The 72,089-nt window shown below is 34.7% G+C and overlaps 1 protein-coding gene across 1 annotated transcript; it reads left to right on the forward strand.

Annotated features, from left to right (window-relative positions):
- The first annotated feature begins 32,236 nt into the window (after positions 1-32,236).
- On the forward strand, positions 32,237-49,265 carry LOC142234593 (paramyosin, short form-like). Its single transcript, XM_075305755.1, has 2 exons — positions 32,237-32,395; positions 48,007-49,265. The coding sequence occupies exon 2, from the start codon at positions 48,246-48,248 to the stop codon at positions 49,110-49,112; it is 867 nt and encodes a 288-aa protein (XP_075161870.1). The 5' UTR covers positions 32,237-32,395; positions 48,007-48,245; the 3' UTR covers positions 49,113-49,265.
- Positions 49,266-72,089: the final 22,824 nt, after the last annotated feature.

Raw genomic sequence — 72,089 nt, forward strand, 5'->3', positions numbered from 1 at the left:
TACTCCCTCTGCAAAATTTCACGTAAGTCGGAGTAAACATTTAGCCTCTGGCGTCATAGGAGTATAATTCGGGCGAAAGCTATATATGGGAGCTATATCCAAATCTGAACCGATTTCAACCAAATTTGGCACGCATAGTTACAATGCTAATTCTACTTCCTATGCAAAATTTCAACGAAATCGGAGCAAAATTTCACGAAAATCGGTAGTAAACTTTGGCCTCTGTTGCCATATGAGTCTAAATCAGACGAAAGATATATATGGGAGCTATGACCCTATGCCAAATTTGAACATGCCAAATGAACAGACAGACGGACGGACAGACAGACAGACAGACGGACATCGCTAAATCGACTCAGAATTTAATTCTAAGACGATCGGTATACTAAACGATGGGTCTCAGACTTTTTCTTCTTGGCGTTACATACAAATGCACAAACTAATTATACCCTGTACCACAGTAGTGGTGAAGGGTATAAATATGGGAAACATTTAAATCTGAAGCAATTTTAAGGAAACTTCGCAAAAGTTTATTTATGATTTATCGCTCGATATATATGGATTAGAAGTTTACGAAAATTAGAGTCATTCTTACAACTTTTCGACTAAGCAGTGGCGATTTAACAAGGAAAATGTTGGTATTTTGACCATTTTTGTCGAAATCAGAAAAACATATATATGGGAGCTATATCTAAATTTGAACCGATTTCAATCAAATTTGGCACACATGACTATATTACTAATTGTACTCCTAGTGCAAAATTTCAACCAAATTGGGCCAAAACTCTGGGGCCATATAAGTCCATATCGGGCGAAACATATATATGGAAGCTATATCTAAATCTGAAACGATTTCAACCAAATTTGACACACATGACTATACTACCAATTGTACTCCTTACGCAAAATTTCAAGCTAATCGGGATAAAACTCTGGCTTCTGGGTCCATATAAGTGCATATCGGGCGAAAGATATATATGGGAGCTATATCTAAATCTGAATCGATTTCAACCAAATTTGGCACACATAGCCACAATGCTAAATCTACTCCCTGTGCAAAATTTCAACCAAACTGGTCCAAAACTCTGGCTTTTAGAACCATATTAGTCCATATCGGGCGAAATATATATATGGGAGCTATATCTAAATCTGAACCGATTTCTTCCAAAATCAATAGGGTTCTATTCTGACCCAAAGTAGGAACATGTGCCAAATTTGAAGGCGATTGGACTTAAATTGCGACCTAGACTTTGATCACAAAAATGTGTTCACAGATAGACGGACGGACGGACGGACAGACGGACAGACGGACAGACGGACATGGTTATATCGACTCAGGGACCCACCCTGAGCATTATTGCCAAAGACACCATGTGTCTATCTCGTCTCATTCTGGGTGTTACAAACATATGCACTAACTTATAATACCCTGTTCCACAGTGTGGCGCAGGGTATAAATATCGGAAATATTTTTAAATTGCATAAAATTTAGCAAATCTGCATTTATGATTTATAGGTCGATATATACTAATTAGAGTATACGTAAATTTGAATTATTTTTGCTAGTTAACAGTGACAATTTTACAAGAAACATGTGGGTATTTTGGCCATATTTGCTAAAATCGTAAGAACACATATATGGGAGCTTTGTCTAATTCTGAGCCGACTTTGATAAAATTTGGCACACATTGCAAAAATTTTAATTGAACGCTCAGTGCAAAACTTCAAAATTTTCGAAATGAAACTTTGGCCACCGTGGTCATATCAATCTAAATCGGGCGAAAGATATATATGGGAGTTACATATATCAAAATCTGAACCGATTTCAACCAAATATGGCATATGTTGCAAGAATGTTAGTCCTACTCTCTGTACAAAACTTCAAGTAAATCGGCGTGAAATTTTGACCTCTGGGGCCATATAAGTTCGTATCGGACGAAAGATATATATGACAGCTATATCAAAATCTGAACCAATTTCAACTAAATTTGCATGCATAGTAAAAATGTTATTTCCATTTCCTGTGCACAATTTTTAAGTATATCGGAGGAAAATGTTGATCTACGGTAGTCATATCTGTAAATCGGACGACAGATATATATGGGAGCTATATCTAAATCTGAACCGATTTCAACTAAATTCGGTACGCATATTTATAATGTTAATTCTACTCCTTCTGCAAAATTTCACGTAAGTCGGAGTAAACATTTGGCCTCTGGCGTCATAGGAGTATAATTCGGGCGAAAGCTATATATGGGAGCTATATCTAAATCTGAACCGATTTCAACCAAATTTGGCACGCATAGTTACAATGCTAATTCTACTTCCTATGCAAAATTTCACGTAAGTCGGAGTAAACGTTTAGCCTCTTGCGTCATCGGAGTATAATTCGGGCGAAAGCTATATATGGGAGCTATATCTAAATCTGAACCGATTTCAACCAAATTTGGCACGCATAGTTACAATGCTAATTCTACTTCCTATGCAAAATTTCAACTAAATCGAAGCAAAAATCTGTGCAAAATTTCACGAAAATCGGTAGTAAACTTTGGCCTCTATTGCCATATGAGTCTAAATCAGACGAATGATATATATGGGAGCTATGACCCTATGCCAAATTTGAAGACGATCGGACTTAAACTTCGACCTGTACTTAGCGCACAAAAATACATGAACAGACAGACAGACGGACATCACTAAATCGACTCAGAATTTAATTCTAAGACGATCGGTATACTAAACGATGGGTCTCAGACTTTTCCTTCTTGGCGTTACATACAAATGCACAAACTTATTATACCCTGTACCACAGTAGTGGTGAAGGGTATAAATATGGGAAACGTTTAAATCTGAATCAATTTTAAGGAAACTTCGAAAAAGTTTATTTATGATTTATCGCTCGATATATATTATAAGTTTAGGAAAATTAGAGTCATTTTTACAACTTTTCGACTAAGCAGTGGCGATTTTACAAGGAAAATGTTGGTATTTTGACCATTTTTGTCGAAATCAGAAAAACATATATATATGGGAGCTATATCTAAATCTGAACCGATTTCATCCAAATTTGGTACGCATAGCTACAATGCTAATTCTACTCCCTGTGCAAAATTTCAACTAAATCGGAGCAAAAAATTGGCCTCTGTGGTCATATGAGTGTAAATCGGGCGAAAGCTATATATGGGAGCTATATCCAAATCTGAACCGATTTCAACCAAATTTGGCATGCATAGCTACAATGCTATTTCTACTCCCTGTGTAAAATTTCACCTAAATCGGAGCAAAAAATTGGCCTCTGTGGTCATATGAGTGTAAATCGGGCGAAAGCTCTATATGGGAGCTATATCTAAATCTGAACCGATTTCAAACAAATTTGGCACGCATAGCTACAATGCTAATTATACTCCCTGTGCAAAATTTCAACTAAATCGGAGCAAAAAATTGGCCTCTGTGGTCATTTGAGTGTAAATCGGGCGAAAGCTATATATGGGAGCTATATCTAAATCTGAACCGATTTCAACCAAATTTGGCACGCATAGCTACAATGCTAATTCTACTCCCTGTGTAAAATTTCACCTAAATCGGAGCAAAAAATTGGCCTCTGTGGTCATATGAGTGTAAATCGGGCGAAAGCTATATATGGGAGCTATATCTAAATCTGAACCGATTTGGCTGATATTTTGCAAGTTTTTCGAGACTCATAAAATATTCGGATGTACGGAATTTGAGGAAGATCGGTTGATATACACGCCAATTATGACCAGATCGGTGAAAAATATGTATGGCAGCTATATCTAAATCTGAACCGATTTTTCCCAAAATCAATAGGGATCGTCTTTGAGCCGAAACAGGACCCTATACCAAATTTTAGGACAATCGGACTAAAACTGCGAGCTGTACTTTGCACACAAAAATACATCAACAGACAGACAGACAGACAGACATCGCTAAATCGACTCAGAATTTAATTCTAAGACGATCGGTATACTAAACGATGGGTCTCAGACTTTTCCTTCTTGGCGTTGCATACAAATGCACAAACTTATTATACCCTGTACCACAGTAGTGGTGAAGGGTATAAAAAAACATACACACTCTCGTCGTACATTGCTGTTAACATAAAATCCAAAAAGTGATGTCATTACATTTATATATTTTATATGCGGCTCTACTATAATTATAATATACACAATTACATTAACTTTTACTGTTAGAAGTGATTGACTATCTTTTTGGGCGTGTCAGAACATAATTGGCTATCCCTAAGAATTCCATTGACCTCCGTATTTGTTATTTAAATGATGAATGTATCCCAAATATTGTACCGTAAGAGACTAAACAAGGAAATTATACGGCGATCAATTTCCCAAGGGATTACCCTTAATAATGTTATATGAAGAGCTTATTCACAAATTAAATTTGGTTCGTTTCACCTTAACTTTGTATCAGTAGTCAAAAAGAATTAGTTATGAAAGGATTAACACACAACTCTCGGGAAATCATTTTTCTTTTCAATTCTTTGCTGTATTGTCAAGTAAACAGTAATGACTCGAATATTATACATATTATTCGACAATTCAATACCGAGTACAGATTCGACATGAATCTTTTCGTGAATTTGGAGATTAATCATCCTAAGAATTTTTTTGAAATGGCCGAAAATGAAGAATTACCCAAAATGCTAATAAGCCAACCAGAGGCAGCAAGAGAAAACTTATACAAGCTGATCAATATGAATATTCTAACTATTGCTAGATTAAATGGACATAATCTTAATCGAACATTGGACACCATTGAGATATTATTGTGGCGTCGCCAGTTCACCTATCTATTTATAATCGTGGAAAATGAAGTGACCACCACTCAAGTACTTCACCTTTTCCAAGGATGTTGGGAACAAGGTCAGACTAAAGTTCTTTTATACTGGCGAAATAACATCTACTCCTATATAGCCTATCCGCAATTAGAAATAGTTCCATTGGCAAATTTTTCCGAATTCCAGGGTCATATGAATTTACGAAATTTTCATCAGTATGTATTTCGCTTGCCCTTCTTGGAATATCCGCCACGATGTTTTAGCTATCGCAACCGCCAGGGGCATCTGGTAAGAACCGGGACCTTCCTTAAAATTATAGAGAATTTTATTAACCACTACAATGGAAGTATGGAATTTGAATTTCATGACATATGGAAGTTAAGCATTGATCGAAAATATGCTAATGAAATTATCACGAGCAAAGGTTACAGATTCATACCCACTGTGATGCAGCCAAACGAGAATTATGAAATTAGCAATGCCTTCTACATGGGTCAGGTGGTTTTTATAGTACCAGCTGCCAAGGAGATAAACGAGAATCTCTATCTCATGATATCCTTTGATATGAATATGTGGTTGATGGTATTATTTCTCCTGGTTATTCTCTCCCTGCTCATTGTGGCCATCAACTATTACAAATTTCAAAGACGAAATTATTTGGAATCTGTATTTCATGCCATCAAGATAATCCTTTTCATTTACGGTGAAGTGTTCGAGGGCAAAACATTACTCAACTATTGGCTCCATGTAGTGTACCTCATTATTGGCCTTTTTCTGACCAACAGCTACGTCTGCAACCTATCGAGTATGTATACATCTCGTGTTTATGAACCTGAACTGATGACTCTGAGAGATATAGCCCATACCAAACTACATATCCATGTGTACTCCATGGATTACGATCATTACACGAGCTTTAAGAACTTACCAGATGTTATCCATGAACGCATGTTTGTTGGCAATAATACTGAATTTTTTGAAAATCGTCAGAATTTGAATGTGGTTAACATAATAATGGGCTGTGATGATGTCACCGATTTTTTATTCTTTCAACAGATCTATATGAAGAGACCCTTAGCTAAATATATTTCGGAACCATTACATCGAATCCCATTGGCCATACCAATACCACATCGTTCACCATTTATTGAGTTTTTCAATCGTTATTTATCCTATTTGATGGACAGTGGCATTTTTAAGAAGCTTATTACTGATAGTAAATGGGACGGTGTTGTGAGTTCTACACTTCACTTCTTCAGGGACTCAGAAGAAAATCGGTCCATATCAACGGCTTATTTGCAATATGCTATGGTAATTTGGTTTATTGGCATATTGTTTGCATTTGCTGTGTTTCTCTTCGAATTACTTTGTAGTAAGTTATCAAAAACAAGTAAGGAAAGTCTAAAGTCGGGAGGGGCCGACTATATTATACCCTGCACCACTTTGTAAATCCACATTTTCGATACCATATCAAATCCGTCAAATGTGTTGGGTGCTATATATAACAGGTTGGCTGATAAGTCCCCGGTCTGACACATAGATGGCGTAGCTAGTATTAAATGCATATTATTTTTATATAGTACCAACCTTCAAATAATTCGTGTCAAAATTTGACGTCTGTAAGTCAATAAGTTTGTGAGATAGAGCGTCTTTGTGAAGCAACTTTGGTTATTGTGAAAAAATGGAAAAAAAGGAATTTCGTGTTTTGATAAAATACTGTTTTCTGAAGGGAAAAAATACGATGGAAGCAAAAACTTGGCTTAATAATGAGTTTCCGGACTCTGCCCCAGGGAAATCAACAACAATTGATTGGTATGCAAAATTCAAGCGTGGTGAAATGAGCACGGAGGACGGTGAACGCAGTGGAAGCCCGAAAGAGGTGGTTACCGACGAAAACATCAAAAAATCCACAAAATGATTTTGAATGACCGTAAAATGAAGTTGATCGAGATAGCAGAGGCCTTAAAGATATCAAAGGAAAGTGTTGGTCATATCATTCATCAATATTTGGATATGCGGAAGCTCTGTGCAAAATGGGTGCCGCGCGAGCTCACATTTGACCAAAAACAACAACGTGTTGATGATTCTGAGCGGTGTTTGCAGCTGTTAACTCGTAATACTCCCGAGTTTTTCCGTCGATATGTGACAATGGATGAAACATGGCTCCATCACTACACTCCTGAGTCCAATCGACAGTCGGCTGAGTGGACAACGACCGGTGAACCGTCTACGAAGCGTGGAAAGACTCAAAAGTCCGCTGGCAAAATAATGGCCTCTGTTTCTTGGGATGCGCATGGAATAATTTTTATCGATTATCTTGAGAAGGGAAAAACCATCAACAGTGATTATTATATGGCGTTATTGGAGCGTTTGAAGTTCGAAATCGCGGCAAAACGGCCCCATATGAAGAAGAAAAAAGTGTTGTTCCACCAAGACAACGCACCGTGCCACAAGTCATTGAGAACGATGGCAAAAATTCATGAATTGGGCTACGAATTGCTTCCTCGTCCACCGTATTCTCCAGATCCGGCCCCGCGACTTTTTCTTGTTCTCAGACCTCAAAAGGATGCTCGCAGGGAAAAAAATTTGAATGCAAGGAAGAGGTGATCGCCGAAACTGAGGCCTATTTTGAGGCAAAACCGAAGGAGTACTACCAAAATGGTATCAAAAAATTGGAAGGTCGTTATAATCATTGTATCGCTCTTGAAGGGAACTATGTTGAATAATAAAAACGAATTTTGACAAAAAAATGTGTTTTTCTTTGTTAGACCGGGGACTTATCAGCCAAACTGTTTAAGGTTTTTATCCCAAATACATACACTTAAATATCACTCGATCTGGACAGAATTTGATAGACTTCTACAAAATTTATAGACTCAAAAATTAAGTCGGCTAATGCACTAGGGTGGAACACAATGTTAGTAAAAAAATATGGGAAACATTTAAATCTGAAGGAATTTTAAGGAAACTTCGCAAAAATTTATTTATGATTTATCGCTCGATATATATGTATTAGAAGTTTAGGAAAATTAGAGTCATTTTTACAAATCTTCGACTAAGCAGTGGCGATTTTATAAGAAAAATGTTGGCATTTTGAGCATTTTTGTCGAAATCAGAAAAACATATATATGGGAGCTATATTTAAATCTGAACCGATTTCAACCAAATTTGGCACGCATAGCAACAATGCTAATTCTACTCTCTGTGCAAAATTTCAACTAAATCGGAGTTAAAAATTGGACTGTGTGGTCATATGAGTGTAAATCGGGCGAAAGCTATATATGGGAGATATATCTAAATCTGAATCGATTTCAACCAAATTTGGCACGCATAGCAACAATGCTAATTCTACTCCCTGTGCAAAATTTCAACTAAATCGGAGTTAAAAATTGGACTCTGTGGTCATATGAGTGTAAATCGGGCGAAAGCTATATTTGGGAGATATATCTAAATCTGAACCGATTTCAACCAAATTTGGCACGCATAGCTACAATGCTAATTCTACTCCCTCTGCAAAATTTCAACTAAATCGGAGTTAAAAATTGGCCTCTGTGGTCATATGAATGTAAACTGGGCGAAAGCTATATATGGGAGATATATCTAAATCTGAACCGATTTCAACCAAATTTGACACGCATACCTACAATGCTTATTCTACTCCCTGTGCAAAATTTCAATTAAATCGGAGCAAAATATAGGCCACTGTGGTCATATAAGTGTAAATCGGGCGAACGATATATATGGGAGCTATATCTAAATCTGAACCGATTTCAATAAAATTTGGCACACTTGACTATAGTACTAATTATTCTTTTTGTGCAAAATTTTAAGCAAATTAGGATAAAACTCTGGCTTCTGGGGCCATATAAGTCCATAGCGGGCGAAATATATATGGGAGCTATATCTAAATCTGAACCGATTTCTTCCAAAATCAATAGGGTTCTATTCTGCGCCAAAACACATACTTGTGCCACATTTGAAGTCGATTAGACTAAAACTGCAACCTAGACCTTGATTAAAAAAATGTGTTCACGGACAGACGGACAGACGGACATGGCTATATCGACACAGGAGCCCACCCTGAGCATTTTTGAAAAAGACACCATGTGTCTATCTCGTCTCCTTCTGGGTTTGCAAACATATGCACTAACTTATAATACCCAGTTCCACAGTGTGGCGCAGGTAATAAAAATTTGCTAAAAAAAGCAAAAACCTAACACAAAAATGCAATAATTCATTTTAATTGCCTCGTTCTTCATCTGTGAACCACTTATTCCATTTATGCATAAATGTGCGAACAACTTTGAATATCTATTAAATCATTTTTTGTATATCTTTGTAACTATCCGAAATTTTGAATTCGCCGACCAATGTGGTCTTTGAGTATTTTTTGTTTTTTAATTTATTGGGGCAATTTTTAATAAGCATCCATAAGCAAATGCAATTAACGCCACCGATTATTTATGAAATGCGAACATTCACGCATATTCACTGTCGTTGGATCTTAATACATTGTTTGAGAATTTATGACTCATGAAGTACAAATAATGTCCCACAAAGAAGGAGAGATAATTTATAAAAGGACTACAATGCTGAGAACTCTTACCGAGGTAATATCATTGCCGTAAATATGTTTGAGGTCAAAACCATTATGACTATCCGAATAAAACAAACGATTTCCAGCCAATATTTCGGCCAAGCCGAATCTTAAATGTTCCCACAATGGAACGCATATATTTAATGCATCAAAGTAAAGGGCTATATCCTTTTGTTTGTTTTAATTTTATACACGCAAAGAAAAAAAACGTTTGGAAAACGTGTACCGAAAACGTTTTTCTTTTGTTAGAGTTTTTTGAATTGCTTCCAAAATTTTAAACTTTTATCACCAAAAAAATTAGTTTGTTACAAAATTTTTATTTTTTCAATAAAACAAATTATTTTTGAAACAACAACACAGTCCATTTCGTTTATATCAAACACTGTTCTTTTCTGACTTTAGGTCTTTAATAAGACACATTTTAGAGTTCAAAATTTAATATACTACAATGTAATGTTGCACATTTTTTCGGAATCTTCCGAACATATCTGGAATATATGTAAACAAAAAATAAAAAAACTTTGGTCGAAGCAGGGATCGAACCCACGACCCTTGGCATGCAAGTCGGACGTAGCAACCACTGCAACACGGTGCCAAACTAAATGTTTGTTTCTGTTAAATAAACTTTGTTTATTCGGTTCGTGGGCGCCGCAAGCTATGCTATATAAATATAACTTATATAGATATTTATCTATTGATGAGCATAACAGGTACATAGCTCAGTGGTTAGTGTGTTGGCTTACAAAGTGCACGGTCCGCGGTTCGATTCTCCGTCCAGGCGAAAGGTAAAAAAAATTTTAAAAATTTATAAAATCGTATAATTTCTTCTACATTGTTGGCATTACAAGAAAAAGGTGTTAAGAACTAAAAAACCTCGTGGATGTGAGAAAGATGTGAAGGAAAATGCAATTAGCAAGAAAACAATGTTTTTATACCCTTCACCATTACTGTGGTACAGGGTATAATAAGTTTGTGCATTTGTATGTAACGCCAAGAAGGAGTAATCATAGACCAACCTTTTAGTATACGGATCGGCTTAGAATTAAATTCTGAGTCGATTTAGCGATGTCCGTCTGTCTGTCTGTCCGTCTGTCCGTCTGTATGTCTGTCTGTTGATGTATTTTTGTGTGCAAAGTACAGCTCGCAGTTTTAGTCCGATAGTCCTAAAATTTGGTATAGGGTCCTGTTTCGGCTCAAAGACGATCCCTATTGATTTTGGAAAAAATCGGTTCAGATTTAGATATAGCTGCCATATATATTTTCCACCGATCTGGTCATAATTGGCGTGTATATCAACCGATCTTCCTCAAATTCCGTACATCCGAATATTTTATGAGTCTCGAAAAACTTGCAAAATATCAGCAAAATCGGTTCAGATTTAGATATAGCTCCCATATATAGCTTTCGCCCGATTTACACTCATTTGCTCACAGAGGCCAATTTTTTGCTCCGATTTAGTTAAAATTTTGCATAGGGAGTAGAATTAGCGTTGTAACTATGCGTGTCAAATTTGCTTGAAATCGGTTCAGATTTGGATATATCTCCCATATAAAGCTTTCGCCCGATTTACACTCATATGACCACAGAGGCCAAATTTTTAACTCCGATTTAGTTGAAATTTTGCACAGGGAGTAGAATTAGCATTGTAGCTATGCATGCAAATTTGGTTGATATCGGTTCAGATTTAGATATAGCTCCCATATATATGTTTTTCTGATTTCGACAAAAATGGTCAAAATACCAACATTTTCCTTGTAAAATCGCCACTGCTTAGTCGAAAAGTTGTAAAAATGACTCTAATTTTCCTAAACTTCTAATACATATATATCGAGCGATAAATCATAAATAAACTTTTTCGAAGTTTCCTTAAAATTGCTTCAGATTTAAACGTTTCCCATATTTTTTTTTACTAACATTGTGTTCCACCCTAGTGCATTAGCCGACTTAAATTTTGAGTCTATAGATTTTGTTGAAGTCTATCAATTTCGTCCAGATCGAGTGATATTTAAATGTATGTATTTGGGACAAACCTTTATATATATATAGCCCCCAACACATTTGACGGATGTGATATGGTATCGAAAATTTAGATCTACAAAGTGGTGCAGGGTATAATATAGTCGGCCCCGCCCGACTTTAGACTTTCCTTACTGGTTTACATCCTGGAAAAGAATAAACGTTTATCACAAAAAGTATATACTTTTCTCCCAAATACACTTCTTACAGCGAAAAGCAAATGAGAAACGAACTTTGTTTGTCTAAAATTTCGTTTGGGAGGAAAGAATTATTTTTTTGCGTGTAGTTCAAAAGCAAAAAATGTCGGAATGAATTTCAAATTTTAGAATTAGTTTAGATTTGTTCGAATTGGCATCTTTGGCACGAATTATGGCCGACAAAGCCATCACACGATTGACGAAAGTGGCTGTACGGTATTCGGACTCATTCCCAGCGAAGCGCCATGATCGACACTTTAGTATTTTTATACCCACCACCATAGAATGGTGAATCAAATCGGGGTAGAACTCTGGCTTTTGGGACCATATATGTGCATATCGGACGAAAAATATATATGGGAGCTATATCTAAATCTGAACCGATTTCAACCAAAATTGACTTGTATATCGAAAACGTTAGTTCTACTCCCTATGCAAAGTTTCAAGTAAATCAGAGTAAAACTTTGGTAATGTGTTCAGAGACAGACGGACATGGCTCGATCGACTCAGAGGCAGACCCTGAGAATTATTGTCAAAGACACCATATGCCTACATCCACCGTAGTGCAATGGTTCGCATGCCCGCCTTCCATACACAAGGTCGTGGGTTCGATTCCTGCTTCGACCGAACACCAAAAAGTTTTTCAGCGGTTGATTATCCCACCTCAGTAATGCTGGTGACGTTTCTGAGGGTTACAAAGCTTCTCTAAGTGGTTTCACTGCAATGTGGAACGCCGTTCGGACTCGCTATAAAAAGGAGGTCCCTTGTCATTAAGCTTAACATGGAATCGGGCATTATCCAGTGATAAGAGAGAAATTGACCAATGTGGCATCACAATGGACTGAATAGTCTAAGTGAGCCTGCTACATCGGGCTGCCACCTAACCTAACCATATGCCTACCTCGTCTCCTCCTGGGTGTTGCAAACATATGGACTAACTTATAATAAATACCCTGTTCTACAGTGCGGCGCAGGGTATAATAACCACGTCCGTCTGTCTGTCTGTTGTAATCAAGCTACAGCTTCCAATAATGGCGCTATCGTCCCGCAATTTGGCACCGATTTATTTTTATACCCTCCATCATAGGATGGGGGTATATTAACTTTGTCATTCCGTTTGTAACACATCGAAATATTGCTCTAAGACCCCATAAAGTATATATATTCTGGGTCGTGGTGAAATTCTGAGTCGATCTAAGCATGTCCGTCCGTCCGTCCGTCCGTCTGTTGAAATCACGCTAACTTCCGAACGAAACAAGCTATCGACTTGAAACTTGGCACAAGTAGTTGTTATCGATGTAGGTCGGATGGTATTGAAAATGGGCCATATCGGTCCACTTTTACGTATAGCCCCCATATAAAGGGACCCTCAGATTTGGTTTGTGGAGCCTCTAACAGAAGCATATTTCATCCGATCCTGCTGAAATTTGGTACATGGTGTTGGTATATGGTCTCTAACAACCATGCAAAAATTGGTCCACATCGGTCCATAATTATATATAGCCCCCATATAAACCGATCCCCAGATTTGGCTTGCGGAGCCTAAAAGAGAAACAAATTTCATCCGATCCGGCTGAAATTTGGTACATGGTGTTACTATATGGTGTCTAACAACCATGCAAAAATTGGTCCACATCGGTCCATAATTATATATAGCCCCCATATAAACCGATCCCCAGATTTGGCTTGCGGAGCCTCAAAGAGAAGCAACTTTCATCCGATCCGGCTGAAATTTGGTACATGATGTTGGTATATGGTCTCTAACAACCATGCAAAAATTGGTCCATATCGGTCCTTAATTATATATAGCCCCCATATAAACCGACCCCCAGATTTGGCTTGCGGAGCCTCAAAGAGAAGCAAATTTCATTCGATCCGTCTGAAATTCGGTACATGATGTTGGTATATGGTCTCTAACAACCATGCAAAAATTGGTCCACATCAGTCCATAATTATATATAGACCCCATATAGACCGATCTCCAGATTTGGCTTGCGAAGCCTCAAAGAGAAGCAAATTGTATCCGATCCGGCTGAAATTTGGTATATGGTGTTGGTATATGGCCTTTAACTACCGTGCAAAAATTGGTCCACATCGGTCCATAATTATATATAGCGCCCATATAAACCGATCCACAGATTTGGGTTCCGGAGCCTCAAAGAGAAGCAAATTTCATCCGATCCGCCTGAAATTTGGTACATGATATTGGTATATGGTCTCTAACAACCATGCAAAAATTGGTCCACATCGGTTCATAATTATATATAGCCCCCATATAAACCGATCCCCAGATTTGGCTTGCGAAGTCTCCAAGAGAAGCAAATTTCATCCAATCCGGTTGTAATTTGGAACATGGTGTTAGTATATGATCTTTAACAAGCGTGCCAGAATTGGTCAATATCGGTCCATAATTATATATAGCCCCCATATAAAACGTTCTCCAGATTTGACCTCCGGAGCCTCTTGGAGGAGCAAAATTCATCCGATCCGGTTCAAATTAGGAACGTGGTATATGGTATATGGTCGCTAACAACCATACCAAAATTGGTCCAATCACACAATCGGTTCATAATCATGGTTGCCACTAGAGCCAAAAATAATCTACCTAAATTTTATTTCTATAGAAAATTTTGTCAAAATTTTATTTCTATAGACAATTTTGTCAAAATTTTATTTGTAGAGAAGATTTTGTTAACATTTTATTCGGTTCATAATCAAATTTTCATCATTTTCAAAACTTTATTTCTATAGAAAATTTTGTCAAAAGTTTATTTATATAGAAAATTTTGTTAAAATTTTATTTCTGTAGAAATTTTTGTCAAAATTTTCTTTCTACAGAATATTTTGTCAAAATTTTTATTTCTATAGAAAATTTTGTGAAAATTTTATTTCTATAGAAAATTTTGTTAAAATTTTATTTCTGTAGAAAATTTTGTCAAAATTGTATGTCTACTTTGTCAAACTGAATTATATACGTATTGGATCGCTCTTTTTATACCCTCCATCATAGGATGGGGGTATATTAACTTTGTCATTCCGTTTGTAACACATCGAAATATTGCTCTAAGACCCCATAAAGTATATATATTCTGGGTCGTGGTGAAATTCTGAGTCGATCTAAGCATGTCCGTCCGTCCGTCCGTCTGTTGAAATCACGCTAACTTCCGAACGAAACAAGCTATCGACTTGAAACTTGGCACAAGTAGTTGTTATCGATGTAGGTCGGATGGTATTGAAAATGGGCCATATCGGTCCACTTTTACGTATAGCCCCCATATAAAGGGACCCTCAGATTTGGTTTGTGGAGCCTCTAACAGAAGCATATTTCATCCGATCCTGCTGAAATTTAGTACATGGTGTTGGTATATGGTCTCTAACAACCATGCAAAAATTGGTCCACATCGGTCCATAATTATATATAGCCCCCATATAAACCGATCCCCAGATTTGGCTTGCGGAGCCTAAAAGAGAAACAAATTTCATCCGATCCGGCTGAAATTTGGTACATGGTGTTACTATATGGTGTCTAACAACCATGCAAAAATTGGTCCACATCGGTCCATAATTATATATAGCCCCCATATAAACCGATCCCCAGATTTGGCTTGCGGAGCCTCAAAGAGAAGCAAATTTCATCCGATCCGGCTGAAATTTGGTACATGATGTTGGTATATGGTCTCTAACAACCATGCAAAAATTGGTCCATATCGGTCCTTAATTATATATAGCCCCCATATAAACCGACCCCCAGATTTGGCTTGCGGAGCCTCAAAGAGAAGCAAATTTCATTCGATCCGTCTGAAATTCGGTACATGATGTTGGTATATGGTCTCTAACAACCATGCAAAAATTGGTCCACATCAGTCCATAATTATATATAGACCCCATATAGACCGATCTCCAGATTTGGCTTGCGAAGCCTCAAAGAGAAGCAAATTGTATCCGATCCGGCTGAAATTTGGTACATGGTGTTGGTATATGGTCTTTAACTACCGTGCAAAAATTGGTCCACATCGGTCCATAATTATATATAGCGCCCATATAAACCGATCCACAGATTTGGGTTCCGGAGCCTCAAAGAGAAGCAAATTTCATCCGATCCGCCTGAAATTTGGTACATGATATTGGTATATGGTCTCTAACAACCATGCAAAAATTGGTCCACATCGGTTCATAATTATATATAGCCCCCATATAAACCGATCCCCAGATTTGGCTTGCGAAGTCTCCAAGAGAAGCAAATTTCATCCAATCCGGTTGTAATTTGGAACATGGTGTTAGTATATGATCTTTAACAAGCGTGCCAGAATTGGTCAATATCGGTCCATAATTATATATAGCCCCCATATAAAACGTTCTCCAGATTTGACCTCCGGAGCCTCTTGGAGGAGCAAAATTCATCCGATCCGGTTCAAATTAGGAACGTGGTATATGGTATATGGTCGCTAACAACCATACCAAAATTGGTCCAATCACACAATCGGTTCATAATCATGGTTGCCACTAGAGCCAAAAATAATCTACCTAAATTTTATTTCTATAGAAAATTTTGTCAAAATTTTATTTCTATAGACAATTTTGTCAAAATTTTATTTGTAGAGAAAATTTTGTTAACATTTTATTCGGTTCATAATCAAATTTTCATCATTTTCAAAACTTTATTTCTATAGAAAATTTTGTCAAAAGTTTATTTATATAGAAAATTTTGTTAAAATTTTATTTCTGTAGAAATTTTTGTCAAAATTTTCTTTCTACAGAATATTTTGTCAAAATTTTTATTTCTATAGAAAATTTTGTGAAAATTTTATTTCTATAGAAAATTTTGTTAAAATTTTATTTCTGTAGAAAATTTTGTCAAAATTGTATGTCTACTTTGTCAAACTGAATTATATACGTATTGGATCGCTCTTTTTTGATTTAATATATACCACGTATGGACTTACATACAATTTAGAAGATGGTGTTAGGAGGTTTTAAGATACCTTGCCATCGGCAAGCGTTACCGCAACTTAAGTAATTCGATTGTGGATGGCAGTGTTTAGAAGAAGTTTCTACGCAGTCCATGATGGAGGGTACATAAGCTTCGGCCTGGCCGAACTTACGGCCGTATATACTTGTTAGTTTTGCAGGCAGGTCAAGTTCGCAGATGGGATATATCGGTCCAGGTTTTTGATATATCCCCATATAAACCGACCCTCCGATTTTGGGCCTTGGGCTTCTAGAATCCATATTTTCTCTCTCCGATTTGCCTGAAATTGAAAATGAAAATGAGAGGTATTTTAGGATCAAAAATTGGTGTGGCGAAAATGGTGCCTCCCGGCCCATGTTTTTGTATAGTCCCCATATAGACCAATCTCCCGATTTTACTTCTTGAGCTTTTGGAAACCGTAGTTTTTATCCAATTGGTCTGAAATTTGCAATCAAGAGGTATTTTGTGACCACAAATATGTGTGATGAAAATGGGGTGTATTGGTATAGCCCCCATATAACATAGCCCGAACTCCCGATTTTAGTTCTGGGGCTGCTAGAAACATAGTTTCTATCCGATTTCCCAAAAATTGGAAACCTGGTGGTATTTTGGACCATAAACAAATGTGCCGAATATGGTGTGTATCGGTCTATGGTTGGCTATAGCCCCCCTATATAGACCGATCTCCCAATTTTATTTCCTGAGTTTTATACAATATGCCTGGAATTGGAAATCTGGAGGTATGTTAGGACCATAAATTGGTTTTCAAAAAAGGGTGTGTATCGGTCCATGTTTTGGTGTGGCCCTATATAGACCGATCTCCCGATATTAGTTTTATACAATATGCCTGGAATTGGAAATCTGGAGGTATGTTAGGACCATAAATAGGTTTTCAAAAAAGGGTGTGTATCGGTCCATGTTTTGGTGTGGCCCTATATAGACCGATCTCCCGATATTAGTTCTTGAGCTTTTAGAAACCGTAGTTTTTATCCCATTGGCTTGAAATTTGAAATCAAGAGGTATTTTATGACCACAAATATGAAAATGGGGTGTATCGGTCCATGTTTTGGTATAGCCCCCATATAGACCGAACTCCCGATTTTAGTACTGGGGCTGCTAGAAACATAGTTTCTATCCGATTTCCCTAAAATTGGAAACCTGGAGGTATTTTAGGACCATAAACAAGTGTGCCGAATATGGTGTGTATCGGTCTATGGTTGGCTATAGCCCCCTCATATAGACCGATCTCTCAATTTCATTTCCTGAGCTTCTAGAAACCGTAATTTGTATACAATATGCCTGAAATTGGAAATCTGGAGTTGTTTTAGGACCATAAATAGGTTTTCGAAAAAGGGTGTGCACCGGTCGACGTTTTGGTGTGGCCCTATACAGACCGATCTCTCGATATTACTTCTTGAGTTTTAGAAAACGTAGTTTTTATCCAATTTGTCTGAAATTTTAAAAAATATCAAGCTTTACGATAGAGCTGTCAGCTGGCAACATTAGGTTTGCCAAATCCCGAACTATAAAAGGCAACTCTATGAGGCCTCAGACCCCATTACAAACGAAATGCAACGTCAGTGTACCCTGCTGTTCTATGGTAGGGCATAAAAAAGTTCAAATTAAAAATTACAGTGTCCTGAAACCGAAGTATTCAAATTTGAAGTTGTATTCAAGGAAGAATTCTTAGTTCTCTTTAAAACAACTACAGTGAGTATGAGAATTTTTGAACATGCATTGTCGAAGCGAATAAAATGAATCTCTTCAAACGTAACCAAACTCAAGTTGATTAAAAAATATACGCAAATTGAATTAGCCCATCTGCTACAGCAAAAATGACAATTTGCCATGACATTGACAAAGAATTCATTTGATGTGTTTATCGTAAACGCGCTCACGAGTGTATTGTATAAGCAAATGAATTTCAGTTCTGAAAATAGAATCGGAAATCAATGAAATCGAAAGTTCATTGATCGAAAATTTGGCGCATAATCATTTTCACGATTGAAAATTAAATTAAAGCATAGGGCCAGTGCTCATGAATACCCTACGAATCTGATACATTAACTTAATACAAAAGCATACATAAATCTATCAATTAAGACTCTAAATCTCCTTTTGTTTAAGTCTTAAAAAAAGAAATGTGTAATTATAATGAAATATTCTTTAAATTAACCTTGATATTGAATCTTCGTCTTAATAATAAACAAGTATATACGGCCGTAAGTTCGGCCAGGCCGAAGCTTATGTACCCTCCATCATGGATTGCGTAGAAACTTCATCTAAACACTGCCATCCACAATCGAAGTTGCGGTAACGCTTGCCGATAGCAAGGTATCTTAAAACCTCCTAACACCATCTTCTAAATTGTATGTAAGTCCAAACGTGGTATATATTAAATCAAAAAAGATCGATCCAATACGTATATAATTCAGTTTGACAAAGTAGACATAAAATTTTGACAAAATTTTCTACATAACTAAAATTTTAACAAAATTTTCTATAGAAATAAAATTTTCACAAAATTTTCTATAGAAATAAAAATTTTCACAAAATTTTCTATAGAAAGAAAATTTTGACAACAATTTCTACAGAAATAAAATTTTAACAAAATTTTCTATAGAAATAAACTTTTGACAAAATTTTCTATAGAAATAAAATCTTGGTAGATTATTTTTGGCTCGAGTGGCAACCATGATTATGAACCGAATAAAATTTGAACAAAATTTTCTATAGAAATAAAATTTTGACAAAATTGTCTATAGAAATAAAATTTTGATAATGATGAAAATTTTATTATGAACCGAATAAAATTTTAACAAAATTTTCTCTAGAAATAAAATTTTGACAAAATTTTCTATAGAAATAAAATTTTGACAAAATTTTCTATAGAAATAAAATTTTGGTAGATTATTTTTAGCTCTAGTAACAACCATGATTATGAACCGATATGGACCAATTTTTGTGTGATTGGACCAATTTTGGTATGGTTGTTAGCGACCATATACTAACACCACGTGCCTAATTTGAACCGGATCGGATGAATTTTGCTCCTCCAAGAGGCTCCGGAGGTCAAATCTGGAGAATGTTTTATATGGGGGCTATATATAATTATGGACCGATATGGACCAATTCTGGCACGGTTGTTAAAGATCATATACTAACACCATGTTCCAAATTACAACCGGATTGGATGAAATTTGCTTCTCTTGGAGACTTCGCAAGCCAAATCTGGGGATCGGTTTATATGGGGGCTATATATAATTATGAACCGATGTGGACCAATTTTTGCATGGTTGTTAGAGACCATATACCAATATCATGTACCAAATTTCAGGCGGATCGGATGAAATTTGCTTATCTTTGAGGCTCCACAACCAAAATCTGGGGATCGGTTTATATGGGCGCCACATATAATTATGAACCGATATGGACCAATTTTTGCACGGTTGTTAGAGACCATATACCAATACCATGTACCAAATTTCAGCCGGATCGGATGCAATTTGCTCCTCTTTGATGCTTCGCAATTCCAATCTGGAGATCGGTTTATATGGGGTCTATATATAATTATGGACCGATGTGGACCAATTTTTGCATGGTTGTTAGAGACCATATACCAACATCATGTACCAAATTTCAGCCGGATCGAATGAAATTTACTTCTCTTTGAGGCTCCGCAAGCCAAATCTGGGGTCGGTTTATATGGGGGCTATATATAATTATGGACCGATGTGGACCAATTTTTGCATGGTTGTTAGAGACCATATACCAACATCATGTACCAAATTTCAGCCGGATCGAATGAAATTTACTTCTCTTTGAGGCTCCGCAAGCCAAATCTGGGGTCGGTTTATATGGGGGCTATATATAATTATGGACCGATGTGGACCAATTTTTGCATGATTGTTAGAGACCATATACCAACACCATGTACCAAATTTCAGCCGGATCGGATGAATTTTGCTCTTCCAAGAGCTTCCGGAGGTCAAATCTGGAGAATGTTTTATATGGGGGCTATATACAATTATGGACCGATGTGGACCAATTTTTGCATGATTGTTAGAGACCATATACCAACACCATGTACCAAATTTCAGCCGGATCGGATGAAATATGCTTCTCTTAGAGGCTCCACAAGCCAAATCTGGGGATCGGTTTATATGGGGGCTATATATAATTACAGACCGATATGGACCAATTTTTGCATGGTTGTTAGAGACCATATACCAACACCATGTACCAAATTTCAGCCGGATCGGATGCAATTTGCTCCTCTTTGAGGCTTCGCAAGCCAAATCGGTTTATATGGGGTCTATATATAATTATGGACCGATGTGGACCAATTTTTGCATGGCTGTTAAATACCATATACCCATAAGCGTAGAAAGGCCTCTGGGGAGGGGGCTTAGACCCCCGCAGAAAAATTTTAGCCCCCCCCCCCCCCCAGAATTTGAAAACCTATTTACGATTTTACATTTTTATAAAAATTAAACAAGTATATACTCGTACAACACGCAAAGTTTCATTAAAGATTTCATGCACAATCGAATTACTTGGGTTGTGGTAGAAGTCTGATATTTATGAAATAAAGCTGTGGTTGAACTTATGATTTACTTGAATAAAAAATAGTAATTGATATTACAACTATTCTTTCATAAATTAATATCTTAATAATGCTGCAAATATGCGTGGCCAAAAAAAAAAAATGAAAATGTTCTTTTTAGGTCTGGAAGTTGTACAAAATTGGCGGAGAAGCGATGAATGTAATATGAACTTGTCATAGAAAGAATGCCCACCGTTTCAACAATCGTTGCAATGAATGTGCATCACTTCTTAAGGTGTGATCCGAATTCAGTGTTTTGAATGTGAATTAAAAATTTTGTGATATTTTCCCAAATAAATAATTATACGTTTTTATGATTTTTAATGCATTCTAACGCTTGTTTGAAACTTTTTTCAAATATTATCGATTTTTCTATAATGGATTTAGCATTTTTGTGGCAAAATTTGAATAATTTGTAACATTTTATTTATTCTTACTCTTTTTTTAAATTATTTGAAAGAAGAAAACGAAAAATTACGCATTAAAATATAAAAAAATGAAGTAAAAGAACTTCCTGTGTAGTTAAAATAGGTAACTTCTTCTGAAGACATTTTTGGAAGTGCTTTTAAAGTTGTGCCTTTAGAACAACTCCCATTTTTTTGCTGGGAAAAAGTGTGGAACTACCCTGCGGGAAATGGATCAACCACAGAACTGGTACAGGACTAATCTCTGGTGTGTATGGACTAGTCCTAGTTCTGATCAAAACGTATGGAAGGGACCGTCCACTTTAACATGGGTTTGTCATTGACGGAGTAAACTTACATTTTAGGACGCGTCTTGGACTCATCCCAAAAGACACGTCCTGGGACAATTTAGCAGGAGCAACCCATAAACTGGTCCTCAGGAACCAGTCTCGGACAAACTCTTAGAAATATCTTTCAATTTGGGCTCCTAATCGAACCCGAAATGAAAAAAAAAAAAAAACAAAAGGTTATTCTGATAATTTTATTTCACTAAATATGCAACTAACTGGAGCACAGGTACCAGTTCTGTGATAGGTCCGTCAGTGGCAATATGCACCAATTTCCCATAGGGTACTTTTAGTTGCTTTATTATAAAGTGATTGTCGAGTTATTTTGATGTCTATTTTTTTATTCAATTTTATGAAATAAAACATTAGTTGAACCTAAAACATTAGTTGAAGTTCAGTCTATAAAGTTTTAGCTAGGGGGGCTATAGCCCCCCCTAGGAAAATTGTCTAGCTACGCTAATGCATATACCAACATCATGTACCAAATTTCAGCCGGATCGAATGAAATTTGCTTCTCTTTTAGACTCCGCAAGCCAAATCTGGGTATCGGTTTATATGGGGGCTATATATAATTATGGACCGATGTGGACCAATTTTCGCATGGTTGTTAGAGACCATATACCAACACCATATACCAAATTTCAGCCGGATCGGATGAAATATGCTTCTGTTAGAGGCTCCACAAGCCAAATCTGAGGGTCCCTTTATATGGGGCTGTACGTAAAAGTGGAGCGATATGGCCCATTTTCAATACCATCCGACCTACATCGATAACAACTACTTGTGCCAAGTTTCAAGTCGATAGCTTGTTTCGTTCGGAAGTTAGCGTGATTTCAACAGACGGACGGACGGACGGACGGACATGTTTAGATCGACTCAGAATTTCACCACGACCCAGAATATATATACTTTATGGGGTCTTAGAGCAATATTTCGATGTGTTACAAACAGAATGACAAAGTTAATATACCCCCATCCTATTATGGAGGGTATAACAAGAATATACGGCCGTAAGTTCGGCCAGGCCGAATCTTATGTACCCTCCACCATGGATTGCATAGAAACTTGTACTAAAGACTGTCATCCACATTACTTGGGTTCAGGGTTGGCCTGTCACAAACTGTTACTTTTGCGACATACATTTAGACGGTATAATACGTATGTCGCAAAAGTCGTAAACCAACTGTAGAAAACCAAATTTTGAATAGAAGAAATCCTGAACATTTTTTAATTTAGTTTGACAGCATTCGCTGTGAGTTTCTGCAGAAATTTGTAAAAGTTTTCCCATGGTCAAGCCTATTTTCTTAGGTGGTATCGAAATTCCAGTTGGTGAGTGTGCAAAATACCTTGGGATTATATTGGACAGGAGACTGAAAGGCAATATACAAAATGTGGGGGCTAAAACCGAAAATTGTGAACATTCCTAAGAATTGAAACTTCTTCGCACATACCATCGTCTTGGATATCATCGAATTCGCTGCCTAGCTGACGCGACTAAAGTATTTTCAGTTTGCGACTTTTGTTACTTTTTCTACATTTACGTATGTGACGTTTACAACTTTGCGACAGTCGCAAACCTAAAAAAGTTTGATACAGACCATCTCTGCTTGGGTTGCGGTAACACTTGCCGATGGCAAGGTATCTTAAAACTTCTTAATACAGTCTTCTCAATTGTAAGTTAATCCATACGGGGTATATATTAAACAAAAAAAGGCCGATTAAATACGTAAATACAAATTTCTATAGAAATAAAATCTACAGAAATACAGAAATACAATTTTGGTAGATTATTTTTGGGGATCGGCTATATATAAATATAGACCTATATGGACCAATTTTGGCATGGTTGTAAGCGGCCATATATTAGCTCAATATACCAAATTTCACCACGAACTAATGGCCTGTTCCTGTATATCGAACGAAAGCTTTCTTTCGTATTCCAAACGAAAGAAAATTGATTTTTGTTCTTATATATCGAAAAGCAAGTCACTTTATATTTTGTTGTCGAGTAATAAACGAACATATACAATAAGTGCCAAGAAAAAAGTAAAAGCATTGTTAACATTTGAATGCATTGTCAGGCCAAAAATTTAAAAATACTCATTTTTAATAATCAATGTATTCTCATACAAACGAATCGAACTTTCAAAAATAGAAAAACCCAAATTCATTCGAATTCGAGTGACTGCCTTTCTTTCGAACTGTGTTTCGTTCGATATACAGGAACAGGGCATAAATTTCAACCGGGTCGGATGAATTTTGCTCCTTCAATAACTCCGTAGGTCAAATCTAGGGATCGGTTTAAATGGGGGTTATATATAATTAAGACCGGTGTGGACCAATTTGTGCATGGTTGTCAGAGACCATATACTAACACCACGTAACAATTTCAACCGGATCGGGTGAATTTTGCTCTTCCAAGGGGCTCCGCAAACCAAATCGGGGGATCGGTTTATATGGGGGCTATATATAATTATTGACCGATGTGGACCAATTTGTACATGGTTGTTAGAGACCATATACTAACACCACGTACCAAATTTCAACCGGATCGGGTGAATTTTGCTCTTCCAAGGGGCTCCGGAGGTCAAATCTGGGGATCGGTTTATATGGGGGCTATATATAATTATATACCGATGTGAACCAATTTTTGCATGGTTGTTAGAGACCATATACTAGCACCATGTACCAAATTTCAGCCGGATCGGATGAAATTTACTTCTCTTAGAGGCTCCGCAAGCCAAATCGGGGGATCGGTTTATATGGGGGCTATATATAATTATGGACCGATCTTGGTACGGACCAATTTTGGCACGGTTGTTAGAGACCATATACCAACACCATGTACCAAATTTCAGGTCGTGGGTTCGATTCCTGCTACGACCGAACACCAAAAAGTTTTTCAGCGGTGGATTATCCCACCTCAGTAATGCTGGTGACATTTCTGAGGGTTTCAAAGCTTCTCTAAGTGGTTTCAATGGAATGTGGAACGCCGTTCGGACTCGGCTATAAAAAGGAGGTTCCTTGTCATTGAGCTTAACATGGAATCGGGCAGCTCTCAGTGATAAGAGAGAAGTTCACCACTGTGGTATCACAATGGACTGAATAGTCTAAGTGAGCCTGATACATCGGACTGCCACATAACCTAACCTAACCTAACCTAGCGTGATTTCAACAGACGGACGGACGGACATGCTCAGATCGACTCAGAATTTCACCACGACCCAGAATATATACTTTATGGGGTCTTAGAGCAATATTTCGATGTGTTACAAACGGAATGACAAAGTTAATATACCCCCATCCTACACTGAAAAAAAGCATACCCGATTCCAAAGATTTTGTCTTTACTCTAAAAATTTTGGTATTGATTCCGAGCCAAAGAAGCGGAGAATACAAGTAAGGACACTTTTAAGACACAATTCTCTTTTAAATTTGGGTTTTGTGTACCTACTTCTACACCCAGAAAAAAGTGCCTTCGAAACTAAAGGAAAAAATTTTCATCAATATAGTTTATCCATTTTATTTCCATCAAGGTAAATTTTTGTGAAAAATAATAAAATTTACTCGTTTCAGTAAAAAAATCCTAAACTGTAAGCAGTTAGGAATAGTTCATTAACTAGAATAAGGCATGGAATTTTACTCATACTATTTTCTTCGCTGGGTATAAGAATTTACTACTGAAAAAGAAAATTTTATTCACCGATAACAAAGCATTCGTAAAAATAAACAAAAACCGAACTAAAACCAAGTTTCCTCAAAATTAGTAAAATTTCTTATAAAATGATAATTGCGACTTCCTTTATAATAGAAAGTTTTTCATACATACGAACAACACTTGGCATAGAAAAATATTTTAGTTCATTCGTACTAAGAAGTATGCAATCCTTTCAAAACTTAAGGAAACACACTTGTTAGAATATAGGAAATTTTCCTAAATTTCTATTGTCTACCTGTAATCGATACCTGTCATCGTAATCGATGTGTTTGCGCGTGGGTGTAATCGATATGTTTGCGCGTCGGTTGTTTTTTTCTAGTTGGAATCGCGTTGTTTTGGTATACGGAGAGATTGTTAAAAAATAATATGGTAAAATAATATAATAAATAACAAATAAAATATATAAAATATTTGTTATTTTAAATTAGTGAGAAAAATTTTCGTTTTTAAAAATAAATCTATCAATGTTCGTGATAGTGTATAAAGGAAGAAAACACCAGCAGAATAACAACCCTTTCATTTGTCTTCATTTTGGAATCTTCAATTATCAGGTAATATTCAGTGACGCTAACCTTTTGGAACAAAAATGTTTTATGATTTTTTATATTTGTAGGTATTGAAATTGTAAAAGGAGGACAAAATCGTTAGGCAGCAACTTATTAAAAGTGAAAAGTACAAGAAGAAGAAAAAGTGCGTTTTACAGTTGATTATATCACACGGAAATTGGAAATAGTGGAATAATAAACTAATATTTCAAAGAGATTCGATGCTGTTGATTCTGAATAAATATATTCAATATATTAATAAGACATGTCTTTTATTGAAGATAAAATTGCTTATAGAAATAAATAAAATTGTATTTAAAAACGAAGGTAAGCAGATCTAACTTTGAAGTAAAAGTTTTACCACAAATGTGTAAGATTTGTCCAAATGAATGAAAAAAATTTCAATAAAATCATTCCATATATGAATTCAAATTAGTTAAATTTTTTCATTCTGTAGTATAGTGGTACATAAATATAGGAAAATGTTAACTAATATATGGAATACATTATTCCTAATTTCTACGAAAATCACATCGTTCAAACAAATAAAAATGTCTTTGGCGCTATACGAAGTTCAACTTTCTTCTCAATGAGTTCATTTTAACTTAAAGAAGGGGTCACTTTTTTCTGGGTGTAGGAAGCACATTTTAATTTTTCGTTTTTTCAGCTTTTTTTCTTCATATGCTGTCAAAGTCCTTTAAAAACGAATTAACGACAACTTTATTGTTCAAATTCAGACTCGACTTCCAGCAGAAATTATGCTATGTTTTAAGTAAAAAATGTCGTTAAAATAAAGTATTGAAAACCATGTCCTATTTTGTAACGATTTTTTGCTTTGTAGTCAAGATGCAAAAAGACAACAAATTTAAAGACAATTTCATCAAGAGTAAAGAATTTTTCTGAATTATTAAAGTCAAGTTGGCCTTAGTCCAAAAATTTTTTCTTTCATGCTATGATACCCATTTTCAAGTCAAATCACTTAATTATAAGGACAACACGACTTCATAGAAAAGTTTATGGACTTTTGAACATAGAAAAAAAACTTTATATTAGAGAAATGCGTCTTCTATACTAAGCAAAATTTGCATTCGTATTTTAAGGACATGAAATCTTTGACCTCACGACAATATTTTTTTCAGTGTATGGGGGAGGGTATAATTAATTGAATCCATTACTTTCGTGATTGAAGACAACATATTTTTATACCCTAAACCACATAGTGGTCAGGGTATAATAAGTTTGATCGGCCAAAAAATGTGCCTACCAGAAATATTGATTTTAGACCCCATAAAATATATACCGATCGACTCAGAATCACCTCCTGAGTCGATATAGCGCTTAGTGTCCGTCCGTCCGTCCGTCTGTCCATGTATTTGTTGTTCACAGGATTCTGGTCGCAATTATTAACCGATTTTGATGAAATTTGGTACAGGGAGTTTTTTGGGCACAAGGACGAACGCTATTGAATTTGGAAGAAATCGGATCAAATTTAGATATAGGTCCCATATATATGTATCGCCCGATTTCGACAAATGGGGTCACGTTGCGCTGTTTTTCAAACGGATCGTCACCAAATTTGGCACAAGGTAATCTTTTTCATCGCCCTTCAAGTCTGCAAAATTTCATGCAAATCGGTTCAGATTTAGATATAGCTCTCATATATATGTATCGCCCGATTTTTCTAAATTTGGCCATAAAACCCTTATTTATCAACCGATCTTACCCAAATTTGGCTAAATGTAGTCTTCTATAGCACTAACAATATGCGCAAAAAATCATCGAAATCGGTTCAGATTTAGATATAGCTCCCATATATATGTATAGCCCGATTTTCCCAAATTTGGCCATAGAACCCTTATTTATCAACCGATCTTACCCAAATTTGGCTAAATGTAGTCTTCTATAGCACTAACTATATGTGCAAAAAATCATCGAAATCGGTTCAGATTTAGATATAGCTCCCATATATATGTATAGCACGATTTTCCCAAATTTGGCCATAGAACCCTTATTTATTAACCGATCTTACTCAAAGTTGGCTAGATCCAGTCCTCTATAGTACTAACTATATGTGCAAAATTTCATCCAAATCGGTTCAGATGTAGATATAGCTCCCATATATGTATCACCCGATTTTGAAAAATTCGCCCCTAATAACCTTATGTTTGACCATACAGGCCTCATTTCTTAACTGATCTTACTCAAATCTTGCACAAGGTAACCTTTTGTGGTATTAATCAAACCCGCAAAATATAATGCAAATTGGTGCAGATTTAGATATAGCTTCCATATATATGCATCGCTCGATTTTCCCAAATTTGGCCATAGAAGTCTTATTTATTAACCAATGTTACTCAAATTTCAAATTTTGATGTACTAGCCGATCGTACTTATACGTACTTGTAGCTCTTACATAAGAATATTACTCGATTTTTACAAATTTGGATTTATTTCCCACACTAATTGAACGATTTTCTCTTTTTTAATAATGGGCTCAATATTAGTGGCATACTAACTCCGTAGGTGCAATATCAACTACAGCCAGTGTTGCTAAAAGTAGGGGAAATTCCCTATATATAGGGTTTTTCTAATATTTAGCGTCTTGTACGCACGTTGGACCACAATGTAGGGACATTTTCACACAACACAATTTGTAATAATTTTTACATTTTGGTGGCTCTAGAGGAGGAAATTAGAAGCCGGCAAGGCTTGATCTTTAACAATGTGTGGTAAACTTTATTCCTGTAGACAATTTTGTCAACATTTTATTTCTATAGAACATTTTGTCAAAATTGTATTTCTATAGAAATTTTTTTTCAAAATATTATTTCTATAAAAATTTTTCTCAAAATTTTATTTCTGTGGAATATTTTCTCAAAATTTTATTTCTATAGAAAAATTTCTCACAAAAATTTGTTTATAGAAACTTTTTCTAAAATTGTATTTTTATAGAGATTTAACAAAAAAGATTACTAATTTGGGTAGAATTCTACCAACTGTGGCAACCGTGGTGGTAATACAAATTTATATTCTAAGTTATATACGTTGCATATTCATGTTTTAAGATAATAAAGTACTTAGAGCCATTTTTGTTTTGTAAAATTTTTTAAATTTAACGCAAAATATAGTAGGGAAAATTGTTTGGGAATGTATGGGAAAGTAGGGAACCTTTTTTTGCCCTTGTAGGGTAAACCGAACATTTTCCGTGGCAACATTGACTATGAGCTATAGTCAGATTGCCACAAAGCACCCATAGAAATGTACCCCTTAATTATCTTAAATATGCAACTGCGGTTTATCTCCCAGACATATGTGTTACCCCACAAATGCTTATGATTACTAATTCTGTAATGGTGGTTTAGGGTATGATATAGTCGGCCCCGCCCGACTTTCTACTTTACTTACTTATTTTTTATGTGTAAGGACAAACCGACTTCAATGAAAAATTTATCGACTTTTGGAAAAGAAAAAAACTCTACCTATATGCTACACCCAGAAAAAAGTGTCTTCGAAACTAAAGCAAAAAATGTTCATCAATTTACTTTAGCTATTTTATTTCCACTCAGTTAATATTTTGTGTGAAATAATAAAATTTACTTGTTTCAGTAAAAAAATCCTAAACTGAAAGCAGTTAGGAATAGTTCATAATCTAGAATAGGGCATGGAAATTTACTAATACTGTTTTCTTTGCTGGGTATAAGAATTTACTACTGAACAAGAAAATTTTATTCACTGATAACAAAGCATTCGTAAAAATAAACAAAAACCGAACTAAAACCAAGTTTCCTCAAATTTAGTAAGATTTCTTATAAAATGATAATTCTGACTTCCTTTATTATAGAAAGCTTATCATACATACGAATAACACTTGGCATAGAAAAATATGTTAGTTCATTCGTACTAAGAAGTATTCAATCCTTTCAAAACTTAAGGAAACACACTTGTTAGAATATAGGAAAATTTCCTACATTTCTTTTATCTACGTGTAATCGATACCTGTCTTTGATGTAATCGATATGTTTGCGCGTGGGTTGTTTTTTTTTAGTTGGAATCGCGTTGTTATGGTATACGGAGAGATTGTTAAAAAATAATATAGTAAAATAATATTATAAAAAACAAATAAAATATATAAAATATTTGTTATTTTAAATTAGTGAGAAATATGTTCGTTTTTTGAAAATTGGTTTATAAAAATGAAAACACCAACAGAATCCACGCAAAATTTTTTTTTCTGATTCAATCACGAAATTAATTGATCCAATTAATTTTTTAATTGAAATGTCTTCAATCACGAAAATGATAGTATCAATCACAGTATTAATTGGGCATAGAAAAAAATCTTGATTAAAAAATTAATTGATTTCATTACCAAATTTCAATTAATTTTTTAATTGATTCAATTAAAAATTTAATTGATGTTGATTGCAAAACTCAATTAATTTATTAATTAAAAAAAAGGTAACTATTTTCAATTACCTTTTGAATTGGCTTAGAATTTTTATTTGGATTAACAATTGATTGTTTGAAAAAAAATTTAATTAAAAATTTACAAAAATGTTAATCACTTTTTTAACTGACTTAGTCTTCCGATTATGATTAAAAGTTTATTGTATCAATTAACTTTTTAATTAAAAATTTTAAAATTTTCAATCATTGACTTAATTAACTTAATGTTTCTATCTTGATTAAAAAGTTAATTGTACCAATTAATTTATTAATTGAAAAAAAATTCAACTTCAATTAACTTTTTAATTGGAAATATTTTGGTGATATTTTTTTCTGTGTAACAATCCCTTCATTCAACTTCATTTTGGAATCTTCAATTATCAGGTAATATTCAGTGACGCTAACCTTTTGTGAAAAAATTGGTTTTAGATTTTTTTGTTTATATTTGTAGGTATTGAAATTGTAGAAGGTGGACAAAATTGCTAGGCAGCAAATTATTCAAAGTGAAAGGTACTACAAGAAGAAAAAATGTGCTTTAATATTTCAAGGCCAGTCGATGCTGTTGATTCTAAATAAATATATTTAATATATTAATAAAACATGTCTTTTATTGAAAAAAAAAATTGCTTATATAAATACATAAAATTGTATTTAAAAACGAAGGTAAGCAGATCTAACTTTGAAGTAAAAGGTTTACCACAAATATGTAAGATTTGTCCAAATGAATGAAAAAAAGTTCAATAAAATCATTCCATATATGAATTCAATTCAGTTAAATTTGTTCATTCTGTAGTATAGTGGTACATAAATATAGGAAAATGTTAACTAATATACGGAATGCATTCTACCTAATTTCTACGAAAACCACATCATTCAAACAAATAAAAATGTCTTTGGCACTATACGAAGTTCAACTTTCTTCACAATGAGTTCATTTTAACTTAAAGAAGGGGTCACTTTTTTCTGGGTGTAAGCAATATTCGCATTCGTTTTGTAAGCACACGAAATTTTTGACTTCACGACTATATTTGTTCAGTGGACCGATATATCCCATATTCCAGCTTGACCTGCTTACAGTCAAAAAAAAAACGATACAGCCTTCAATAATGGAACTTCTTCCTAAGTCAGGCCGATGTAAAATGCATAGCTTGGAACCAATTTGGCACCACTTCCAGAAACAAAGAGAAATGTTTCACTGCTTTTTTAGCTACGGCTGTTTTGCTGAATAGTTGGAAATCGACATTGTGATGAGTTACAAACGGAATGGAAAATTTATTACACCCATATCACCATCCCATGCTAGTGGGTATAATTAAATCCATCTTCTACATACATCTCTACCAAATCTTCAAATCGAAGGAATGTTGTCTATAGAAAACGAAAAAAAGTACAGAGAATAATAAAATGCATTGTGTAGGGTATCGTAGAATCGCAACGCGTACAATTATCTGCCGTCTTTGAATCGATGTTCACAATTATCACATTTTTCTTTTATTTCTGGTATATTTATTTCCTCTTGGTTTCTTTATTTTTTTTTTTTTTTCACTGCGAGAAACAAAAGAACAGTGACAGTTGAAAATAAGACGATTCACATCAATTTGCTGTCGTGTATGTCAGTATAATTTTTATTGTTCAGGCTGTAGGAAGTCTTGTGAAAGAAATAATGCAGGAGTGAATAAATCAAATTCAAATTATATTTAACGGAATTTACGAATAAATAAAAGAATAATAAAAGTAAGATATTTTAATAAATAACAATAATAATAAGAATAAGAATTAAAACAGCAAATTAGCGCAAAACTAACAAAAATAATAAAAATCATTACAAAAGTGTTACACAACCATTATATTTAGTGTTAAAAAGCTCTTACTGTTAATGAATTTTGAAACTCCTACATAAATTCTTGACCAAAATGTGTGCCAGGATCATTTTTGGACCATTATCTGGATACTGCGTTTGGGAAATATTCCTACCATAAAGCTATAATCCTAATAAGCTAAAAGTTTTTGATGGTTAGAATGCGCACACTGAAAAAAAAGCATGCCCGGTTCCAAAGATTTTGTCTTTACTTTAGCAATTTTGGAATTGATTCCGAGCCAAAGAAGCGGAGAATACAAGTAAGGATACATTTAAGACACAATTCTCTTTTAAATTTGGGTTCTGTGTACTTGCTTCTAGGAAGCAAATTTTAATTTTTCGCTTTTTCAGCTTTTTTATACCCTCCACCAGAGGATGGGGGTATATTAACTTTGTCATTCCGTTTGTAACACATCGAAATACTGCTCTAAGACCCCATAAAGTATATATATTCTGGGTCGTGGTGAAATTCTGAGTCGATCTGAGCATGTCCGTCCGTCTAACAACCATGCAAAAATTGGTCTATATCGGTCCACTTTTACGTATAGCCCCCATATAAACGGACCCCGAAATTTGGCTTGCGATGGCTCTAAAAGAAGCAAATTTGGTTCACGGTGTTAGTATATGGTCTCTAACAACCATGCAAAAATTGGTCCGTATCGGTCCACTTTTACGTATAGCCCCCATATAAACGGATCCCCCAAATTTGGCTTGCGATTGCTCTAAGAGAAGCAAATTTCATCCGATCCGGCTGAAATTTGGTACCTGGTGTTAGTATATGGTCTCTAACAACCATGCAATAATTGGTCCATATCGGTCCCCTTTTACGTATAGCCACCATATAAACGGACCCCCAAATTTGGCTTGCGATTGCTCTAAGAGAAGCAAATTTCATCCGATCATGCTGAAATTTGGTACGTGGTGTTAATATATGGTCTCTAATAACCATGCAAAAATTGGTCCATATCGGTCCATAATTATATATAGCCCCCATATAAACCGATCCCCAGATTTGAATTCCGGAGCCACTTGGACGAGCAAAATTCATGCGATCCGGTTTAAATTTGCAACGTGGTGTTAATATATGCCCGCTAATAACCATGCCAAAATTGGTCCATATCGGTATATAGTTATGTATAGCCGATCCCCAATCACACAAAAATTTGTCCATATCGGTTCATAATCATGCTTGCCACTCGAGCAAAAATAATCTAGCAAAATTTGTCGAAATTTTATTCCTATAGAAAATTTTGTCAAATTTTATTTCTATAGAAAATTTTGGCAAAATTTTATTTCTGTAGAAAATGTTGTCAAAATTTTAATTATATAGAGAATGTTATCAAAATTTTAAATCTTTTGAAAATTTAGTAAAAAATTTTATTTCTATAGAAAATGTTGCCAAATTTTTTGTCTATAGAAAATTTTGTTAAAATCGTATTTCCATAGAAAATTTTGTCCAAATTTTACTTCTATAGAAAACGTTGTCAAAATTTTATTTTGTCAAAATTTTATTTCTATAGAAAATTTTGTCAAACTTAATTATATACGTATTTAATCGGCCATTTTAAGTTTAATATATACCACGTATGGACTACGTGGTATATATTACGGTATTAGGAAGTTTTAAGATACCTCGTCATCGGCAAAAGTTACCGCAACCCAAGTAAATCGATTGTGGATGACAGTCTTCAGTAGAAGTTTCTACGCAATCCATGGTGGAGGGTACATAAGCTTCGGCCTGGCCGAACTTACGGCCGTATATACTTGTTTTTCTTCATATGATATCAAAGTGCTTTAAAAACGAATTAACGACAACTTTATTTTCCAACTTAAGACTCGACTTCCAGTAGAAATTATGCTATGTTTCAAGTACAAAACATCTTTAAAATAAAATGTTGAACAAGTTTTTGCTTTGTAATCAAGATGCAAAAAGACAACAAATTTAAAGACACTTTCATTAATTTTAAAGAATTTTTCTGAATTATTAATGTCATTATGACCTTATCTCAAAAATTTTTTCTTTCATGTTATGATACCCATTTTTAAGTCAAATCACTTAATTATAAGGACAGTACGACTTCATTGAAAAGTTTATCGACTTTCGGACAAGGAAAAAACGTTATATTAGAGAAATGCGTCTTCTATTCTAAGCAAAATTTGCATTTGTATTTTAAGGACATGAAATCTTTAGCCTCACGACAATATTTGTTTCAGTGCACTGAAATAAAAATATTGTCAGTAGGCTGAAGATTTCGTGTCCTTAAAATTCGTAAGCGATCTCTGCTTAGCATAGAAAATGCATTTCTCTGATATAAAGTTTGTTTCCTTGTCCAAAAGTCCATAAAAATTTTATAAAGTCGTTTTGTCCTTATAGTTAAGTGATTCAACTTAAATATGGTTATCTTTAGATGAAAGAAAATGACGTATAACTAAGGTCAACTTAGGTTTAATAATTCTTAAAAATTATATCAAATAATGCAATCGTCTTTCAGTTTCTTGACTTTTTGTATCTTGACTACAAAGCAAAAAAGTTTGCAAAAATAGTAGAAGTTTTGAATAATTTAGTTTTACTTGATATATAGCATAATTTTTACTTGATGTCGAGTCTGAATTTGGAAATTTACGTTGTCGTTAACACGTGCTTAAAAATCTCCGATAGCACATGAAGAAAAAAATTAAAAAAGAAAATAAATTAAAATATATTTCCTATATTTTCAAATCTAAAAGAGTGTCGTAACTTCAATTCTCCGCTTCTTTGGCTCGGAATTACACCCTCAAAAATAATCGCCTCTTTAACATATACTCTCAATCATATTCTGCTTCACGCATATATATTTTCAGAATTTTTTCAAACAAAAAATTGTTTGCAGTATGCAAACATGATATGTTTCATCCTAAGCATATCATTTTTAGGGCTCTAATAGTTAATTCCAGTTTCGAATAATTTCAGCAATCTACACATTTATTGTGAAGGTGGATGAACTTTTAGACTTTATACACGCAAAAAAATAATTCTTTCCTCCCAAACGAAATTTTAGACAAATAAAGTTCGTTTTTCATTTGCTTTTTGCTTTAAGGAAGTTTATTTGGAAGAAAAGTATATACTTTTTGTGATAAACGTTTATTCTTTTCCAGGATGTAAAAACAAATTCATAAAGACTAACTCAAAAGAAAAAGTATATACGGCCGTAAGTTCGGCCAGGCCGAATCTTATGTATTATGTTGGCTGATAAGTCCCCGGTCTAACAAAGAAAAACATTTTTTTTTTGTCAAAATTCGTTTTTATTATTCAACATAGTTCCATTCAATTTTATGATACCATGTTGGCAGTACTCCTTCGGTTTTGCCTCAAAATAGGTCTCAGTTTCGGCGATCACCTCTTCCTTGCATTCAAATTTTTTCCCTGCGAGCATCCTTTTGAGGTCTGAGAACAAGAAAAAGTCGCGGGGCCAGATCTGGAGAATACGGTGGGTGGGGAAGTAATTCGTAGCCCAATTCATGAATTTTTGCCATCGTTCTCAATGACTTGTGGCACGGTGCGTTGTCTTGGTGGAACAACACTCTTTTCTTCTGCATATGGGGCCGTTTTGCCGCGATTTCGACCTTCACAAAATTTTGTCAAAATAAAATTTTGACAAAATTTTCTATAGAAATAAAATTTTGGTAGATTATTTTTGGCTCGAGTGGCAACCATGAATATGAACCGATATGGACCAATTTTTGTGTGATTGGGGATCGGCTATATATAACTATAGATCGCTAAGGACCAATTTTGGCATGGTTGTTAGTGGCCATATACTAACACAAAATTTCAAACGGATCAGATGAATTTTGCTCCTCCAAGAGGTTCCGCAAGCCAAATCTGCGAATCGGTTTATATGGGGGCTATATATAATTATGGACCGATGTGAACCAACTTTTGCATGGTTGTTAGAGACCATATACCAACATCATGTACCAAATTTTAGCCGGATCGGATGATAAATGCTACTGTTTGAAGCTCCGCAAACCAAATCTGGGGATCGGTTTATATAGGGGCTATATATAATTATGGACCGATGTGGACCAATTTTTGCATGGTTGTAGAGACCATACACCGTGGTGCACTGGTTAGCATGCCCGCCTTGCATACACAAGATCGTGGGTTCGATTCCTGCTTCGACCGAACACCAAAAAGTTTTTCAGCGGTGGATTATCCCACCTCAGTAATGCTGGTGACATTTCTGAGGGTTTCAAAGCTTCTCTAAGTGGTTTCACTGCAATGTGGAAAGCCGTTCGGGCTCGGCTACAAAAAGGAGGTCCCTTGTCATTGAACTTAACATGGAATCGGGCAGCACTCAGTGATAAGAGAGAAGTTCACCAATGTGGTATCACAATGGAGTGAATAGTCTAAGTAAGCCTGATACATCGGGCTGCCACCTAACCTAACCTAACAGGTTGGCTGATAAGTCCCCGGTCTAACAACGAAAAAAAATTTTTTTTTTTGTCAAAATGCGTTTTTATTATTCAACATAGTTCCCTTCAAGAGCGATACAACGATTATAACGACCTTCCAATTGTTTGATAACATTTTGGTAGTACTCCTTCGGTTTTGCCTCAAAATAGGTCTCAGTTTCGGCGATCACCTCTTCATTGCAGCCAATTTTTTTCCCTGCGAGCATCCTTTTGAGGTCTGAGAACAAGAAAAAGTCGCTGGGGGCCAGATCTGGAGAATACGATGGGTGGGGAAGCAATTCGAAGCCCAATTCATGAATTTTTGCCATCGTTCTCAATGACTTGTGGCACGGTGCGTTGTCTTGGTGGAACAACACTTTTTTCTTCTTCATATGGGGCCGTTTTGTCGCGATTTCGACCTTCAAAAGCTCCAATAATGCCATATAATAGTCACTTTTGACGGTTTTTCCCTTCTCAAGATAATCGATAAAAATTATTCCGTGCGCATCCCAAAAAACAGAGACTATTAATTTGCCAGCGGACTTTTGAGTCCTTCCACGCTTCGGAGACGGTTCACCGGTCGCTGTCCACTCAGCCGACTGTCGATTGGACTCAGGAGTGTGGTGATGGAGCCATGTTTCGTCCACTGTCACATATCGACGGAAAAACTCGGGTGTATTACGAGTTAACAGCTGCAAACACCGCTCAGAATCAAATGGTCAAATGTGAGCTCGCGCGGCACCCATTTTGCACAGAGCTTCCGCATATCCAAATATTGATGAATGATATGACCAACACTTTCCTTTGATCTTCAAGGCCTCTGCTATCTCGATCAATTTCATTTTACGGTCATTCAAATTCATTTTGTGGATTTTATTGATGTTTTCGTCGGTTACCACCTCTTTCGAGCGTCCACTGCGTTCACCGTCCTCCGTGATCATTTCACCACGCTTGAATTTTGCATACCAATCAATTATTGTTGATTTCCCTGGGGCAGAGTCCGGAAACTCATTATCAAGCCAAGTTTTTGCTTCCACCGTATTTTTTCCCTTCAGAAAACAATATTTTATCAAAACGCGAAATTACTTTTTTTCCATTTTTTTTACAATAACAAAAGTTGTTTCACAAAAGACGCTCTATCTCACAAACAAATTGACTTACAGACGTTAAGAAGTTTTAAGATGCCTTGCCATCGGCCGCAATCCAAGTAATTTTATTGTGGATGACCGTCTTTAGTAGAAGTTTCTACGCAATCCATGGTGGAGGGTATGTTATATAATTATGAACACGAGTCTATTAAAAATAAGTGTTTGGTAGATTGGTAGAATTCTTAATGTTTTGGAAGATTTTGCAAAATATTCCTCCCCAACTATAAAATGCTTCATAAATTTGCAATTGAAATAACATTTTGACAAAATTTTCTACAGAAATAAAATTCTGACAAAATTTTCTAGAGAAATAAAATATTGACAAAATTTTCTATAGCAATAACATTTTTGGCAATATTTTGTATAGATATTATATTCTGACAAAATTTTCTAAAGACATTAAATTTTGACAAAATTTTCTATAGAAATATAAAATTTTGACAAAATTTTCTATGGCAATAAAATTGGGGATCGGTTTATTTGGGCGCTATATATACTATAGGTCGATACGTACCAATTTTGGCATGGTCGTTATCGGTCATACACTAGCGAAATCTACCAAATTTCCACCGGATCGGATGAATTTTGCTTCTTCAAGAGGCTCCGGAGGTCAAATCTAGGGATCTCTTAATATGGGAGCTATATATAATTATGAACCGATATGGACCAATTTTTGCATGGTTGTTAGAGACCATATAAAGGGTGATACGATCAATATAAACATGACGTATTTCTTTCAATTTTGCATTTAAAAAAGCTGAACACCCCTCATTTTGAAGGTGTGTGTGTGTAGAATGTTGCTCCTATTTTGATTTTGGAATTCACTCTTCAGTTGTCAAAATGCCGTCCAAGCAAGAAGAGCAGCGTATCAAAATTTTGCTCGCGCATCGCGAAAATCCGAGCTACTCGCACGCAAAGCTGGCAAAATCGCTAAAAGTTGCCAAATAAACCGTTACAAATGTAATTAAAGTGTTTGGGGAACGTTTGTCGACAGCCAGGAAGTCTGGATCGGGGGGAAATCGAAAACCGGAAGCCGCTGAGACGACAAAGATAGTTGCCGGTAGTTTCAAGCGAAACCCTAACCTCTCTCTCCGAGATGCCGCAAATAAGCTGGGTGTATCGTCTACAGCATCGAGCCAAAAAACGAGCCGGACTATCGACTTACAAGAAGGTAGTGACTCCAAATCGCGATGATAAACAGAATACGACGGCCAAAGCGCGATCCCGGAGGCTGTACACGACAATGCTGACGAAGTTTGACTGCGTGGTAATGGACGACGAAACCTACGTCAAAGCCGACTACAAGCAGCTTTCGGGACAGGAGTTTTATACGGCAAAAGGAAGGGGAAAGGTAGCAGATATTTTCAAGCACATAAAACTGTCAAAATTCGCAAAGAAATATCTGGTTTGGCAAGCCATCTGTACCTGTGGCATGAAAAGCAGTATTTTCATAGCTTCCGGGACTGTCAACCAAGAAATTTACGTGAAAGAGTGGCTTTCTGCGGCGAAAAAGGTGGACAAGGTGGCTGTACAAAATCGGATGGCAGGTGTCAAGCTTGAGGCCCGGCAATTCGGATTTGGAAAAGCGAAAGCCTAACTGAATATTTTTCCTGAATTTTATACTAATTGAACTTGAAAAAGAAATTTAATTTGATTTTTTAAATAAACGATTTCACCGATTTACACGCGTTTTCCCTTGACCAAATTTTGACCGTATCACCCTTTACTAACACCGTGTACCAAATTTCAGGTCGATCGGATGAAATTTGCTTCTCTTTGAGGCTCCGCAAGCCAAATCTGGGGATGGGTTTATATGGGGGCTATACATAATTATGGTCCGATGTGGACCAATTTTTGCGTGGTTGTTAGTGACCATATACCAACATCATGTACCAAATTTCAGCCGGATAGGATGAAATTTGCTTCTCTTTGAGGCTCCACAAGCCAAATCTGGGGATCGGTTTATATGGGGGCTATACGTAAAAGTGAACTGATATGGCCCATTTGCAATACCATCTGACCTACATCAAAAACAACTACTTGTCCCAAGTTTCAAGTCGATAGCTTCTTGCGTTCGGAAGTTAGCGTGATTTCAACCCCATCATATGGTGGAGGGTATAATAAAGAATTCTTCTTGGTGTAACATATCGTTTTCAAGAATATAAAAAAAATTTACGGGGATATACATATACAATTTTAGACATTTTTACAATTTTATTTTTTTTGTCTAGACGGAGAATCCGTAATTTAATTTTGTCAAAATTTTATTTCTATAGAAAATTTTGTCAAAATTTTATTTCTATAGAAAATTTTGACAAAATTTTATTTCTATAGAAAATTTTGTCAATATTTTATTTCTATAAAAAATTTTGTCAAAATTTTATTTCTATAGAAAATTTTGTCAAAATTGTATTTCTATAGAAAATTTTGTCAAAATTTTATTTCTATAGAAAATTTTGTCAAAATTTTATTTCTATAGAAAATTTTGTCAAAATTTTATGTCTATAGAAAATTTTGTCAAAATTTTATTTCTATAGAAAATTTTGTCAAAATTTTATTTCTATAGAAAATTTTGTCAAAATTTTATTTCTATAGAAAATTTTGTCAAAATTTTATTTCTATAGAAAATTTTGTCAAAATTTTATTTCTATAGAAAATTTTGTCAAAATTTTATTTCTATAGAAAATTTTGTCAAAATTTTATTTCTATAGAAAATTTTGTCAAAATTGTATTTCTATAGAAAATTTTGTCAAAACTTTATTTCTGTAGAAAATTTTGTCAAAATTTTATTTCTATAGAAAATTTTGTCAAAATTTTATTTCTATAGAAAATTTTGTCAAAATTTTATTTCTATAGAAAATTTTGTCAAAATTTTATTTCTATAGAAAATTTTGTCAAAATTGTATTTCTATAGAAAATTTTGTCAAAACTTTATTTCTGTAGAAAATTTTGTCAAAATTTTATTTCTATAGAAAATTTTGTCAAAATTTTATTTCTATAGAAAATTTTGTCAAAATTTTATTTCTATAGAAAATTTTGTCAAAATTTTATTTCTATAGAAAATTTTGTCAAAATTTTATTTCTATAGAAAATTTTGTCAAAATTGTATTTCTATAGAAAATTTTGTCAAAACTTTATTTCTGTAGAAAATTTTGTCAAAATTTTATTTCTATAGAAAATTTTGTCAAAATTTTATTTCTATAGAAAATTTTGTCAAAATTTTATTTCTATAGAAAATTTTGTCAAAATTTTATTTCTATAGAAAATTTTGTCAAAATTTTATTTCTATAGAAAATTTTGTCAAAATTTTATTTCTATAGAAAATTTTGTCAAAATTTTATTTCTATAGAAAATTTTGTCAAAATTTTATTTCTATAGAAAATTTTGTCAAAATTTTATTTCTATAGAAAATTTTGTCAAAATTTTATTTCTATAGAAAATTTTGTCAAAATTTTATTTCTATAGAAAATTTTGTCAAAATTGTATTTCTATAGAAAATTTTGTCAAAACTTTATTTCTGTAGAAAATTTTGTCAAAATTTTATTTCTATAGAAAATTTTGTCAAAATTTTATTTCTATAGAAAATTTTGTCGAAATTTTATTTCTATAGAAAATTTTGTCAAAATTTTATTTCTATAGAAAATTTTGTCAAAATTTTATTTCTATAGAAAATTTTGTCAAAATTTTATTTCTATAGAAAATTTTGTCGAAATTTTATTTCTATAGAAAATTTTGTCAAAATTTTATTTCTATAGAAAATTTTGTCAAATTTTTATTTCTATAGAAAATTTTGTCAAAATTTTATTTCTGTAGAAAATTTTGTCAAAATTTTATTTCTATAGAAAATTTTGTCAAAATTTTATTTCTATAGAAAATTTTGTCAAAATTTTATTTCTATAGAAAATTTTGTCAAAATTTTATTTCTATAGAAAATTTTGTCAAAATTGTATTTCTATAGAAAATTTTGTCAAAACTTTATTTCTGTAGAAAATTTTGTCAAAATTTTATTTCTATAGAAAATTTTGTCAAAATTTTATTTCTATAGAAAATTTTGTCAAAATTTTATTTCTATAGAAAATTTTGTCAAAATTTTATTTCTATAGAAAATTTTGTCAAAATTTTATTTCTATAGAAAATTTTGTCAAAATTTTATTTCTATAGAAAATTTTGTCAAAATTTTATTTCTATAGAAAATTTTGTCAAAATTTTATTTCTATAGAAAATTTTGTCAAAATTTTATTTCTATAGAAAATTTTGTCAAAATTTTATTTCTATAGAAAATTTTGTCAAAATTTTATTTCTATAGAAAATTTTGTCAAAATTTTATTTCTATAGAAAATTTTGTCAAAATTTTATTTCTATAGAAAATTTTGTCAAAACTTTATTTCTGTAGAAAATTTTGTCAAAATTTTATTTCTATAGAAAATTTTGTCAAATTTTTATTTCTATAGAAAATTTTGTCAAAATTTTATTTCTATAGAAAATTTTGTCAAAATTTTATTTCTATAGAAAATTTTGTCAAAACTTTATGTCTGTAGAAAATTTTGTCAAAATTTTTATTCTAGAAAACATTGTAAAAATTTTATATCTATAGACAATTTTGTCAACACTTTTTTAATAAAAAAGTTTGTAAACATTTTATTTCTATAGAAAATGTTGTTAAAATTTTATTTCTATAAAGTAGTTAGTCGAAAGCTTTTGTCTACACGCAGAGAAGGAATATGATCGCCTCAAACATGTTTCAAGAGCAAAATATTATTTTTGTATGGTGATGTAACATGTTTGTCACTAAAATATTATTTTCTCGTCAAATATAACCTGCTTGCCGAAATCAGATACATGATTTCCGAGAAAATAACATGGTTTCGAAAACCACGTTACATGGTCACCACCAAAAACTAACATTTTGCTCTTAAAATATGTTTGAGGTGATCATATTCTTTCTCTGGGTGTACAGAAAATTTATAAACTACTTATTTCTATATAAAAGTCCATGAAGCTATTAGCCACATTTGAAAAAAGGGTCAGCCTTTATTGTATTATATTGTCAACGTTTATAACAAAAATAATATACTTTATTTCCAAACAAATTTTTTACCACCAAAATAAAATTCCAAAAAAATAGAGTGTCATCGCCAGTGCTGCCGCTAGTAAAAAATTGAGTGAAGTAGATTTTGGAAAAAAGTGGAGTAGATTGAATAAAATTGAAGTAACATACATTTTTGAAAGCAAAACAATAGCGTCGGTGAGCGTATTCCTTTGCTAAAGATATTAAAGAATTTATAATTATACGCTGCTCCACACTGTGGAACAGGGTATTATAAGTTAGTGCATTTGTTTGCAACACCCAGAAGGAGACGAGATAGACACATGGTGTCTTTGGCAAAAATGCTCAGGGTGGGCTCTTGAGTCGATATAGCGATGTCCGTCTGTCCGTCTGTCCGTGAACACATTTTTGTAATCAAAGTCTAGGTCGCAGTTTTAGTCCAATCGACTTCAAATTTGGCACAACTATGTGCTTTGGCTCAGAATAGATCCCTATTGATTTTGGTTCAGATCGGTTCAGATTTAGATATAGCTCCCATATATATATTTCGCCCGATATGGACTTATATGGCCCCAGAAGCCAGAGTTTTACCCTAATTTGCTTAAAATTTTGCACAAGAAGAACAATTAGTACAATAGTCAAGTGTGCCAAATTTTATTGAAATCGGTTCAGATTTAGATATAGCTCCCATATATATCTTTCGCCCGATATGGACTAATACGGTCCCAGAAGCCAGAGTTTTACCCCAATTTGGTTGAAATTTTGCACAGGGAGTAGAATTGGCATTGTAGCTATGCGTGCCAAATTTGGTTGAAATCGGTTCAGATTTAGATATATCTCCCATATATAGCTTTCGCCCGATTTTTTGGTCCGATTTAGTTGAAGTTTTGCACAGGGAGTAGAATTAGCATTGTAACTATGCGTGCCAAATTTGGTTGAAATCGGTTCAGATTTAGATATAGCTCCCATATATATGTTTTTCTGATTTCGACAAAAATGGTCAAAATACCAACATTTTCCTTGTAAAATCGCCACTGCTTAGTCAAAAAGTTGTAAAAATGACTCTAATTTTCCTAAACTTCTAATACATATATATTGAGCGATAAATCATAAATAAACTTTTGCGAAGTTTCATTAGAATTGCTTCAAATTTAAATGTTTCCCATATTTATACCCTGCTCCACACTGTGGAACAGGGTATTATAAGTTAGTGCATATGTTTGCAACACCCAGAAGGAGACGAGATAGACACATGGTGTCTTTGGCAAAAATGCTCAGGGTGGGCTCTTGAGTCGATATAGCGATGTCCGTCTTTCCCTGAACACATTTTTGTAATCAAAGTCTAGGTCGCAGTTTTAGTCCAATCGACTTCAAATTTGGCACAAGTATGTGTTTTGGCTCAGAATAGATCCCTATTGATTTTGGAAGAAATCGGTTCAGATTTAGATATAGCTCCCATATATATATATATTTCGCCCGATATGGACTTATATGGCCCCAGAAGCCAGAGTTTTACCCTAATTTGCTTAAAATTTTGCACAAGAAGAACAATTAGTACTATAGTAAAGTGTGCTAAATTTTATTGAAATCGGTTCAGATTTAGATATAGCTCCCATATATATATATATCTTTCGCCCGATATGGTCTAATACGGTCCCAGAAGCCAGAGTTTTACCCCAATTTGGTTGAAATTTTGCACAGGGAGTAGAATTAACATTATAGCTATACGCGCCAAATTTGGTTGAAATCGGTTCAGATTTAGATATAGCTCCCATATATAGCTTTCGCCCGATTTTTTGGTCCGATTTAGTTGAAGTTTTGCACAGGGAGTAGAATTAGCATTGTAACTATGCGTGCCAAATTTGGTTGAAATCGGTTCAGATTTAGATATAGCTCCCGTATATAGCTTTCGCCCGATTTACACTCATATGACCACAGAGGCCAATTGTTTGCTCCGATTTAGTTGAAATTTTGCACAGGGAGTAGAATTAGCATTGTAGCTATGCGTGCCAAATTCGGTTGAAATCGGTTCAGATTTAGATATAGCTCCCGTATATAGCTTTCGCCCGATTTACACTCATATGACCACAGAGGCCAATTGTTTGCTCCGAGTTAGTTGAAATTTTGCACAGGGAGTAGAATTAGCATTGTAGCTATGCGTGCCAAATTCGGTTGAAATCGGTTCAGATTAAGATATAGCTCCCATATATATCTTTCGCCCGATATGGACTAATACGGTCCCAGAAGCCAGAGTTTTACCCCAATTTGGTTGAATTTTTGCACAGGGAGTAGAATTAGCATTGTTGCTATGCGTGTCAAATTTGGTTGAAATCGGTTCAGATTTAGATATAGCTCCCATATATAGCTTTCGCCCGAGTTACACTCATATGACCACAGAGGCCAATTTTTAACTCCGATTTAGTTGAAATTTTTCACAGGTAGTAGAATTAGCATTGTTGCTATGCGTGCCAAATTTGGTGGAAATCGGTTCAGATTTAGATATAGCTCCCATATATATGTTTTTCTGATTTCGACAAAAAATTGTAAAAATGACTCTAATTTTCCTAAACTTCTAATACATATATATCGAGCGATAAATCATAAATAAAGTTTCCTTAGAATTGCTTCAGATTTAAACGTTTCCCATATTTTTTTAATAACATTGTGTTCCACCCTAGTGCATTAGCCGACTTAAATTTTGAGTCTATAGATTTTGTAGAAGTCTATGAAATTCTTCCAGATCGAGTGGTATTTATATGTATGTATTTGGGACAAACCTTTATATATAGCCCCCAACACATTTGACGGATGTGATGTGGTATCGAAAATTTAGATCTACAAAGTGGTGTAGGGTATAATATAGTCGGCTCCGCCCGACTTTAGACTTTCCTTACTTGTTTTTTACTAACATTGTGTTCCACCCTAGTGCATTAGCCGACTTAAATTTTGAGTCTAAAGATTTTGTAGAAGTCTATCATATTCTTCCAGATCGAGTGATATTTAAATGTATGTAAAGGGTGATTCTTTTGAGGTTAGGATTTTCATGCATTAGTATTTGACAGATCACGTGGGATTTCAGACATGGTGTCAAAGAGAAAGATGCTCAGTATGCTTTGACATTTCATCATGAATAGACTTACTAACGAGCAACGCTTGCAAATCATTGAATTTTATTACCAAAATCAGTGTTCGGTTCATTTCATCATTGAATTTTATTACCAAAATCAGTGTTCGGTTCATTTCTGGTTGAATGGCTACGTAAATAAGCAAAATTGCCGCATTTGGAGTGAAGAGCAACCAGAAGCCGTTCAAGAACTGCCCATGCATCCCGAAAAATGCACTGTTTGGTGTGGTTTGTACGCTGGTGGAATCATTGGACCGTATTTTTTCAAAGATGCTGTTGGACGCAACGTTACGGTGAATGGCGATCGCTATCGTTCGATGCTAACAAACTTTTTGTTGCCAAAAATGGAAGAACTGAACTTGGTTGACATGTGGTTTCAACAAGATGGCGCTACATGCCACACAGCTCGCGATTCTATGGCCATTTTGAGGGAAAACTTCGGAGAACAATTCATCTCAAGAAATGGACCGGTAAGTTGGCCACCAAGATCATGCGATTTGACGCCTTTAGACTATTTTTTGTGGGGCTACGTCAAGTCTAAAGTCTACAGAAATAAGCCAGCAACTATTCCAGCTTTGGAAGACAACATTTCCGAAGAAATTCGGGCTATTCCGGCCGAAATGCTCGAAAAAGTTGCCCAAAATTGGACTTTCCGAATGGACCACCTAAGACGCAGCCGCGGTCAACATTTAAATGAAATTATCTTCAAAAAGTAAATGTCATGGACCAATCTAACGTTTCAAATAAAGAACCGATGAGATTTTGCAAATTTTATGCGTTTTTTTTTTAAAAAAAGTTATCAAGCTCTTAACAAATCACCCTTTATTTGGGACAAACATTTATATATAGCACCCAACACATTTGACGGATATGATATGGTATCGAAATTTAGATCTACAAAGTGGTGCAGGGTATAATATAGTCGGCTCCGCCCGACTTTAGACTTTCCTGACTTGTTAATAATATATTTATATTTTTCATGGAAATTATTGACAGTTCACGCATTGACACTTGTACAAAGCAAAAATAAAGGGTTGCCATTCCAGCGATGAAAAATAGGGTTTGCATATGTTCAATGATTAAAACTACTATGTTCATCGTAATTAAAGGAATAGGAAAAACAATTGGGTAATATGGGGAAAAATTTTAAAAATTGAAGCAGAACAAAAAGTGAAGCAGATTTTTGGGAGAAGGAGTGACGAAGTAAATTTTGTGAAAATGAAGCAAAATACTTCGATTGAAGTAGTAGCGGCAGCACTGGCCATCGCTTCTTATACTCGCAAAAACATCTATCCTCGAAATCGAAAATTTAGGCCATCGAGCACTAAATTTTCGATTTCGAGGAAAGATATTTTTACGAGTATATAAAGCGATGACACTTTATTTATGAAATATAAACGCTTCCTAAGTTTTTCGAGCAAAGTCTTTTAAGCGAAAAGTTATGTGCGTAGTTTGTCACAACTTTAAATTTGAATGGGGTCTAGTGGCGGAAACTGAACATAGCCCCACCTTAAGCATCTCGCCCAAAACCTCGCTTGTTATCATGGCGCTTACTACGCCTTCCATGGTTCACGTACACGAATACCCATAGTCTATATCATGCTACTAAATAATTAAAAGAATTTTCTAATAAATATAATGTGCTGTGAATTTTGAAAACAATATTGTTCTTTAATGCTGACCTTGGGCTGATCATTCTCTCACATAATTGATTTTTTTATCTTCTTTTTATAGATCAACGAAAAATACCAATTGCATGAATTGACTCACAAACAATCTACATTGTCAGTACAAATGCAATAAGAACCAAAAGTATATTGTTCACTGTCAATCAACTGTAAATTTTTGCAAATATTTTGTACCATTGTTGGTGCAAAGAACACAAAGAGAACTGAACTGAACTGAAAACAAAAATAAAGAAAATCGATCTAACACATTTTTGATTTTCCCATTACATCCCATTTATTTCGGCTATGTCCCTCACCTATAGTCTGCGCACTCCCCATGTGCGTCACATGCGATGTGAATCGTATCATGATCTTGATACTCCGGGCTACGCAGTGAACTTTCATCAACCTGTGCTAGATTATTTGGATGCCAAAAGCCAACATCTGCATGGAGCACCTTCTCACACGCCCTGGACCGATGAGATTGGACCTAGGCATTATCGCTCCACAACAACCCTAAATCAGCATAATGCCGTTAAGGCTCTTAAGGTGGAACATGATATTGACGATAGAACTGAGAATTTGATAAGCGATTTGCATCTCAAACATCGGGCTCCATTTGATGAGTTACCCATTTATGATCCATCTCATGTTACCCGTCATACTCATCCCGATAAAATTAGTGATCAGGCCCAAAAGCGTATTCGTTATCTCAATCAAAGACAACTGGAGAATCAAATCAAACAGGATACCATGCAAATTATTGAACGTATCAATAAATTAGAGTTGGACAGTAATGCATTGCCGCGCGAAGTTGAACGTCAAGTCCGTGGCATATATTCTCGGGTGCTCCCGCCAACTGAACCAACACAAGTTGAGATTTTCGATGCCATCGCGGAACGCACAACCACTAGGGCTCCTTCCCGTTTGCGCTCTGCCACTCCCGAAGCTCCACAGCGAACACCTTATGCGCCCTATATGCAGCTTATAGATGAACGTCGTGCTAGTAAATTAATCAAGCAAGTAACCTCATCTTTGAAAGAGTCAAAACGTGTCTTGCGCAAAATGGACGGCCGGGTCGAGTGTGACTTTTACAAATGCAGCTTAAACGATAGATGTTGGTTGTGCCGTAAGCTAATGCGCACCAATTCTCGCCTTCACTATCACCACTGATGGTGAAATGTTTTATCTAGACATTGTGTATATAATTTTATTAAATAGGACAAGTACAAATAGCATATAAACAATAGAGATTTTATGTGAAATTATTGTACAATATCAACAAATTGTTTTTCCAACTAAGAAATAAACGAAATTTAGCCATTATGTTATAACCCAAATCCAATACACAGTAGGTAAAGGATATAAGCACATATAAGTCATACACTGAAAATACCCACCACCATGAAGCAAATTTAATTGCCTTCTTTGAAAACTCTTTGTCGTAGCGAGTTACTTGTAAATATATAGCATTTCAAGTGGATTTGGTGACAGATACTCTGCCAACCAAACTATGGGCGGTTCACACCACATTCGGCACACTTGTTTATGAACCCCAAAAATACCTCTAGATTTTCAATTTCAGGCAAATTGAATAAAAATTGCTGTGTCCAGAAGTCCAAGCAGTCAAATCGGAAGATTGGTCTATATTAGAGTGACCGCAACTTATATGCGGCAAAAAAAATATCGGAATCTTGTTCGCCTTAACCCCACAAAACGAATCCCCTTTCCAGATATTGTGATAGCCAAAATTTGAACCCGATTAAACGACGTTAATACGTGCCGCTCGTCGCTCAAAATTTGAAAAAAAAAACGAATGTTTTGGACAAAAAGTTGACGTATTGAGCCATAACTCGAGAAGGTAAATAATAACAAGTATATACGGCCGTAAGTTCGGTCAGGCCGAATCTTATGTACCCTCCACCATGGATTGCGTAGAAACTTCTACGATAGACTGTCATCCACAAATTTCAACTCACATGGTTGTTAAATATCATATGCTACCACCACGTACCAAATTTCAACCAGATCGGATGAATTTTGCTTCTCCAAAAGGCACCGGAGGTCAAATCTGGGGATTCGGTTTATATGGGAGCTATATATTATTATGGACTGATAGGAACCAATTCCTGCATGGTTGTTGGATACCCTATACTAACATAACGTACCAAATTTCAACCGAAAGGTAAGAATTTTGCTCTTCCAAGGTGCTCCGGATGTCAAATCTGGGGATAGGTTTATATGGGGCCTATATATAATTATGGACCGATATCGACCAATTTTTGCATGGGTGTTTGAGGCCATATATTAACATCACGTACCAAGTTTCAACTGAATCAGATGAATTTTGGTCTTCTAAGAGGCTCCGGAGGTCAAATCTGGTGATCGGTTTATATGGGGGCTATATATAATTATGGACCGATATGGACCAATTTTTGCATGGTTGTTAGAGACCATATACTAACACCATGTACCAAATTTCAGCCGGATCGGATGAAATTTGCTTCTCTTAGAGGCTCCGCAAGCCAAATCGGGGGATCGGTTTATATGGGGGCTATATATAATTATGGACCGATGTGAACCAATTTTTGCATGGTTGTTAGAGACCATATACTAACACCATATACCAAATTTCAGCCGGATCGGATGAAATTTGCTTCTCTTAGAGGCCTCGCAAGCCAAATTTGGGGGTCCGTTTATATGGGGGCTATACGTAAAAGTGAACCGATATGGCCCATTTCAATACCATCCGACCTACATCAATAACAACTACTTGTGCCAAGTTTCAAGTCAATAGCTTGTTTCGTTCGGAAGTTAGCGTGATTTCAACAGACGGACGGACGGACGGACATGCTCAGATCGACTCAGAATTTCACCACGACCCAGAATATATATACTTTATGGGGTCTTAAAGCAATATTTCGATGTGTTACAAACGGAATGACAAAGTTAATATACCCCCCATCCTATGGTGGAGGGTATAAAAACACGCACGATATCACAAACGATAGCTTATTTTGTCCTTAAAAATTTATGTTATGAACAAAATTGTTGTAACTCTGAGTCAAACCGAGTTACGCCAGCCTTTAGCTTCGAAAACGCGACCTGGTGCCACTAGGAGCATTCGCCTCAACCCCACAAAACGAATCCCCTTTCCAGATATTGGGATAGCCAAAATTTGAGCCCGATTAAACGACGTTAACACGTGCCGCCAAACTTTTAGGCCAAAAAATTCGTTTTTTTTTTCAAATTTTGAGCGACGAGCGCCACGTGTTAACGTCGTTTAATCGGGCTCAAATTTTGGCTATCCCAATCTATGGAAAGGTGATTCGTTTTGTGGGGTTAAGGCGAACAAATTCCGACATTTTTTTCCCCATATAAGTTGCGGTCACTCCAGTCTATATGGAGGCTATACCAAACCATGAACCGATTCACAGCATTTTCTGCACAACTATTTAAGGACCTTAAGTACCTCTAGATTTTGAATTTCAGACAAATCGGATAAGAATTGCGGTGTCCAGGTGCGCATCACCATTCTATGGTGGTGGGTATAAAAAGTGTACCCGGAAATAGTTTACAATTACATAGATTCCATTATTTTTATACCCACTACCATAGGATGGTGACGGGGCTATAATAAGTTTGTCATTCCGTTTGTAACACATCGAAATATCGATTTCCGACTATATAAAGTATATATATTCTTGATCAATGAGAAATTCTAAGACGATATAACCATGTCCGTCTGTCTGTTGTAATCATGCTATAGTCTTCAATAATGAAGCAATGGTGCTTAAATTTTGTACAAACTCGTCTTTTATCTACAGGCTGGTCAAGTTCGGAGATGGGCTATATCGGCCCAGGTTTTGATATAGTCCTAATATAAACCGACCTCCCGATTTAGGGTCTTGGACTTATAGAAACCGTAGTTTTTATCCAATTTGCCTGAAATGAGAAATCTAGAGATATTGTAGGTCCATGTTTTGATATATCCCCCATATTAAACGATCTCCCGCTTTAACTTTTTGGGCTTATAGAAACCTTAGTTTTTATTCAATTTACCTGAAATTGGAAATCTAAAGGCATTTTGGAACCATAAAGAGGTGTGTCAAAAATGGTGAGTATCGGTCCAAGTTTTGGTATAGTCCCCATATAGACCGATCTCCTGATTTTACTTCTTGGGCTTCTAGAAACCGTAGTTTTTATCCAATTTGCCTGAAAGAGGAAATCTAAAGGTATTATAGGACCATAAACAGGTGTGCCAAAAATGGTGAGTATCGGTACATATTTTGGCATAGCCCCCATATAGATCTTCCGATTTCACTTCTTGGTCTTATATAAACCGTAGTTTTTATCCAATTTGCCTGAAATGAGAAATCTAGAGATATTGTAGGACCACAAATACGTGTGCCGAAAATGGCATGTATTGGTCCATGTTTTGATATATCCATGTTTATATATATATAGACCGATCTGGCGATTTGACTTCTTGGACTTATACACACAAAAAAAATTTCACGAAAATTTTTCCAATTAAAATTTTAATTGAGTTTTAAAAAATATTCAATTAAAAATTTAATTGATTCAACAATTTTTTTAATTGAAACAAAAATCAATCACAAAAATAATAGTATCAATTAATTTTTTAATTGAATCAATTAACTTTTTAATTGACCTTCAATTAATTTTTTAATTGATACTATCATTTCTGTGATTGAAGACATTTCAATTAAAAATTAATTGGATCAATTAATTTCATGATTGAATCAGAAAAAAAAATTTTTGTGTGTAGAAACTGTAGTTATATCCTGCTCCACACTGTGGAACAGGGTATTATAAGTTAGTGCATATGTTTGCAACACCCAGAAGGAGACGAGATAGACACAAAAATGCTCAGGGTGGGCTCTTGAGTCGATATAGCGATGTCCGTCTGTCCGTGAACACATTTTTGTAATCAAAGTCTAGGTCGCAGTTTTAGTCCAATCGACTTCAAATTTGGCATAAGTATGTGTTTTGGCTCAGAATAGATCCCTATTGATTTTGGAAGAAATCGGTTCAGATTTAGATATAGCTCCCATATATATATTTCGCCCGATATGGACTTATATGGCCCAGAAGCCAGAGTTTTACCCTAATTTACTTAAAATTTTGCACAAGAAGAACAATTAGTACTATAGTCAAGTGTGCCGAATTTTATTGAAATCGGTTCAGATTTAGATATAGCTCCCATATATATCTTTCGCCCGATATGGACTAATACGGTCCCAGAAGCCAGAGTTTTACCCCAATTTGGTTGAAATTTTGCACAGGGAGTAGAATTAGCATTGTAGCTATGTGTGCCAAATTTTGTTGAAATCGGTTCAGATTTAGATATAGCTCCAATATATAGCTTTCGGCCGATTTACACTCATATGACCACAGAGGCCAATTTTTTGGTCCGATTTAGTTGAAATTTTGCACAGGGAGTAGATTTAGCATTGTAGCTATGCGTGCCAAATTTGGTTGAAATCGGTTCAGATTTAGATATATCTCCCATATATAGCTTTCGGCCGATTTACACTCATATGACCACAGAGGCCAATTATTAACTCCGATTTAGTTGAAATTTTGCACATGGAGTAGAATTAGCATTGTTGCTATGCGTGCCAAATTTGGTTGAAATCAATTCAGATTTAGATATAGCTCCCATATATATGTTTTTCTGATTTCGACAAAAATGGTCAAAATACCAACATTTTCCTCGTAAAATCGCCACTGCTTAGTCGAAAAGTTGTAAAAATGGCTCTAATTTTCTTAAACTTCTAATACATATATATCGAGCGATAAATCATAAATAAACTTTTGCGAAGTTTAAACGTTTCCCATATTTTTTTATTAACATTGTGTTCCACCCTAGTGCATTAGCCGACTTAAATTTTGAGTCTATAGATTTTGTAGAAGTCTATCAAATTCTGTCCAGATCGAGTGATATTTAAATGTATTTAGTTGGGACAAACCTTTATATATAGCCCCCAACACATTTGACAGATTTGTTATGGTATCGAAATTTTAGATCTACAAAGTGGTGCAGGGTATAATATAGTCGGCCCCGCCCTACTTTAGACTTTCCTTACTTGTTTTTATTCAATTTGCATGAAATTGAAATTTGAAATCTAGAATTATTTTAGGGCCATAAAGAGGTGCTCCGCAAATATCAGTCAATGTTTTAGTATAGCCCCTTTATATATCGATCTCCCGATTTTACTTTTTGGGCTTGTAGAAACCGTAGTTGTTTTTCAATTTGCCTGAAATTGAAAATCTGCAGGTTTTTTTAGGACTATAAATAGGTGTGGAAGAAATGATTTTATTGTTTGGGATTCTAGAAACCGTAGTTTTTATTCAATTTGCTTGAAATTTAAATCTAGAAATATTTTAGGACCATAAAGAGGTGTGCCGAAAATGTTGAGTATCGGTCCATGTTTTAGTATAGCCCCCATACGACCGATCTCCCGATTTAACTCCATGGATTTCTAGAAACCGTAGTTTTTATCCGACTCGCGTGAAATTGTAAAGATATTGGTATTTTAGACTCATCAAACGCCCCTGAAATTTCAAAGGAAACTATAATATTTGATTCATGGTGGTGGGTATTTAAGATTCGGCCCGGCCGAAGTTACTGCTATATATACTTGTTATATCCTCGGGAAATTTTCATCCCATCCGGTTGAAATGTGGTAAGTTGTGTATGTATAGGGTCCATATCGGTCCATAATTATATATAGCCCCCATATAAACCGATTCCTAGATTTTGCTCCTCTTGGAGGAGCAAATTTCGTTCGATCTGGTTTAAATTTGGTACGTGTTTATGTATAGCCCCCATGTAAATGATCCTCAGATTTGAATTCCTGAGTCTCTTGGAGGAGCACATTTCATCCGATTCAGTTGAAATTTTGTGCGTTGTGTTAGTATGTATGTGGCTTCTAGCAACCATGCAAAAATTGGTTCATATCGGTCCATAATTTTATATAGGCCCCAGTTAATCTGATCCCCAGATTTTACCTCGGGAGCCTCTTGGAGGAGCAAAGTTCAATATCGTACATTGCAAGTATTGACCTTTCGATTCTGATTCAAATCCCTATGCTCCTAGCTATTTATCATTGAGCTTAGCATAAAATCGGGTACCGCTAATTGATAAGAAAGAATTCCACCACCTGTGGTATCATACTGGATTGAATAGTCTAATAACGGTCTGCTACTATAACTAACCTTTCCAACCCTAGCTAATTAGGAACCTGTATAAAGGATATTTAACCGAATTAGAATACTAACATTTGTCTTCCTTTCGCTTCAAACCAGAATACGGTAGGGCCCACTTAATCCTAAACAATACAAGATGAAATAAAAAATTAAAAAAATCTTTCCTCACTATTCTTTATAGAAATTTCACGTCATTTTATCACACAAAACCATTTTCTAATGGACTTATAATCCTTCAAATCTACTTATACACCAGCTCTCCAAAAAGAATTATTATTACTACGATGGAAGAATTCACAAGATCTTGTCTTTCCGGTCTATATACGCCAATCACACATTTTTTTTTTTAATTCACATTCTTAATTCGAACGTACAAATTGACACTTCCAAACTAAAATTTGAATGTTAACACCTTTCCACAGATTTTCATGCACATAAAATGGAATGACCAAATACAAATGGATTACATTCGAATGGCGTAGAAACAATCCATTTTTCAATGACAACAACAACGATGGACTATCTCGTGAGGATATATACACGTTATTAAAAATTAAGACTTATGCCAACCCAATGAATAACCTTACACCTGCAGTTGTTTCTCATGTAATTTAAGTTTTGTTTTTCCTTTTGGTACACAGAAAAAAAAATATTACACAAAAAAAATTTTTGTTTTTCAAATTAAATATTAGGGCTGTTTTCTTTTTGCACTGGATGCAACATTTGTATGGGCTATCCAGAACATCGTTGCACTGGTGTTCTATCCAGAACATCTCATCAGTGCAATTCGCGCCGATGTTGCCAGATTGTATTTGGATAAAGTGACGCTTCTTCGATTCACAATAGCAATTTATTGTGACTATTTTACCGAAAAACATGAAATTCAAAGTGATACAGTGTCATAAATAATCGCAGCAGTAAATATTTATTACTAATTGAAGCATTTCATACATTAAAAATGCAAGATTTCACTTTTTTTCTGTGATTGTTTTTAAACAGCTGATGACAGTGTTGCATATTTTTGGAGATGTCCTGGATAAACGAGTACTCTGTTTTATTTTAGTCCTTAACGGCTTAGCATATCCAGTGCTAAAAGAAAACAGCCCTATTGTAGTATTGAAAAATATTAAATTAACAAATAAATTGACCTTTTTTATTTAATGAAAATGATTTTAGATTTATTCGGGTTGACTACTTATGGCATGAATTATGGCCTTCAAACGACCGACAAAGCCATCCAGACGAATGGGATGATCGACAATTTGGTTTTTTTAGTGCCAAATTTACTCTTACGGAGGTAAAACTGAAACGAAGAGCCTCCATTTTAAGGTATTCTTGGTTGACGCGTGCTGAGTCCTTTGGAAATCACTATTAGGTTAGGTTAGGTTAGGTTAGGTTAGGTTAGGTTAGGTTAGGTGGCAGCCCGATGTATCAGGCTCACTTAGACTATTCAGTCCATTGTGATACCACATTGGTGGAATCACTATTGGTCTGTAGCCGAAATGTTTTGTCTGCCCAGCGCAGTATTCATCATGCCCGTCTGTCTCTCTGGATCTGTGTCTGTTATAACTACGCTACATCATTCAAAAACGGTCCTATCGTCTGAAATTTGGCAAAGATTCTTTTTTATCTGCAGGCATGTTTCAAAAGCAAAATGTTATTTTCGAATGTTTGTCATAAAAATGTTGTTTTCTCGCTTGCCGTAATCAGTTACATAATTTCCTCGGAAATTATGTAACCGACCAACCAAAAATATTTTGCTTTTGAAACATGTTTGAGGTGATCATATTCTTTCTCTGGCTGCAGTTCAAGTTCAAAGATAGGATATATCGGTCCAGGTTTTGATATATCCCCCCATATAAACGACCCCCGGTTTGGAATCTGGGGTTTCCATAAATTGTATTTTTATCCGATTTGCCTGAAATTAGAAATCTAGAGGTATTTTAGGACCAAAAAGAAGGTGTGCTGAATATTGTGTGTATCTGCCCATGGTTTGCTATAGCTCCCATATAGACCGATCTCCCGATTTGAGTTCTTGGGCTAATTCTAATTATACCCTGCGTCACACTGTGGAACAAGGTATTATAACCCTCTAATGCCCAAGCCCGCCTTTAGGCGGGCTTCATTTAATAAGGCTGGCAAAAAAAATTGGGGCATTAGAGGGATAAGTTAGTGCATATGTTTACAACACCCAGAAGGAGACGAGATAGACACTCGCAAAGAAAAAAACGTTTGGAAAACGTGTACCGAAAACGTTTTTCTTTTGTTAGAGTTTTTTGAATTGCTTCGAAAAGTGTACTCTTTTATCGCCAAAAAATTCGTTTGTTACAAAATGTTAATTTTTTTTAATAAAAAAAGTTATTTTTGAACCAACAACACAGTCCATTTCGTTTATATCAAACACTGTTCTTTTCTGACTTTAGGTCTTTAATAAGACACATTTTACAGTTCAAAATTTAATATACTACAATGTAATGTTGAACATTTTTTTCGGAATCTTCCTAACATATCTGGAATATATGTAAACAAAAAAAAAAAAAAAAACTTTGGTCGAAGCAGGGATCGAACCCACGACCCTTGGCATGCAAGTCAGACGTAGCAGCCACTGCTCCATGGTGCCCGACTAAATGTATTTTTCTGTGAAATAAACTTTGTTTAATCGGCTCGTGGGCGCCGCAAGCTATGCTATATAAATATAACTTATATGGGTAATTGTCTATTGATGACAATAACGGCTACATAGCTCAGTGGTTAGTGTGTTGGCTTACAAATTGCATGGTCCGCGGTTCGATTCTCCGTCCAGGCGAAATGTAAAAAAAAATTAAAAATTTATAAAATCGTATAATTTCTTCTACATTGTTTGTATTACAGAAAAAGGTGCTAAAGAACTAAAAAACTTCGTGGAAGTGAGAAAGATGTGAGGGAAAATGCAATTAGCCAGAAAAAAATTTTTCAGTTAGTCTTTATGAAATTGTTTTTACATCCTGGAAAAGAATAAACGTTTATCACAAAAAGTATATACTTTTCTTCCAAATACACTTCCTTTCAACGAAAAGCAAATGAGAAACGAACTTTGTTTGTCTAAAATTTCGTTTGGGAGGAAAGACTTATTTTTTTGCGTGCACATGGTGTCTTTGGCAATAATGCTCGGGGTGAGTGCCTGAGTCGATCTAGCCATGTCCGTCTGTCCGTCCGTCCGTCTGTCTGTGAACACATTTTTGTGATCAAAGTCTAGGTCGCAGTTTTAGTCCAATCGACTTCACATTTGGCAAAAGTTTCTATTTTGGGTCAGAATAGAACCCTATTGATTTTTGGAAGAAATCGGTTCAGATATAGTTATAGCTCCCATATAAATCTTTCAGCCGATATGCACTTATATAGGCCCAGAAGCCAGAGTTTTTACCCCAATTCGGTTGAAATTTTGCACAAGGAGATTAATTAGTACTGTAGTCAAGTATGAATAAAATTTATTGAAATCGGTTCATATTTAGATATAGCTCTCATATATATCTTTCGCCCGATTTAGACGCATATAACCACAGAGACCAACGTTTTATTCCGATTTACTTGAAACTTTGTACAGGGAGTAGAATTAGGATTCTTGATGTACATACTAATTTTGGTTGAAATCGGGTCAGATTTAGGTATAGCTCCCATATATAATTTTCCCCGATTCTCCGTAATATGACCACAGAGGTCAAAGTTGTAATTCGATTTACATCAAATTTTGTATAGGGAGTAGAATTGACATTGTAGCTATGCATGCCAAATTTGGTTGAAATCGGTTCAGATTTAGATATAGCTTTCATATATATGTTTTTGCGAATTGGGCAAAAATGGCTAAAATACTCACATTTTCCTTATAAAATCACCACTGCTAAGTCGAAAACTTGTAAAAATTACACAAATTTTTCTCTAATCATAATGCACATCTATCGACACACTTTTGCGAAGTTGCCTCAAAATTAGTTCAGATTTAAATGTTTCCCATATTTATACCCTTCACCACTACTGTGGTACAGTGTATAATAAGTTTGTGCATTTGTATCTAACGCCAAGAAATAGTGGTCATAGACCCATCTTTTAGTATAAGGATCGTCTTAGAATTAAATTCTGAGTCGACTTAGCGATGTCCGTCTGTCTGTCTGTCTGTCTGTCCGTCTGTCTGTATATGTAATTTTGTGCACAAAGTACAGCTCGCAATTTAAGTCCGATTGTCCTCAAATTTGGCATAGGGCCGTTTCTTGGGACAGAGACAATCGCTATTGGTTTTGGAAAAAAAATCGGTTCAGATTTAGATATAGCTGTCATATATATTTATCCCCGATCTGGTTATAATTGGCGTGTTTATCAACCGATATTCTTCAAATTCCGTACATCCGAATATTTAATGAGTCTCGAAAAACTTGCAAAATATTATCCAAATCGGTTCAGATTTAGATATAGCTCCGATATATATCTTTCGTCCGATTTAGACTCATATGGCAACAGAAGCCAAAGTTTACTACCGATTTTCGTGATATTTTGCACAGAGAGTAGAGTTGGCATTCTTCCAATGCTTGGTAAATTTTATTGAAATCGGTTCATATTTAGATATAGCTCCAATATATACCTTTCGTCCGATTTGCACTTATATGAAAAGCCAGAGTTTTGTCCTGACTTGCTTCACATTTTGCACGAGAGGTATGTTTAACGGTGTCGGTAAATGTGCCAAATTTGGTTGAAATCGGTTCAGATTTAGATATAACTCCCATATATATCGCTCGCCCGATTTACACACATATGACCACAGAGGCCAATTTTTAACTCCGATTTAGTTCAAATTTTGCACTGTAGCTGTGCGTGCCAAATTTGGTTGGAATCGATATATATCGGCATATATATGTTTTTCTGATTTCGACAAAAATGGTCAAAATACCAACATTTTCCTTGTAAAATCGCCACTGCTTAGTCGAAAAGTTGTAAAAATTATTCAAATTTTCTTCCAATGCTTGGTAAATTTGATTGAAATCGGTTCATATTTAGATATAGCTCCCATATATACCTTTCGTCCGATTTACACTTATATGACCTCAAAAGCCAGAGTTTTGCCCTGACTTGCTTCAAATTTTGCACGAGAGGTATATTTAACGGTGTCGGTAAATGTGCCAAATTTGGTTGAAATCGGTTCAGATTTAGATATAGCTCCCATATATATCTTTCGCCCGGACTATTATGATCCTAGAAGCCAGAGTTTTGGTTCAATTTGGATCAAATTTTGCACACGAAGTACAATTCGTAGTATAGTCATGTGTGCCAAATTTGATTGAAATCGGTTCAAATTTAGATATAGCTCCCATATAAATCTTTCGCCCGATATGGACTAATACGGTCACAGAAGCCAGAGTTTTACCCCAATTTGATTGAAAGTTTGCAATAGGAGTACAATTAGTAGTGTAGTCAAGTGTACAAAATTTGATTGGAATAGGTTCAGATTTAGATATAACTCCCATATATATCTTTCGCCCGATATGGACTAATATGGTCCTAAAAGCCATAGTTTTGGCCCAATTTGGTTGAAGTTTTGCACAGGGAGTAGATTTAGCATTGTAGCTATGCGTGCCAAAGTTGATTGAAATCGGTTCAGATTTAGATATAGCTTCCATATATATTTTTCGCCCGATATGGACTTATATGGCCCCAGAAGCCAGAGTTTTGGCCCAATTTGGTTGAAATTTTGCACTAGGAGTACAATTAGTAATATAGACGTGTGTTCCAAATTTAATTGAAATCGGTTCAGATTTAGATATAGCTCCCATATATATGTTTTTCTGATTTCGACAAAAATGGTCAAAATACCAACATTTTCCTTGTTAAATCGCCACTGCTTAGTCGAAAAGTTGTAAAAATGACTCTAATTTTCCTAAACTTCTAATACATATATATCGAGCGATAAATCATAAATAAACTTTTGCGAAGTTTCCTTAAAATTGCTTCAGATTTAAATGTTTCCCATATTTTTTACTAACATTGTGTTCCACCCTAGTGCATTAGCCAGCTTAAATTTTGAGTCTATAGATTTTGTAAAAGTTTATCAAATTCTGTCCAAATCGAGTGATATTTAAATGTATGTATTTGGGACTAACCTTTATATATAGCACCCAACACATTTGACGGATGTGATATGGTATCGAAAATTTAGATCTACAAAGTGGTGCAGTGTATTATATAGTCGCCCGACTTTAGACTTTCCTTACTTGTTATACCCTTCACCACTACTGTGGTACAGGGTATAATAAGTTTGTGCATTTGTATGTAACGCCAAGAAGGAAAAGTCTGAGACCCATCGTTTAGTATACCGATCGTCTTAGAATTAAATTCTGAGTCGATTTAGCGATGTCCGTCTGTCTGTCTGTCCGTCTGTCTGTCTGTCTGTCTGTCTGTTGATGTATTTTTGTGTGCAAAGTACAGCTCGCAGTTTTAGTCCGATTGTCCTAAAATTTGGTATAGGGTCCTGTTTCGGCTCAAAGACGATCCCTATTGATTTTGGAAAAAATCGGTGCAGATTTAGATATAGCTGCCATATATATTTTTCACCGATCTGGTCATAATTGGCGTGTATATCAACCGATCTTCCTCAAATTCCGTACATCCGAATATTTTTTGAGTCTCGAAAAACTTGCAAAATATCAGCAAAATCGGTTCAGATTTAGATATAGCTCCCATATATAGCTTTCGCCCTATTTACACTCATTTGCCCACAGAGGCCAATTTTTTGCTCCGATTTAGTTGAAATTTTGCATAGGGAGTAGAATTAGCGTTGTAACTATGCGTGCCAAATTTGCTTGAAATCGGTTCAGATTTGGATATATCTCCCATATAAAGCTTTCGCCCGATTTACACTCATATGACCACAGAGGCCAATTTTTAACTCCGATTTAGTTGAAATTTTGCACAGGGAGTAGAATTAGCATTGTAGCTATGCGTGCCAAATTTGGTTGAAATCGGTTCAGATTTAGATATATCTCCCATATATAGATTTCGCCCGATTTACACTCATATGACCACAGAGGCCAATTTTTAACTCCGATTTAGTTGAAATTTTGCACAGGGAGTAGAATTAGCATTGTAACTATGCGTGCCAAATTTGGTTGAAATCGGTTCAGATTTAGATATAGCTCCCATATATATGTTTTTCTGATTTCGACAAAAATGGTCAAAATACCAACATTTTCCTTGTAAAATCGCCACTGCTTAGTCGAAAAGTTGTAAAAATGACTCTAATTTTCCTAAACTTCTAATACATATATATCGAGCGATAAATCATAAATAAACTTTTTCGAAGTTTCCTTAAAATTGCTTCAGATTTAAACGTTTCCCATATTTTTTTACTAACATTGTGTTCCACCCTAGTGCATTAGCCGACTTAAATTTTGAGTCTATAGATTTTGTAGAAGTCTATCAAATTCTGTCCAGATCGAGTGATATTTAAATGTATGTATTTGGGACAAACCTTTATATAGCCCCCAACACACTTGACGGATGTGATATGGTATCGAAAATTTAGATCTACAATGTGGTGCAGGGTATAATATAGTCGGCCCCGCCCGACTTTAGACTTTCCTCACTGGTTTTTTAATAACATTGTGTTCCACCCCAGGGCATTAGCCGACTTAAATTTTAAGTCTATAGATGTGATAGAAGTCTAAAAACTTTTACAATTATTAATCGAGCTTTATGCACAAATTTAGACTAAGTTCCTTAATCAAAATTTTTTTATAAAGTATTTGGACATTAAGTGCCTGTTTCGGTATCAGACTAACATGAAAAATAAGAAGTCTAAAAAATTTTGTTCAGATCGAGTCAGATTTAAATGTATATATATATGGGATAAAACCTTTATATATAGCACCCAACACATTTGACGGATTTGATATGGTATCGAAAATGTGGATCTACAAAGTGGTGCAGGGTATAATATAGTCGGCCACGCCGACTTGAGATTTTCCTTACTTGTTTTTTTTTTTTTGAATTTCTTCCTCGAAGTATTTTTAATTATTTGGATTTTCAAATTGACATTTGTTTGTACGTGCATAGTTTCATTATTATTTAAGGCTAGACATACGCCTAAACGTCTTTATTTTAAAGAAGCCGCATCTTCTCTACGGGAAGGCCAAAACCTTTGGATTCAAATAAACATTTTTTGAGTGTATTTACATTTTCTTTCAAGGCGGGTTCACTTTTTTGGGTCTACATAAACCAATTTCTTTAAGTGTATTATTATTTCAGATTTTTTCTCCTATGATATTTTTTCCATCGAAATTCATAAAAGCCACGAAATAACAAGTGAACGATACAAGCAAAACATGACTTTTATTACTTTTGCTTAAAGGTTCATTCATAACATGTTATTACAACTAGTCAGTCGGTGGTTAGATATTTAACTGTTGGTTTTTCCTTCAATGGATAGCTGGCTGCTTGGCTAAATTTATGTAGATTTAAATTTTCCGATAAATTCATGTTTATTTTAGCAAGACCCCAATCACCTACAAACATAAAAACAACATTGCACTTGCCACGACGACCATAAAGACGAAACCAACCAAATTGTCAGATTGAAGTCAGCCAGGTGGGGACAATGGCACAATAGCATCAAGGCGCTTGTGCGTGTATAGGTGTGTATATGTGTGAGTGTAAAATGTTAACAGTGAACGATTAAATTTTAATAATTTTATTACAACAACAATGTAATTTAATCATGCAATAACATAAATGGTTCCATACATGGCATCGTGACATTTAAAAACCATTCACGTTTGTGTCATTGGACAGATGGAGAATAGCTTAAGAATGATATGCAATTGAACAGTATCTCCATTGTTTTCCCAACACACCAGTTGATAAAAGCTGTGCTTTAGTTTCACTGTTTTTTGTCTAAAACGTGAGAGTTCCTGTACCCATAGACCTTATAATACATAGATGAGCCATGGGTGTCAAACTATGTTTGACAGTTCCGAAGATTAAGAATAAACGAGAAAAATAAGAGCACGCTTACACCCTCAAAAAAAATCGCTTCTTTAACATATGTTCCAAACATATTTTGCAGGAAGCACATATATTAATGGATTCTGCCGAAATATTAATATGTTTGTTTTTTGTGAACATATTATATGTTTGGAAGCATTTTGAGCCCAAAAATATTATATGCTTGGAAGAATTTTCCCCAAAGAAGATTGTGATCATTCCCTCACATAATTTTCACTTCCACGAAATTTTTAGTTCTTGGCACCTTTTTCTGTAATACAAATAATGTTGAAGAAATTATTCAATTTTATAATTTTTTTTTTTTAATTTTACCTTTCGCCTGGGCGGAGAATCGAACCGAGGCCCATACAGTTTGTAAGCCAACACACTATCCACTGGGCTACGTAGTAGTTATAGTCACCAGTAGACAATTATCGTTACAAGTTACATTTATATAGCATACTTTGCAGCGCCCACGAGCCCATGCAAACATAACATTATTTAAAAGAAACATACATTTGTTGGTCACGTGGAGCAGTGGTTAGCATGTCTGCCTTGCATGCAAAGGGTCGTGGGTTCAATTCCTGCTCCGACCGAACCATTTTTTTTTGCAATTTAGACATTTATATTATATTAAATTTTTATAATGAAACTTCGAAATGTGGGTTATTAAAAATTTACAGTCCCCACATACATAAAATTCTCCTCTCAAGGCGAAAACACATGCTGTTTTTTTTCAAATCTCTATGCTCTTGGTTCCGAATGTCTATTCTCTTTACTCCGAATACTCATTCTAATATTCAAATTAAATAATATTTAGACTTAAGCATATAAAATATTTGGCCTTATCATAAAGCAGTTTTACGAAACAACATACAACCGTTTCACAGAAATTGTAAACATATATATGTTTGCTCGAAATTTGTAAATTTATATATGTTTACATTCACACATATTATTTTTATGAAACATTCATACCCCAAACATAATATATTTTAACATATTAACATATGTGTCCCAAACATTTAGTGTTAGTTTAGGAACATTACATGTTGGCATTTAAATATATTGTGTTTAAAAATTGTGCCCGAAACACATTTTGTTTATATCGGAACATATGAAAAACATATTTTTCTAACAGTGTACAATCTCTTTCGTTTTCCTTTTTGTAGTTGCCAATTTTACACAAAATTAGAACGTTTATGATGCAACAGATGATTTATAAATAAATTAATATATTAAAGGTTCATATTTGAACAAAAAATTGTGACCAAAACCGCGAAAATACGAAATTTAATTTTGAGCAGCATTGCTCTGTACGAACAACACATAAGGAAATGCGCGAAAATTAATGTTTGGGACTGACTCTTTACGAAAAAATCAAAACGAAATGTCAGAAAATTAATTTTTGGAACTGACACATTTTTTTTAAAGAGAATAGTGGATCATCTATGTATTATAAGGTCTATGCCTGTACCTACTAAGATTGAGATGCATAGCTGCAACGCGTTGCTTCAGGCTCTCTTCAATGCAACGATTCACTATTTGTTTTTTAATACAATAAGACATTTTACTAACCCTATTTGTATAGTTCTTGTCGTCTAATCTAAACAATTACATCCGCTTTGAATGATCGAATGGAGGTCTATAAATAATTAACCCTACACACAAAGAAAATTTCATTAAAACTCAGCCAACGAAAAATTTTCATTGATATAACGAAACATTTTCATTAATACAATGAAAATGTTCGTTAATAGTACGAAACGTTACGTTAATTAATAGAAAATTCGTTATAATAACGAAATATTTCGTTGTATTAACGAATTTGTTTCGTTGGCTGACTTTTAACGACACATTTCGTTAATATAACGAAACTTTTTCTATTAGTGTTCACTGGAAAACTATTGACCCATTATGAAAGATTATGAAACGTAAATTTGATAATATTATATTAAGGACAATTTTCTTACTTTACTAATCTTACTTTAAAAATTTGTCTCTTTAAATTTAATACACGAATGGTTGAAATTTGCATTCTTCTGTTAATGTCGTATGTCCTTGAAGTAAGGCAATTTTTACTTAAAGTAAAGAAAAATATTTTTGAGTGAAACAAATGATCATTAAATTAACTGAGATGATTATTAAATAAACGGAGTTATTGACTCTAAAGTCTAAAGTTGAGCGGGGCCGACTATACTATACCCTTCACCACAGAGTAGACCAAAATTGTTGGTACCATCTCAAATCAATCAAATTTATTGCGAACTATATAAAGCTCTATAGGAACATACATGTATTTAATATAGAGGCGAGTTGGACAATTTGTTTTACACTTCTACAAATTCTCTACAATTAAAAACAAGTAAGTAAAGTAGAAAGTCGGGCGGGGCCGACGAAATCATACCCTAAACCACCCTTACTGAATTAGTAATCATAAACATTTGTGGGGTAACATTGATATAGGTGTGGGAGATAAACCGCAGTTGCATATTTAAGAAAATTAAGGGGTACATGTCTATGGGTGCTTTGTGTCAATCTGACTATAGCTCATAGTCAATGTTGCCAGGGAAAATGTTCGGTTTACCTTACAAGGACAAAAAAAAAATCCCTACTTTCCCATATATTCACAAACAATTTTCCCTACAATATTTTTCGTTAAATTTAAAAAAAAAAACAAGTAAGGAAAGTCTAAAGTCGGGCGGGGCCGACTATATTATACCTTGCACCACTTTGAAGATCTAAATCTTCGATACCACATCACATCCGTCAAATGTGTTGGGGGCTATATATAAAGGTTTGTCCCAAATACATACATTTAAATATCACTCGATCTGGACAGAATTTTATAGACTTCTACAATATCTATAGAGTCAAAATTTAAGTCGGCTAATGCACTACGGTGGAACACAATGTTAGTAAAAAAATATTGGAAACATTTAAATCTGAAGCAATTTTAAGGAAACTTCGCAAAAGTTTATTTATGATTTATCGCTCGATATATATGTATTAGAAGTTTAGGAGAATTAGAGTCATTTTTACAACTTTTCGACTAAGCAGTGGCGATTTAACAAGGAAAATTTTGATATTTTGACCTTTTTTGTCGAAATCAGAAAAACATATATATGGGAGCTATATCTAAATCTGAACCGATTAAAATCAAATTTTGCACACTTGACTATACTACTAATTGTACTCCTAGTGAAAAATTTCAACCAAATTCGGCCAAAAATCTGGCTTCTGGGGCCATATAAGTCCATATCGGGCGAAAGATATATATGGGAGCTATATCTAAATCTGAACCGATTTCAATCAAATTTGGCACACTTGACTATACGACTAAGTGTTATGTTTGTACAAAATTTCAAGGAAAACGATATACAACTCTGGCTGCTGGGTACATATTAGTGCATATCGGGCGAAAGATATATATGGGAGCTATATCTAAATCTGAACCGATTTCTTCCAAAATCAATAGGGTTCTATTCTGACCCAAATTGGGAACATGTGCCAAATTTGCGACCTAGACTTTGATCACAAAAATGTGTTCACAGACAGACGGACGGACGGACGGACGGACAGACGGACATGGTTATATCGACTCAGGGACCAACCCTGAGCATTATTGCCAAAGACACCATGTGTCTATCTCGTCTCCTTCTGGGTGTTACAAACATATGCACTAACTTATAATACCCTGTTCCACAGTGTGGCGCAGGGTATAATTACAAAACAAAAATGGTTCTAAGTACTTTATTATCTTAAAACATGAATATGCAACGTATATAACTTAGAATATAAATTTGTATTACCACCACGGTTGCCACAGTTGGTAGAATTCTACTCAAATTAGTAACCTTTTTTGTTAAATCTCTATAAAAATAAAATTTTGGAAAAAGTTTCTATAAACAAATTTTTGTGAGAAATTTTTCTATAGAAATAAAATTTTGACAATACATTCTATAGAAATAAAAATTTGAGAAAAAAATTCCATAGAAATAAAGTTTTGAGAAAATTTTTTATAGAAATAATATATTGAAAAAAATCTATAGAAATGCAATTTTGACAAAATTTTCTATAGAAATAATATGTTGACAAAATTTTCAACAGTAATAAAGTCTTGACAAAAAAATTTATAAAAATATTTGTTTGGTAGATTTGTGGTAATTTGTGGTAATCTTCAAATTGTTTTAGAATTTTTTGGCACGAGTGGTAACTGTTGTTACCACACATTGTTAAAGATCAAGCCTTGCCGGATTCTAATTTCCTCCTCTAGAGCCACCAAAATGTAAAAATTATTACAAATTGTGTTGAGTGAAAATGTCCCTACATTGTGGCCCTACGTCCCTACAAGACGCTAAATATTAGAAAAACCCTACATATAGGGAATTTCCCCTACTTCTAGTAACACTGGCTGTAGTTGATATTGCACCTATGGAGTTAGTATGCCATTAATATTGAGCCCATTATTAAAAAAGAGAAAATCGTTCAATTAGTGTGGATAAATTTGTAAAAATCGAGCAATATTCTTATATAAGAGCTACAAGTACGTATAAGTTCTATCGGCTAGTACATCAAAATTTGAAATTTGAGTAACATTGGTCAGTAAATAAGAGTACTATGGCCAAATTTGGGAAAATCGAGCGATGCATATATATGGAAGCTATATCTAAATCTGAACCAATTTTTATAATATTTTGCGGGTTTGATTAATACCACAAAAGGTTACCTTGTGCAAGATTTGAGAAAGATCAGTTAAGAAATGAGGCCTGTATGGTCAAACATAAGGTTATTAGGGGCGAATTTTTCAAAATCGGGTGATACATATATGGGAGCTATATATACATCTGAACCGATTTCGATGAAATTTTGCACATATAGTTAGTACTATAGAGGACTGGATCTAGCCAACTTTTAGTAAGATCGTTTAATAAATAAGGGTTCTATGGCCAAATTTGGGATAATCGGGCTATACATATATATGGGAGCTATATCTAAATCTGAACCGATTTCGATGATTTTTTGCACATATAGTTAGTGGTATAGAAGACTACATTTAGCCAAATTTGGGTAAGATCGGTTGATAAATAAGGGTTTCATGGCCACATTTAGAAAAATCGGGCGGCACATATATATGGCTAAATCTGAACCGATTTCGATGATTTTTTGCACATATAGTAAGTGCTATAGAATATTATATTTAGCCACTTTTGAGTAAGATCGGTTGATAAATAAAGGTTTTGTGGCCAAATTTGGGAAAATCGGGCGATACATATATATGAGAGCTATATCTAAATCTGAACCGATTTGGATAAAATTTTGCAGACTTGAAGGGCGAAAAAGATTACCTTTTGCCAAATTTGGTGACGATCCGCTTGAAAAAACGCGCAACGTGACCCCATTTGTCGAAATCGGGTGATACATATATGGGAGCTATATCTAAATTTGATCCGATTTCTTCCAAATTCAACAGCCGTCCTTGTGCCCAAAAAACTCCCTGTACCAAATTTCATCAAAATCGGTTAATAATTGCGACCGGAATCCTGTGAACAACAAATACATGGACAGACGGACGGACGGACACCAAGCGCTAGATCGACTCAGGAGGTGATTCTGATTCTGAGCTTTAAAATACACATACGTTTTATTTTAATTTTCTACAATCGTTTTGGTATTGCTTTTGTGGGTTTTTATTCAGAAATTTATGAAAAACGCTAATGTTATGATATTTTCCGACGCAAACGGCAGTACATTTGAGAGACACGTCGATGCAAACTTTATGATATTTTGTTGGCAGAGTCCTCTGGTGCCTCAGTTTTGCTATGACAAGACTCCATCTTCTTCTCAATTATCTTTGTCGGAGCCTTATCTAAATCTCAAATGTTCTCTGTCATTACAGTTAATAAATCCAAATTTTTGAAAATAGGGCAATTGATTTATATAAGCGCTACATGTAAGTCTAAATACGATCGGCTAATACACGCAGAAAAGAAACATGATTGCCACAATCATATTCGAAGAGCAAAATGATAGGAGCTATTTTTGCGGCGACCATGTAACATTTTAATCTGCAACCATGTTGGCTCAGTGAACAAGGTTCTAAGAAAAATATAATTGTCCTTATCTAAAATGTTATTATATTGTTGAATAGAAACTTGTTTGAATGAAAAGACAATGGTCACGATTTAACATGTTATGGTATTCATCAAAAATGTTTTTCTTCTACTTAAAAGAACATGGTCACAACCTAAAATGTTTTGATCTTTATGAAAAAACTTGTTTCGTCGCCAAAAAAAGGACGCCACTTGAGAAAAGAAAACACAAACATAACTTTATTTATTTGTTTTTATTTATTTAAAAACTAATTTATTGTTTATTTGCATTTATAATGTCGTGCAAGCAAACATCACGTATTTTTACACACTCTATTTTGGTTCAATTTCAACAATAAATAATCATTCCATATTTACGTCGTGCCTATCAAACGCAGGCATCATGTATTTGCAAATAAAAATAAATTATTCCATAAGCAAAATGCAGAACAGAAACCAAGTAAATTTTTTCAATTACACTTTCCTTTTTCATGTTCACATAAAACCACGTGCCACTTCTGAATAAAAACTTAACACAAAACACAGTAATTCCATATTCTCCGTCCATTTCAAGCAACAATCAACACGCGACTGACGCGCAACATGAAAATTGTGTGTACATACTCAATGTTTTTATAAAATTCTTTTCGCTGCAAAAAAGTTAGAAAATTAAATGGTCACGAAAAAATGTACATGGTCTTTATGGCCATATAATGGTTCTAGAAATGTCTATACCTAACCTATAAAAATATTTTTTTACCTGGAAAAAAGTCGAAAAATTGAATGGTCAGGTACATGATCTTCCTGACCATGTACACCCAAAGAAAAAATACTTTCCTCCGGAACGAAATTTTAGACAAACGAAATTCACTTTTCGTATAAAGTATTTTCGTTTAAATCAAATTAATCCGAATTTATGATAAACGATTCAACGATTGTCTTTAATTTTCATTTAAAGAAAATTTTTTAGCGACAACAGAAAACTTTAATTTCGTTCCTCAGAAAAGAAAACTCTTCTCTCAGTGTAATGGTCTCAAATTCTATCATCTAAATAGTATAACATGTTTGCGGCATTTGAGAACCATTTAAGTGCTTATTGCCAGCATAACTTTTTCTCTGCTCGAAAATTATTTTTACAAAGACAAAATACATGGTTTTTGCGACATTTATATGCTCTAGATAAGCATTAAATGGATGCGGCAACCATGTCCAAACATTATTTTTCTGTGCGTGTACATGTACATTTGAGCAACATTGGTTACTAAATAAGAGTATTATGGCCAAATTTGGGAAAATCGAGCGATACATATATATGGGAGCTATATCTAAATCTGAACCGATTTGGACGATATATTTCAGTTTTGGTTGATACCACAGAAGGTTACCTTGTGCTAATTGAGTGTAAGATCGGGTGCTAAATAAGGCTATTATGGTCAGAAATAAAGTTATAAGGGGTAAATTTTTCAAAAATGGGCGATACATATATATGGGAGCTATATTAAATCTGAACCTATTTGGATTATATTTTGCAGGTTTTGTTGATATTACAGGATATTACTTTGTGCTAAATTTGAGTAAGATCGGTTAATAAATGAGGCCACTATGATCACAAATAAGGTTATAAGGGGCAAATTTTTCAAAATCGAACGCTAAAGGGTGATACGGTCAAAATTTGGTCAATATAAACTTGACGTATTTCTTTCAATTTTGCAATTAAAAAACCTGAACACCCCTCATTTTGAAGGTGTGTGTGTGTGCAGAATGTTGCTCCTATTTTGATTTTGGAATTCACTCTTCAGTTGTCATAATGCCGTCCAAG

This window comes from Haematobia irritans, chromosome 4, assembly GCF_050003625.1.
Source record: "Haematobia irritans isolate KBUSLIRL chromosome 4, ASM5000362v1, whole genome shotgun sequence".
Classification (NCBI taxonomy): domain Eukaryota; kingdom Metazoa; phylum Arthropoda; class Insecta; order Diptera; family Muscidae; genus Haematobia; species Haematobia irritans.

What these genes read in the sequence shown, in the direction of transcription:
- LOC142234593 (XM_075305755.1), top strand. Translation starts at nt 48,246, where the DNA reads ATGTCCCTCACCTATAGTCTGCGCACTCCCCATGTGCGTCACATGCGA.